The sequence below is a fragment of the Athene noctua genome, chromosome 2 (genome assembly GCF_965140245.1).
Source record: "Athene noctua chromosome 2, bAthNoc1.hap1.1, whole genome shotgun sequence".
In the NCBI taxonomy this organism is placed as follows: domain Eukaryota; kingdom Metazoa; phylum Chordata; class Aves; order Strigiformes; family Strigidae; genus Athene; species Athene noctua.
Genome location: NC_134038.1, coordinates 8499789 through 8571877, shown reverse-complemented (window position 1 = coordinate 8571877; position 72089 = coordinate 8499789). Strand labels below are relative to the sequence as shown.

Here is a 72089-nt window from a genome sequence, read left to right as displayed (position 1 = left end):
TTTTTTTTTTTTTTTCCTAATAAGCTTAAATAGAATATGGCATGCCTTTGTTTATGCATCAAGCTCAACGGGTAAGGCAATCGTAAGTCTGTTCAGTACTCACTACTTCATTACTAAAACTATTTTGAAATTACAAGAAACAGTACACATATATTACTATACCCCTAGGACTTTCACCCAGAGAAGAAAAAAGCAAAAATAATGGGGATTTTCTTGTAAGCAAAGAAAAGGTAGTTTGCTTACTGGAAGTAAAAAAAAATACCTGTTAGTTAAAAAAACACATTAAAAAAAGAACTAGTTAGTTATACTCTGATAGTTGTCTATCAAATACATGCAACTGAATGTTTTTAAATTGAAAACTACTGCTCCTTCTCATACAAAAATCACCACAGTACTCAGGCAGTCTGCAAGTGTAGCATTCACCATCCCTATTCTTTTAATTATATTTTTTACATAAAATGGTAATTAAGTAAAGGGTTTCCTATTCTTGGGGATTGGAGATGGCAGCTTTCAGCGTCCTCAGCTCACAGGCAACTCCAAACCCACTTTCACTAACATTTGAAGTCAAGATGCTGGGTTTTGAGCAGCAGTGACTGAGGCATGGGTGTACTTTCCTCTCCTGGCTCTGTCTGGATACGCATACTAATATAGGGAAAAAAAAATCCGCAGCTAAATTCTTCAGAGCCTGTCTGCCTACAGCTTCTGGAGGTCTTCAGAAGCATCCAGACTTTCCCAGTGCCTGCAGAAGACGACTGATGGTACTACTGTGACCATCTAAACAACACTATAAGAGGACAACATGCCTACTGCTGAAACAAGGTAAAAAAAAAAAAAAAAGGTATGTAAATTGTGAAATGTTGATATCGTTGATTTGCTCATTAGTCCTTGCATATTAACACTGCAAATTCCACAGTTATCACAGCCCAATAATTCACTCTTCAACACAGCAAATATTAATGACATAAAAAAAAGCTTAAAAAGGGAAAAGCTGTAAATAAGTCCTTTTTCAGAGTAATATTGGTTGACTGACAAAAAGTCCTACCACCACACATTCATTCTTTGCTCCTTACAAGGAAGAAAACTCACGCACTGCACAGTGTTTGTGGATATTTTAACCAAAACGCCTCCATCTCAGAGATTTAATTTTGAAGGTAGTATGGAGATTACACCACAAGATGTTTTAAGGAAAATTTACAGTTTTAGAATTTTTGTAAAATCACAAATATTGCTTACGTTTTGAATACTCCAGCTACTAGAGTGTAATGGCAGCAACACTGAATTGGACAGTCTACAGGAAGTCTGTGTAAGAGAAGAGGACTTCATTTCTCTCAACTCCATCTCCTAAGGCTGACAGAAGCTCCAGTTAAAACTCCTTAATGGGTGTAAGCTGTTTGAATTTCCATTTTTATTACTCCTTTAGTTTAAGTTAGTATCTTCAGATTTCATTGTGTATTATCTCAAAACCAAGCAACTGTATGCTCGATCTGGGGTTGTTCCCTTGGCCATGATACCAGGGTTTTCCTGGTCCAAGAACGATTTTATTTTTCCCTCTTCCCGGATAAAAACTCTAGAATGTGTTTCATTTGTAACTCCAGTGCTCTGATGAGATAATTGCTCAAATTGGAGGGTAAAAGAAAATAAATTTTGCAGCTTACACACCTAAATATTTCCCGTATTTTTGGAGTGCTCTTCAGGTAATTTTCTGTATTATTTTGAAAATGAGTGAAAAATTAAGTTGTAAAAGGTTTAGCTGTATTTCTTTCTGCCTCACTTCCCTTTCTCTGAAATAACAGCACAGTTGCATAACATGTGAAGTGCAGTACCTAAAAACCATCTGCTCAGTCTACTTTCATTAGTACATCACGTCAAGGGTTTTGGGGGTTTTATTTTTGTAACACAGACACCATCACTTAAACATCTAATAAAAACACACAGGTTCAGTTTTCATGTTGATGCAGCAAGATGTGCTAATAAATTAGTCATCCTTGTCATATCTCAGCTGTCAATTCTGCAAAACTTGTTTATGATTAAACCAACTTATGTATTGTGTACACTTCACGTGCTTTATGTAACTGTTTACATTTGCTTATATTTAGTATCTCCTGATAAATTCTGAAGCATAACAAGCCTGGGTTTAATCTCATTCATATTAATGAAAGCCAAAAAATACCTTAGTAATCAGTGAAGTCACCCATATGTAATGGAATTTAATGGTGTCAGAATCTGGCCTTCAGTCACAACTGCAGATCGATTAAACGCTCTCACGTCGGCACTACTGTTCTGCTATAAAAACAACGATCAGATCTAATAGGCGTGAGCTATCACAGATCAAGGCATTGGAAATTACTAGTGTGACCTCAACTATTTTTCTAGCAGAAATGTGGCAGCTCAGACAAAAATTCAGGGAAGTTTGGTACTCGAGGGTTTTCCGATATCCCCTCTGGATGCACTGGAGGAAATCTGTCCAAGGACCAGCAGAACCTTCACGTACCTTGAGGCTCCCATGCATGTAGGCCATGTCTGCAAGAGCTCCACTACCAAAGCCAGCAGTGAAAGGTCAGAGCTTGGCACAGCGCAAGCCTCCACATTGCTGTCAGTCCTCTCCCTGGCTCCCGAGAGGCAAGGAAAGCTTTTCATCCCTATCACTGGGGAAGCCCAGGTAGTGATCTTTTGTCTGCAAGGGCAGACTGAAGCCTGCCATCTGTGGTTTGAGGAAGGCTTGAAATACCGCTTTATCTCCCTCTCCCCTTCCTCCCCCAAAAGAACTGATGCCTTCCTAAAAGCTACCAGCCTGGCAATGAAGGTCTGTAGCCCTTCTTGTTTTGTCTCATCTGCCTCTCCCACCCACGTCTTTAGCCCCTCTGACACACTCTTCCTCCCTTCCCCCAACAGTCACCTTGGAACTGTGGAAACTCAGCTTTCCTTTCTGCCATCTACAAGCCCATACAGACCCCTGGGCAATATTTCTCAGTCACCTCTCACAAAATACCAGTAATGCCCTAGAGATTCTCCTGTTCCTCTACTCCTGGAGGGAAGCAGCGCCATCAGCAACCCCAGAGAGCACCGCAACGTGGCTGTGGAGTCTGCAGAAGGCACCGTCCTCATTCACCGAGGTGTATCGGAGAGCAACAGCAATACCGGAGTGTCTTCTCCAGTCCCTCCATGCTGAGGTATGATGATGACAATGACCATGGACACACCTGACTAAGATACACCAGTGGAATGACAGGGCAGCGAAGGGCACAGAGGAAGGGAGGCAAGAAACAGATTAGAGCAAAGCAGGAATTGAGTGAGTCCATGTCAGTAATTTCTTAGATGATTATATCCATCCCTGAGCTTTCCTTCGGAATGTGCAGAACTGGTTTCTTCCAAAAGTCATCCCTGAGTTTTTAAGACTGTTTTGCTTCAGGAACACCTTCGACTACCCCACCAAGTGGTCTCCTGCAGCCCTGGAGCCCTCTAACACCACCCAAGCAATGCTACACTGCACCGTGCAGCACCAGAACACCCCCCCTGCCATCCCCCCTGGATTGCAACACAGACCTGTTGTTTCCTGCCCCGAGAACACTACTCCAGGGAGTTACAGCACAGCCTCCGGTGTCACACACTGCCAAAAGGAAAGGAGGGAACACACCCCCATGTGTCTTACGACAGGGGCAGTACACAGGAGATGGAGGAGATCCAGAGTCAAACGCTGTGTAGTGCGGCTCCAGCCAGCCTGGAGGGGACAGCTCTGAGCACTGTGGGTGCAGTCTTTCAGGTGGTGGTAGGAGGAGTCTGGGGAAGGAATCACTCACTGGAGCAAGTGTATTTATCAGTACAGATGCGGCTTGTACGTTGGACAGACAGTCTTTTATTTACAGGAATAAACTCTTCTATCCCCGAGCCAAAAAGCATAAACTACTCCTAACTTTATAGAACAGTTCATAGATGCACAGAATGTACTTGCTCGCAAAATAAAAAGGTATTTATTAAAAAAAAAAAAAGAGGTATGAGGTTTAATTAAAATGTTTCGACATCAAGGGGCTGTTTTAATAAAGTATTTCAGACTTTCATGTCATCCCACAATACTAACTACTACCTCACCAGCTGAAGTAGTAATAAGATAACGATCTTATCAGAGTAGCCCTAGAAAAAATTTCACTAGACCTTGATTTTTCTTACTACTACTACATATACAGTCTTCATGGTACAATACCTTAAATTTGCACTTTAAGCAGTCAAAATAAATAGAAAAAAGTTTTAAGAGTAAGATTTGTATGGAAATTATTTCTGATTATTCAACATGCAACAGATTTTTCTAGACTTAAAAAAAAAATGGTTAAAAACTACATCCGAAACTTTACTCTTATTTAAGTATTTATTGTCTGCTAGTAAACATGTGTAAATGGCCAAAGTTTCCATTTCCTGAATTCACTGATGAAAAACAGGAATTTACGTGCAGTAGCAAAGACTAAAAAAGGTTCAGAAAGGAGCAAAAAATTTAGAAATCTGTGCTTCATCAAAAGCCTATGGAAAATCAGTCAATTTAGTTATCAAGAAGCGTATAATCATAACGTAGATAACGTACATAGAAAAAAATCCTCACAACTTCTTAACTTAGTTTTCACTAAGTTTTCTAATGAGAGGAAGCCAAAGCTAAACATAGATGTAAATGTATTTAGTAGGCAATGTAACATCACTGTCAGAATTCCTGCAGAACAGAAAGAATATAAACAAACAGGTGGAAAGGTCCTTAGCCCACGTGTTTACAATAAGGCATTAGAAAGACCAGATCTATACAAATGCAAGAGTCAAACAGCATTCTGCTGAGTGTGGCAGGCAGCTGTCTCAGAACAGCACCTAGCCCTGACGAAAAATCCACCCTTATCAGATCTGACACAAAGAGAGAGTTGTAATGAAGGTTTCCAAGGGTAATGAGTTTGGGGTTTTGGTTTTTTTTTAACAGATGTTCAGAAGGAACAACTCCAAACAGCAGCTGTGCTCAGGGCAGTGGCAGTAAATAGATGACATTATGCAGATGGGCTGCTTGTGTATGTTGTCAGATCATGATTTACTAGAAAATATAGTATTTCAGTTTGGGCATGAAGCTCTTTTTGGGAGGGCGGGGTTAGGCAATTTTTTCCATTTTTTAGTATCTTAATTTAAACAAAATAAGCAAAGTTATCACTATGATACTTTTAAAAAGTCTACTTATATTAAATATATTTCAGTAAGATTACATTCCATTTTTGTTTCAGAAAAATCAGTTTATAGTATGGTCAAATATTGATTCTTAGATATCTTCAAGAAATGAAGATTTATTCCATTTTACAGTAAAGAGACATATTACTTGTTCTTTCCCTGCCAACTGTGTTTAAGTATTGCTAGCCAACATAAGTTTAACTAGCAAAAGAAATTTCTCGGGAGTTAAAGTTACCAAGGGCACAATTTAAACAATTTCTACAAAGCACTTAAAATCTTTATAAAATGTTGAAGTGTTCTTGTAACATTGAGAATATATTTGGAGCAAGTTTTTGTGGAGTCAGTTGAGTGGGTCTGTGTCATCCTGTACATCTGATGAACTTAAACAAGAGAGATAAAACAATATTCAGAATACTTCCTTTTGCTTAGTATTTCGTTATATCTCTGTGATAGAAGCCGTAAGAACACCACACACTGGCAAGTCTAGTAGCAACAGATTAAATTTTCACATAGCACGTTGACCTTGGGAAATACTATTTTCAGAGCTCCTTCAGCACCTTATTACTCTATCATCCTTGAGAATTAAAAAAAAAATCATTTGTAAGTGGGATATTCTTACCCAATTCACTTTGATTTTTTTTTTTTTTTTTTTTTACTCAAAATGTTTAGGTTATTACACTCTGGGAAGTTTTCCTGTTCTACCATATGAAGACTGATTGCCATGTGTCTAGAAACCTCCAAGATCAGGCTCTGTCCTATTTAGTTGCAAGATGGACAGTTTATCTTCATAATATCAATTAAGCTTTTGTGCCTTCACAGAAGCATTCTCTGAATTAGAGGGTTTGGTGAACCCTCCTTCCCCCGTGTCATGGTTTAAACCCGGCCAGCAGCCAAACACCATGCAGCTGCTTGCTCACACTCCCCTGCCCTGGAGAATGGGAGGGGTAAGGGTAAGGAGAGTCATAGGCTGAGAGAAAAACAATTTTAAAATTGAAATGAAATATAATTAAAATAATAATAGTAGTAATAACAGAATATACAAACAAGTGATGCACAGTGCAACTGCTTACCACCCGCTGACTGATGCCCAGCCCATTACTGACTAGCAAGTCCGGGAAGGAAAATCCCAAAGCAGCAATCCCAGAAGAGAGTGCACGAGCTTCCTGGCCAGCCTTAATCTACATACTGAGCATGACGTGACATGATATGGGATATTCCACTGGCCAGTTTGGGTCCGCTGCTCTGGCTGTGCCCCCTCACAGCTTCTCGTATACCTGTGTGCTGGCGGGACACTGTGGCAGTGCAATTCTCACCCCTCCCCGCCCCTCCTTGTTGGGCTGCTTGGTGCCAGGTGTGATTCCACCCACATCCCCGGAGCTATACCCCGATCTGTGGAGATAAGGACTGATAACGTTAAAGCGCCCCCTTAACTAGCCTGGCTCCTGCCCCTCCTGATTGCTCAGAAACAGTTATAACAGCCCATCATCTCTTAATGGCCTGGCACACCTGTGCCTGGGATGTGCTCAGATGGGAACAATTACAGAGTTGCACATTCATCAAGTTCTTGTGCAACTGCTGGAAGGCACCAGAATACTTTGCTGTTCGAGCTGTGTGTGAGCAAAAGGTATCTGGCAAAAGTCATTTATCTTGGACCCTCTAAATTGCAGCCACCAGGGAGACCCTTTGAGCTCTCCTGGATCGCAGCGGGCCTGTGACCGGCATCTCCGCTGAGCAGGGACACCTCTCGGGTACCAAAACCCTTACGGTGTCATCTGCTGCCAGAGCTGAGGGAGGGCCAGGGCCAAGTCAACCTGCTCGAGTCTCAATTATCGCCCGTTGAGGAATGCCGAGGTGTTGTATTTACTCTAAACACGAGAGAAGGGAAATTTTACTTTGAGCTAACTTCTCTTTCACCCACTCTTTCTCTGCTTACTGGTGTGTGTGGGTACATACTTCACTCTACTGGATCCGAATAATTTTGTGTCTGTGTGTGTTTGTACGTTTTGTGTTTGCGTATGTGCATGTACATGTGTATAGAGTTAAGATACCATATAGTTAGTGTGAATCTTGTCATTTTAGAATCTGTAAATAAATTGCTATTTTTATAACATTTTCTGAATTATTTTGTAATGATCAATTGCTGTTACTTATAAATCTAGATATCCTGTTAAATTATTACCGTGTTAATACTTTCATCTGCGACACACAGAAAGCTGAAAAGTCCTTGACTTCTTAGAGACAACTAAAGACACCAGTGCATTATCAACATTCTTCTCATACCAAATCCCATAGTGAATTCAGTACACAGCACTATTCTAGCTACGAAGAAGGAAAATTAGCTCTATCCCAGATAAAAGCAGGACACCCAGACAGCATCATCTGTAAGACTTGCCTGGTATCTTTCCACACCTAAGAAAATGCCATCTTGTGGAGCCCCTAGAAGATACCCTTGTGAGATATTCCCAGCTGCAACTAACTCTGACAATCCAAATTCCTTAAGGCACAAACCAGCACGATATTCCCTACTCCACAGTTCACAGCTTGGAGTGAAGAACAGCCTCTGTTTAAAGCAGTGAAAAGTTATGTACCTGATCCTGATACTAGATCTAAGCAAAGGGAGCCTGAATTTACCCAGTCCTTAGAGAACAAAGCAGTCTTATAATAACCCTCGTTAGGCCACAGCCACTCTTCAAAACTGCACCTAACAAGTTTAGCTAGCAAGCAAAAAGCCACCTCCTATAAGACAAAGAAAAAAAGGAGAGAGATCCTTGTGAACATTATCCAGTGAATCTGGTTAGTTCCTCCTGTTTACTGTCTACAAATAAGGTTTTGTACTCTGGAAACTCTGGGAAAAAAAAGGTCCTACACACCTCTGTCTTTGTTAAACATGGAGGATTCACTCCTCTTCTGTATTCTCAGACTAAGGCCACCAAAGACACTATTGCTGCTTTTGCCTTACTGGCACTTGCTTCCTTGTTCTCTTGGGAAGGAGAACTCTTTTCTCTACTTCTGAGGAGACAAGTAGCGGTGAAAGACAAAAAATTCCTTTATTGCAATTAAAGGAATGCTGCATTTCTTTTTGTCTAAAATGAACCAGCTGGAACGCTCTACCACTTTCAAGTTTGGACAAAGCCTTGACCCTTAATTTTGTGGGTGGATGTTGTGGTTTAACCCCAGCTGGCAATTAAGCACCACACAGCTGCTTGCTCATCCCCTGCAGTAGGATGGGGGAGAGAATAGACAGTTTAATAGGAGAGAAAAGAAAGAAAATAATAATAATGGTAATAATAAAAATGATGATGGAACTAGATGATCTTTAAGGTCACTTTCAGCCCAAACCATTCTATGATAACAATAATACTAACAGAAGTATCAGAATACACAAAACAAGTGATGCACAATGCAATTGTTCACCACTCACCCACTGATGCCCAGTCAGCTCTTGAGCAGCAGACCCTGGGCAGCTTTCCCCCCAGTTTATATACTGGGCATGACATCATATGGTATGGAACATCCCTTTGGCCAGTTGGGGTCAGCTGTCCCAGCTGCGTCCCCTCCCAGCTGCTCGTGCACCCCCAGCCTCCTCGCTGGCAGGGCAGCAGAAGATGAACAGTCTTTGTCTTAGGATAAGCACTGCTCAGCAACAACTAAAACCATCTGTGTGTTATCAACATTATTCTCATCCTAAATCCAAAATACAGCACTGTACCAGCTACTAGGAAGACAATTAACTCTATCCTGGCCAAAACCAAGAGACGACAGATTAAAAAAAATTTCAAGGACCGATACTACACCCCACAAAATAAATACAAATTTGTCATAAACATGTTGTTCTATTTGTTTTCAGTATCTTTTAAACATGGCAATCTAGAAAGTCCCAAAGCAACTGTTATTAACAATGTAAGTGCCGAAGTGTTTTTTATTCCTAGAAAAAACCTAAATTGACAGCATCGAATTAAAAAACCCTGCATCACCACAACATCACCAGAAAAGTTCGTAAGCCTAATAACGCTAACTTTTTAGGTAAATGTAATCAGGTCTTTAGAAGTGGAAGTTTCTCTTTCACTGCAATCTGAATTATGACATTTCTTTAAAATACAAAGTATTTTACAATACGGGCAAGCATTCTGCAGTTGAATGAACTCATTATCGCTCCTACTGAAGAGGGAACAGGTATCAATAGGCTTGGGGCTGCACAGAAGCTGCCCCCAGGACTGACCAGAGTTGTGAAGGCAAGAGGTAACTGCCCACAACAGGCCAAAAGGGTGCAATGGACTTAGTGACACCGTCACTCCACTCGAACCAGTCCACGCTTCCAGGAGTTCAATACCAAGCAACAGAATATGAAGCAGAGTTCATAAAATCCAGCTCATTTCAAATAAACAAATAATGCAAGAACATGAACATCAGTAGTAGCACTGGAAAGGAGAGATTTGAGCAGTTAAACCCTAGCTGTTCCCAATTAACTCTACATGAGAAAAGGAATATTTTGTTTCTATTAAAACACTTTCAGTTCTTCTGGGATAAATACATATAAAATTAATCTGGAGCCATTTTTGGACCCAAAGTTCAATGTAAAGCATGATGTATGAGTAAAATAATGGAAAATGTTCTTATCATGCTGACACCCACTTATTCTCTAGCAGCACATGTTGCACATACTGTGATATTTAGGCATTGAGAATGGAAAAGAAAGTTTATATGGCAGAATTCAGTAAAACTAAAGACGCCCCTGCATTTTAATGTCATCCCACAAAGTTAAGACAGAAATGTAAGTCCAATCCTGCTCACCCTGGAGCTTAAACTGGCTTTAGCAGCTTTGTTTACATAGATAATATAATAACATTGTACGTATAAATCCTACTTATTCTTAACTCCCTTGTAGAAAACGAGAATTTCTCACGTTATTGAAAATACAGAGTAGGTGTATTAACCAAAATTAAGGATCCTCTGAACACTTCTTGATTGGAATTATAAACAACCTCTGTTATTATTTAAAAAATGTTTATTAACACACACCAAAATGAACATAAAAATTTTGTCATCTCTAATGCAAATCTAGCATTTTAAGGACTGACCATTAGAACTTCTAAATGATATGGTCTGACTACATAGGTGCAGTGACAAACAGTCCTGTATGAAACTTGTTATGCAAAGTAAGGCTTCTATTATTAGCATGTAGCTGTCATTTAAAAGCTACTCAAACAGTTGACTGAAAAAAAACTCAACCTGTGCAAGTGTCTTCTGAGTTGAAACTGATGTCGTGTATGCAATCTTCTCAGAACATTTTGTCCTGAATTTTAGCGCTTCTCTTTCCCATTCCCAGGTTTTTTATTTGGAAGTAACTTTTCGGGAAGACAAGACTCTACACATTTAAAAATGACAGGTTTTTTGTTCGGTTGTTGGGGTTTTTTTGTGTTGTTCTTTGATTTTTAATCAGCTTCAGCAAATAAAAATAGGAAGCAGCGGTAAATTTAAGATACAAAGGAGAACACCTCAATTCTTTGAAAGAGAACTGGTTACTTACTACAATTTTTGGATTAGTTTTTTCCCCTTCTTTTTTGGCTTTTCAAAGAAAAATTATAAAGCGATTTTTCATGTATCTCACCCATACCTGCAGCTTTCACTTCACTTAATTCGGTGTCTTGAAGCGGAAGCCAACAGATGTTCTCTTGGCCTTGGCCTCTAGCACCAACACCACACATACACTAGTGCCTCTAACCTGAAAACTCTGTAGTAAATTACTTTTTCCCCCTCCTCATGAATATTGCTCTTTTTGATAAGATCTAGTTTGCTTCTTGTTTTCCTGCCTCTATCCCATAACGCCAGCTTTTCTAGAAGACTAATTTATGCAAGGAGGGGTAGCAGGCGTTTCTTTGTTCAACAGCAAACAAGATTTCATTAACACTCCTCTGAAGGCAACTGTATGAAGTTTGTGTCTCCAGCTGACAGCGCTGGACGGGTGAAATCCTTGGCATGTGATGCAACGGAGAAATGCCTACGCCTGGAGAACCAGAGTGGCTGTGAAAGTAAATACTGGGTGTATGTCATGTGTCTGCTGCAGGTAGGAGGAAGGAAGCAACCTACAATAAGCTAACAACAGACAGTTCAATAGGATAGACAAGAATTCGACTGTAGTGGGCACAGAATAGATCATATTTCATGAAATCGTGCTCAGATATAACATTTCTGTTGACTATTAACACTAAATTGGAATCCAAGTTAAGGAGAGATTTGCTAGTTTACAAATTCCTTAGACACTAAGTGTAAAACATCTCTAAAAATTTATCAATATATCATGTTTTCTACTAGTTAGTAGTCAATTCAACTAATTTATTAATATTTGGGGAAATAATAAAAAGCATTAAGCTACGCAATTAATGTATATGTTTTCAGCATGTTTTCCATAATCTTAAGCAACCAGAATTCAGTTCACAAAGCATCTTTCATCCCTGCCACCTCCCTTTTTTCCCTGTCAGAGATAAAGCTTGTGTAAAGTTTGGAAAAATAATTTTCCGTTTTATTAAAATGGCGTATTTTAAAGATAAATAGAGCCATAATGTTTACAGGAAATTATTTCTCTACTGAGAAAGCAATGCTAACAGACCACAAATGATCCAGCCTGACATAAACTACATTTCCTTCACTCTGCTTACAGGACCCACGCATTGCTTTGAGGGCTAGGCTTCCCTCTTTAAAGCTGCACACATCGGAGGTCTGCTATTCCTTAAGAATAAGATATTCCGTAAGAATTTCCCTTAAGAGGGAAAAAAACCCAAACCACTTAGAGCTTTCCTGAACTCTCTGAACAGACTTCAGCAGCAGAGTTAAGGCTCTTACTACTCATACTCTATGAGTATGCTACAGAATCATGTGCATTCAGTGGTGATTCAAGAGTACGATGTGGAAGTTTTAATGATGCCCTTGTTCCCCACACACAGAGAACCCCATAAAACATGGACTAAGCTGGGTAGAACTGGCGTAGCTAGTTTAGAGGGAGCGCACTGAACTATGAGAAGAACCATCTTAGTGAACACCACAACAGACAAGGAAAGTGGGTATCAATGTACTTTTATTTACATAAGCATTTGTATTTTTAGCATAAGACAAAAGCAGGAGGAATTAACGAGAAGAGTAAATGCACATTTTCAAAATTGCCATAAAAAACCATGAGCTATGCCTGTGTTTTTCAAGAGACATTTTTGACTAATGTTAAGTGACTTACCGCTGCTGCAGTATCTATGCAAAACTTCCAATCTTCTAAATCACACACACACTGTATCATTTTCCCTGCTATTTATCCAGTTTTGTTTTATGCCATCACTGGTGCCATGGGATTATGATCTATCTGTTTAAAAAGCACCAACATAATGGAAGAAAAGGAGTGAACTATGTGATTTAACACAGAACTTCAAATTCTGAAGTTATTTTATGCTTAGAATATTTGAACATATATTCTAGGTTAGAAGTGTAACTTTTTATTTTACTTTAGTATAAGCTAGAATGACAAACAATACCCAGCAAATAGGGCTGAGGAGAAACTGTATGAGAATTTGTCTATTTAATTCTCAAATTAAGATTTTCACCAAATGGAAAACAAGTTAGCAACTTACACTTTTACAACATCTGCACATGCAGCCAAACACATGGAAGGATGCACACAGGCACAACACTCATTCTCCTATCAAATCCTCACTAAAAAAATCCCCAAACAAACAAAAAACCAAAACACCAACAAAAAAAACCCCATTTGGCTTACCTTTAGAAATTTCACCTCATGATACTGGTCCCGACACTTCTCGGCGAATGTGTTGCCTCCCTTAGGAAGTGTCAAACTACTTCAAATATTTTGGTGAGAATACCATTATAACCCCATCTACTGACCATGTATCCAAGGAGTAGCCAAACAAAATTTAATCCCCCTAACCTGAAGCCATGATAGAACTCAAACTACAGGAAGCCCCAAATGTTCAAAATGTTAATTAAATTTCAAGCTTCAGTAGGCACTTTGTTTTTACCGATTTTAACATTTAATTCCTACTTAATTTTTCAAGGCCTCGAAAGCAGTCACAACTGTTCTGTCTATAATTAAAAAAAAAAAAGGAAGACTGTAGTTTTGGTCATATTTCTATTTCTGCCATATGAATTCTAGATCTCAAATACATTTAAAACAAACCTGCTGAAACAACAAAAACACATCGATATTTGCTCAGATTGTTTACTCACGACCCATGGTACCAATTAGTTCCAGATAGAGGCACTTGCTGAAAAAATTAATCTTTACACCTTTTGGCTGGCAGTAATGTTGATTTGAGGATTCCTTCTTGCTATCAAACCCTTTTTTGCCTGTTGCTACCTCACGGCTACATCAGCATGTGGCGCTGCAGAATACACCAAGGAAGGGAACCAACCTAGACAGAGGAAGAACGGCAAGCGCTTCTGTCCTGCTGCCAAAATCTGACATTCCCAGAGCACAGCAACTCCCAGTACGATGCTTTTTCAGAATGGAGAGAAGAGATACACCAGCAAGCTGGAGGGAAGTTCTCTCAGACATAGTTAGGGATGCCATGAGGCATCTAATTCTGGGGAATAGAACAGAAAGACCCACAGATTCTTTCTGGAGATAAGCTTTTTTAACTGCATGATCTCTTTAAGAGGACAACTTGCTCCCCTCCTACTTCCTTAGTTCACCCCTACTGCAAAAGTCAACGCATTAAACAAATGCACTAAATCAGCATCCACTAGAATCTTTTATATACACAGACATGTACCCACAGTAAATACACAGTTGTACTGCAGTCTTCACACACTAGAATTCTGCATAAATACAGAATTTGATGGCATTTTCTTGCATGCAATTGTTTGCAGTGCCATATATTACATATAACTTGCCCACCACAAGGACTTCTGCAAGTTGAAACTACCTCTTCTAGTTAGGAAGCAAAACACAGAAAGTATGGCAAAAAGCTTAACAATAACAAAAAGGTGCTCATGTACATGAATTTAAACACAGAAAAATTATCTTGATAATTTTGATAATGTATTTTGATAATGCCTTATAAATAAGAAGTACGTTACATCTTGAGTCTGAGCCTTTCAAGTATTTATGGCAATACAAAACTCTAAAAAATGATCCTCAGGAAAGCAGGTTATGCTTCATAATGATGAATCCCATGTGCTTCATTCTTCCATTTCAATAAAATATTTGAGTTCTTTTTGAACCGTTAGATTTGGTACTTCATATTCTCCACGTTCTGGAGCCATACTTCATTTAACAATGCATCCATCACTACTGGGAATGGGATTTGAGGAGATAAGCCATGAGGTAAGAGGAGTTACATAGAAACCAAAAGATGGTTGTCCCCTTGTTCTCCTATTCCGATTTTCCCCATCAGAACGAGATGCTTCTCATTTCGTTAGACATAAAGGGCTACAAAAACAGTTAAGTCTAAGCAGTCTTACTACTTTAATGATCTGCTGGTTTGGGGCAGGTTTGTTTAGTGTTACCCAATATATCTATTCCTCCTGTGACAATGAGCAAGTAGGTAACAAGCAATAAGTCACTGCTGCAATTGGGAATTGAACATTCAATATAAGATTTTAGATTATTTCTCTACCATCAGAGTATCAAAGTTAGTTTTCTAGCAAAAAAAAATCATTACCACAGTTTATTTGTAATTAGAAAAAAATACAGACTTCATCAGATTGCTTCACAATAAACATGTATGCCTTTATACAGCCAATATAAATCATAATTTGAGTGCTAAGACATTTACAGAAATACATACTACTTCTACAGAAATTAGCTTACAATACGCTAAATAGAAATTACATACAATAAGCTTATTTGAATACTACTGAAAAATAGTATTCCGTTCTTGCCAATATGTCACTGGATCATTGAGGAAAGCTGCCTTTCCAAGTCAGTTGAAGTAAACATCCACCCCCCAGCCCTACCTCTTGTTATAGCTGAGTGTAGGATGTTTACAGGAACTAAAAATTAGCTTAACAATATAAATACAGCATTGGCTTTCAAGATATCCAAAAATGAATCTGCACAGACCTACTTCAATTTATTGTGAGAGCTACAATTTGCTCAACTCATAAGGCACATGCAATACTTATTAGGCCTTACATTATGAAGTTGGAACACAGATTTTTAACATTTAATCTTCTAAGTATCAGAACACAGCAATACACCTGTACAGTCCCTGATGCTGTAGAGGTGCAAGGAGGAAAATAAGAGTTTCTCACAGCCCGTGGAGATCAGCATTCTGTGCACTTACCTGCCAAGGCCCTTGATGCTCAGACTAGACACCTTCTAGAAATCTCAAATCCAAATAGTTTTCAAAACTGAAACAACACCAAAGTATATATGGGAGATTCAAGGAGTAGTACAAACTGGGTAAGAGTCCTCAAAGGTGTCCATTTCAAACTGTTCATGGAAAAATACTGTGGTGCTGAACATTTCAACACTTTCCTTAGCACGCTAAATTTTACAGCTTTTGTTGCTACATTCGTACCCCTTCCTATTTGTGTTCTATTTTCTTGGACTAATTCCTATTCCTCCTCCAGAACTTTTTCCCAAGGTACTCCTGTTATTTCAATCTTGCATTCTTATTTTCCTCCACATGGATTTAGCTGCTCAGAAATAATTTTTAACAGCAAGAGCAGAACGCTATTACTTTAGCATCAACATCTTATCTTAGATTTTAGAGGTATGCTTAATGTCTACAGTCTCAAACAAACAAGATCTCAGCAGTCCAGGAAAAGAATACTTCCCATAAACTCAATCAGCCAAGAGGCCAAGCCTCAGCTTTCTCAAAAATCTTGTCTGAACAGGTGTTTTGCAGATTTACTGGGGGGAAGGAATCACAGATGCAGATTATTTCACCCATAGAGGATGAGGGGGGGGAAGCCCTCCAAATGTTTAACAGTTGTTCTTTGTATGAAGAAAAAAACATGAGCTCAAGCATTTCTGCTGAACGCAGCTGCAAATTCACAGCAAGGGAAGACTGCTTCACAGAGGCGGGTCTAAATTCACCGAGGACTTTGATGTATGGCTTAAGCGGTCATAAAAACCACTCAAAGGAAAACCACAGACCCCAAACACTAGTCTTCACAGGCACTCCACTTGCTCAGCAAGTGAGGACCTTTGTATCCCTCCCGAGCTTCCCTCTCCAAAGGTCAGCACTGCACCTGCACAGACGGCGTACGACGGCCATCCAAAGCGACTAGCTGCGTGCCCACAGTTTCACTGCTGGCCTCTGGACCACCAACCTGATTTTCATTCAGGTATTTTCCTCCGCTTCAGAATTAGTGCACTGCAAAACCTCAGGAATCGAACCATGACTCTTTATAACATAAGCAATAGTCACGTTAACAAGATGGGGTATCTTGCTTGTTGATCGCCAGGCTGGCATGTCAAATCTGCCTCTCCCATTCCCAAAAGTCATTGTTGTATTTGTGGCCCTGTGCTGCCTAATTCTAAAACAATTGCTTCAACTCCTCCTCCCCTCCTGAAGAACGGCACAGCCAGCACGCCAAATTCCCATCATCCCTTCCCAGCAATCCCAGTACTGAGAACTCACTTGGAATCACTGCATAAATATGCATTTGGACAACACTTTAAGAGACACCACCTTCTTCAGTTTCAAACAACCATGTCTGAGACAAGATGGTCAGCGCTTTGTATTTCATGTATAGAGAAAGGAGATACTTGTATTTCAAACACTTGGCAAAAAAAACTCAAACAAAAATGCAGTGTTGTTTTTTTAATTTATTTATTTCCTGCAGTTACAAGCCACTTCAGTATGATTTCATGTGCAGACATATGACAGCTGGTTTTGAGTACATGTATTAGGTACTAGTACAATATGAATGCACGCACAAGTAAAATTCCACAAGACTGGACTGAAACTGCACATGAACTAAGCTTGTAAAAAAGCACTGCTGTTATCTGGCATGTAGAAAGCCTAAGACAGCATTAACCAAAATTTCTACTAGATTAATTATGAGATAACATGTTTACTTTGATCATTCACAGAAGTTTAACAGAGAACACTTCCTTTCTTCTAAGTCCAAATACTATAAAGAACTAGGAAATGCTGAATATTTATAGCAAAGAAAGCTTGGAAAACAACTACCAGCATCTTTTTTGTTGTCGTTAAAGAAATCAAGATCTGTAAATTCCGCTTCAGTCATTTTTATAAATATACCTACCTGAATTAGCAAGCCAAACAGACAATATTTTTTTTAAAAAAGGTGATTTTAACTGTATTGTGTTAAGTGTGCAAGTTGCTTTAAAAACAAATCTTTGTAGAGGTGCTAGAAATTAACTGGATCAATAAGTAAGTTCATTACCTTCTATCACCACCAGATATGTCTTATGTCACCAGACAGAACAAAAGGAAACAAAAGGAAACAAAACCAAAATAGTTAAGAGTTCATGGGACCATCACAGAAGAAGAATGGCTGTCTGTGATTCGCGTTTGGTCATTCGCTGCCTACTTGAAAATCATTACCTTTCTAATGCTTATTAGCCTAGCTTTCCCAGGATTAAGAAATCCTAGCAGTTTTAATTCTGATAAAAAAAGAAAACCTTTCACTTTCCTACGTATCTGTATCTTTGGACATAATCTTATTTTACAGAATCACTATAGAAAAGTTGAACAAATAATATCTAGGTTTATTATACTATCTAATAAATTAAACTTTTTTTCTTTTAACCGTTCGAGAATAAAAATAAAACGTTTTGAGAGAGGGAAGAATGGAGAAGTAAAACAGCACAAGAATATTTTCTGTCTTAGCAGCAGCAGAAATTACTCACACAGACCATTCCTTTAAAAATTGAATAATGGAGAGAAACAAAGGAGAAAAGAAATCCCAGACAAGATCCAGGAAACAGCATGTGCAGATGCCACTCCGAGAAAAGTGAAAAGCGCTGAAGCTTTTTTGCAGATAGCTGTTCCTGTTGACATGACTGCTTTAAGTCCTTTTGGAACTGAATCAGTGAAGAGATAATTCTGAAGAAGTAATTTCAAAAGCTGTTATTTACATGAAAAATAAACCTTTGTAGTGCCATGGTGGGGGGTAGAACAAACCAAGACAACCATACCACTAACAAGTGTATAGCTATGCATTGTTAGTGCAAAAATACATCCTCTGTCATATTTTTTTAACCTTCATTTTGGCCTTGGATTATATCCAGTTTACAAACAATAAAAGCACCACCCACTCATAGGAGACTCAGAACATGGACTTTCAGAAAAAAAAAAAACAAACAACACAAAGCAAGGCATCAGACAAAAAAGCTTGCTAAATATTTGACAGCATTTACAATAATTTTTCCTATGAGTCGTAAGGAACAGAAGCTGCTAAACCAGACAATTTATAAAGCAAGTCTAATTTATGGATAATTGCACAAGAAATTAACCACCACTTGCTGTTATGTTCCAGTGAAGCATAATTCCATAGCTCATACCACAAAGCGAAGAACACTGCTCCAATACATATGCAACAGCTTTGTATTTCCATTTCAGATTAGATTTCAAGAAATCATACCTACCCTCTTAATAACTATCAGGTTAATTCATTTGAAGGCAATTCAACTGTGTCTACAGAAACAGTGTCAGATATATATATATACATGCATATGTATTTATGACAGCTTTTCCTTCTGATGTTGTCCAAAAATAGCCAGGTGCAGCAAACATCTGACTGAAAGCTAGAACTGGTACAGCTTCCAGTCGGGGATGTTTACAGCAACAGACTACTATATATCACTGCAACTGTCTAACAGTACAAAGCAGCCGGCCACCTTTAGAGGAGGGGAAATAAAAAAAGAAAATATTTAAGACATGCTTCTATAACATTCCAATCAATTACTGTTCAGCTAATGCTGAAGACGACCTTATTTTCACATTCAGTAACAAAAATACAGTCCTAGATTCTCAACTTACATTAAATTAACAAAGTTTCTAAATGCAACATAGTAAAATACAAATTCTCAAATTTTAACATACATTTTAAGACCTCTTTAGGTTCAAATATATAAAAAACATTTCATAATTATATACTTTATACATTTAAAATACATATAAAATAGATTTAAGATCCCTCGATTGTACCTCCCTATATCCTCACTCCTGCAGCTCTCAAAAATAAATGGACTGCTTTAACATCCTATGAATTTTGCATATAGCTATCCTTTCATAGTTAATTTCTATTTTAAAATAAAGTTATATGCAAAATTAAAGACAGAAGCAAAATAAGCCATGCTCATAAAAAAACCCAGAAACTTTACAGAATTCTGAAAATATTTACGTTCAGTATCCGAATCCTACCTGATCAGTTTAAAGCTCTATTACAACAAACTAATTAAAAAAACCCAACCAAAACCAAACTCAAAACCACTTATCTTTGGGTAACATTAAAGGAGAGGGAGAGGGTGGGAGGGAAAACAATAGCAGGCTCAGGATGGAACCATCTTACTTCCCATCTTCAACAAATTAATATAAAAACTCCCACAAGCCTGCACTGTTCTGCAACAACCTATTTTCTTCAAAGTTAAAAGAACGTTTATAGTATTAAAAATATTTACAATGCATAACACAAAGAGGAAAAAATTTCATTTAAACCAAAGTAATTTATTAAGTGCATTTCACTGAGTTAGTAGTTACATATACTCTCCTAACACTCCAATTCCACACTGTTGTGCATAGAAATAATCCAAAAGTCAAAATTCAAAGGACTCCTGCGGTGCTCCTCCTTGTTGCAAAAGCTTCCCCCATCTTTGCAATGGATGTGGAATGTCTGAAACAACTATCTGCAGATTTTTTTTTAACCATATAATTCTGGCTTGACCATTTTCACATAATACTTAAATGCTTTAATTCTGTACTTTATAGTGGAACGTCTTCCTTTTACTAACTGAGCTGAAAGCAGATCAATATATTCCCATTTAGCAGTCTTTATCCCTTCAGAAATAAAAGAATTTAGCAAATAAAAAGTCTTCTACTGCAGTACTATATCCAGACTTCAGCAATTTAAGGTTGCTTTTTCTGGGGGTTCTGTTTAGGCCTCTACAGCAATTCATAAAAAAAGAAATTATGACAAAGAGTTTAAAAGTGAAGAAAAGCTAAAACATTCAAGATTTCTCAGTTACAGGAACCCAATCACATCCAGCTTTCAAATAAAGGTTTCCTCCTGAAACATGAAAACTTGTTAGTCGTAAGTGAATTTTGTTATTACAGCGCTATGCCAAGATTAATGAGAAAGCTGCATGCAGTCACTATGGATACCATGCTGACCTTCATTATTTTTCAGAATAAATAGTTAAAAAGCCAGTGGTCATTTGCAACAAAGGCCTCTTCAGGCTGTTCCAAAACTGAAAATTCCTATTTTACATTGGAAAGAAATAAGCTATTTCATGCAGAGATAGGCACATGGTATTTGACTAATTAAGCTGCTGAGCATTAAGTTGCAATGAACCATTTCTTATACTGCTTTCCTTTAACACTTGCTTCTTAAGGAGTAATGAAGGTTACTACAATGTCACCTGCCCAAAGAACAAATTCTCCACAACCTCCTTTTGTTTTAACATGTAAGTCATCACAAAATAGCCAATATACATGACAATGAAGTCTTTTACTGCTTTATCAAACTTGCTGTCAACTATAAATACTTACAGAGCATCTTAGGAAGTTATGTTTGTATAAAAGGAGTTGAAATTTTCATTTCCAAATGTGGTGTTAAAGGTAGAGCCATTGCAGATCACTTCATACAACTACATGCTTGACAGATAACTTCTATGAGAAGTTCAATCAAAATTGAAGCCGTGTATTTGTTAAGAAGTATCTTCAGCTATTCTCCCAAACACTTTATTTCTTTTAAACAAACAGAAGTAGACAGCATACGCCAGCCCTCATTACAGTTGCCACCCTCTCACTTTTATAAAGCTTAAAAGCACTAAAACCCAACAGGATTTTTTCTAAAGCCATCACAAACTGAAGAATATCGACTGCTGGCTTCTGTTAATACCTTTAACCGTTTTTCTAAAGAACGGCAATAAAGAGGATTATTTGAAGTGCAAAATCCCCTCCTAACTCCACATGTAGACAACACACAGAATGATGCAAATCTTTAATACTACACAAAGTCCTTCTGACACAGGAAATTTACCTATTTGTCATTTCCCAAGAACAATGTATGATCACCTGCCTTAGGAACTGTTCTTCAGCTAGCTGTCAATACTCCAGAACTAGAAAAAAGGTTTAATACTAAAAAAGGGACACCATTACGATACCCAAAGTTTGCATTCACTCACAATTTCCAAATCAAAGCCAAGAAGGCCTCAGATTTACTGCAGTTTTCCCAAACCTGAAGCATTATTTTCCCTGAACTTTCCCTGCACCTTACATGAGCATCTTGAGCAAAGAGTTTAACGAGACAGGAGAAAGGAAGAGGCAAGCAGCCAAACAGAGCTTCTTCCTTCTTTTCTCCCCACACCTTAAGACGTGCTCACCCTACAAACAGCATGACCACTACAACTCATGGAATTTGAAACCTCGTTTGTTACAGAGATATTATAGTTAAATGTAAACAGAGTCAAAGGAGTCTGTCTACACATGCATGCTCATGTGTGTGTTTTGGAGTCTAGGTCTTGTCAATCAGCCCATCTATCAGTCAAAGCAGTTCAGCCACAGATGCCCAATACAAGCAAAGAAGTGACTAGAACTGATAGAGACAGATGCTCATTCTCACTATGAATTTTTTAAAGTCACATGTACTGACCAAAAAAGAATTGAGAATTAAACATTAAATCCTAGCTATAAAAGGGATTCTTGAACTGCGCACAAGTTTAAAAAACAATAGGAAGAACTTCATAATGGAAGTCAGACAGCATTCACCACCTTTCTAGCAGTTAAATCTGGATTTTAATATCTGATAGTATACTACAGTCTAATCTGTTTAAAGACTAATGCTACATGATTTGTTACGTTCTCAATATGGTCTTTTCTCCCTCCCCCACAAACTCCTCCTAAGTATAAAACTAGGCAAGAAAATTAATAGAAAACCAGGCATTTTTTAATAGACTTTTTCCCTTTTTATCTGATAGTCATGAAAATATACCAAACTATTTAAACAAATCCATTCCTCTGATACTACATTGAAGTAGCCAGAACAGATTTTATATGTAAGTCTTTTTTTTCCCCCCTTTCTCCTTTCCTTGGTGGGGGGAGAGAGGTCAGGGAGGGAAGAACACCTTTTCACTAGACAGTTTCTTTCTAAGCTAAGTGTTCAAAGAAATCCATCCAACTCTGAAGTATTAAGTGATTAAATTTTCACCACTTTTATATATTTTTAACTAGCCTTACAGTTCACAAGCATTTTTATTCCACTTCTTCAGGAATCACAAAGAATAAATTACGCTATTTGCCCTGGGCCAAACAGTGTGTCTGTATCAGCATTACATTTTAAGAACTGTAGCTTGCAGCTCGTACGTAAACCAAATCACATCATCTCCAACAGCACTTATGTCACGCAGGGAATCAGATGTGTGTTACTGCCTTGAATATTGATTGTATGTTGCAGTGAGCTTCTAACACCCACATAGAGTTCACTGTAGCACTAGAATTAACAATACATGATGAATTATGATGAAGTAGGAAGAGTACATTATTGGTTTTAACACTGCATTTCCTGTGTATTTTCAAAAAAGCACACGCTCCGCTTCTTTTGATCACTAATACACATGCAGTACAACTAGCAATTTTGGAACAGGACGTAGAAGGATGTATTAAATTGGGCCATGAATTCTAAAACAATGAAAGAGATTGAATCTAACATTACCAGGTGTAAAGAAAGAGAAAAAATCATCCTGATATTTTAAAAATGTATGGGAAACCATGGAAGTAGAATGTTACTAACATGGCTGAAATGGAATTTGTGAGGGCTGGAGACATATGCCATATGTAATTATGTCAGAAAAAAATGTCTAGAAGTACATGTTGTAAAATGATATTCTTACCTGAAAAAAGGAGATCTAAGGAGGACAAACCACAGAAAAAGGATGATGGTGTGAGCTAAAAATAATATTCAGATCCCGATTCAAAACTGCCCCACATCTGAGTCTGAACAAAGTTCGAACAAAATCAAATTTAGTCTGCTATGGCTAAGAATGATAGCAGCAATTAGACACCCCCCACGCCATCCTGTGTTCCTCGGACTGAGCCACACAGCTCAGCCTGAAGAAATGCTATGTTTATTTACAGAATACCATCTTGACTCTCCATTAGGTACAGTAACATACCCTAGAAGTTATTCAAACAGATTAAGTCTTTATTTCAGGTAATTTGGGCAGCACTGCAGTGATCAGTCATCCACACAGTCACCACAGGAGGCAGGGCTAACCCAAGATCATTTTGTTTTAAAAATGAGCCCCCCAAAAATACCCATCAACCACACTAAAAACTTATCATAATCAAATACCCTCATAAAAATCCCAATCATAGTCAAGAACAGAAAAAGGAAGAAAGAATGTTAGCACCGTTGTACTTCTTTTCCTCAGAGCACAGACATTCAGCAGTTTATATTGCTATATGATATATAGCAACCTGCGTGGCTATTTTCACTTTTTTAGATCTTAGGCCTTCTCTAGCAGGATAGCTACATCAATGCATTGGCCATAACAGAAACCTGAACAACTAGAACTACAAACTTAGGAGAAACAGGAATACTCTGAATGTATTAGGCCTGATTTCACAAAGATTCGATGCCTTTCTTTACCTTCCCATAAAAGTATTCCTTCTTCAGATTTGTCATGAAATTTTGATTATACAAACTTACTGGGTTTAACATAGAACTCAATATTACTGTCCACAGTATAGTTCTCTTACAGGAAAGGACTTTTTGACTCATTCCTGGTAAAGAGCCACAGTGAAAGTAGATTGTTTAATCTGGAGTAGATCCTTGAAGATACTTAACTACAAACTGTTAAAACAAATAATTGTAAATATTTCACAGCTACCTCTACATGATATGTTTCTGTGTTATCCCAAAGAGTCTTCCAATTCCTAATTTGGACCCATAGTCTTCCCTTTTCTTCTTTCAAGGTAACCAGTATCTCTGGTCCAAGATGACAAAGCTGTCTGTAGAAAGTGAGCTCTTTCTTTTCAAAAGCATCTTCAAGTATAAGATGATCCTCCAATCTGAAAAATACAAAGGAAGTTCACACTACTTAATACACGGTATCTGATCTTATCTTTAGGAGTGGAAGACAGAAGTAGGAGGGAAAAAAAACCCAACGAGAAGAAATACAAACAAAGAATACATTTAATAGATGTTCTTTGCAGTAGTATCAGAAGAGTTCTACCCATAAAAAAAATAACCTAATGCAAATAATTCAGTCTTTACTATTTCCAGTAGCAAGTTTCCTAAAATGTTGAAGGCTTCCATGCCTGCTGACTCAAATAGGGCCAAGCATGAATGGAAAAACCTCCCTAAAAAGATAGAGATCAAAAAAGCTATATAAATACATAATCTGTTAAGGCTAGGTTGGGGTGGGTTTTTTTGTCGTTGTTTGGGGTTTTTTTTTTGAATGGATATAAATTGAGTCTGGTGTAGCAGACTGGAATCAATTGCACATTTAGCACACTCCTTCACTTAATGACTTTTCACTCAAATTTGCAATTATAATTCTCTGGTGATATCAGCTGCCAACAATAGTTCTCTGTAACACTGTGATGGAAACAAGCTGAGAATTGCAAAGAGACATTCACACTCCAAAGTCCCTTTGCTTACCTTTGGTAACAAGGACACATTTGGATTGCCTCCTAACATCAGCAGTCCAGCAGTTGAGTCTACACCGTATTACTAGGTTGCTAGAGAAGCTGGTAAGGGCCAAGGCACCACGAAATCTACAGCCAACTCAAGACAAATGTTCCCATTTTAAGGGTAATCCTGTATGAACATACTCTAATCCTTGCAAACAATATAGTTGCAAACATGACAAATCCTGGCATTTGCACACTTAATTTCGGTAAGTGGAGTCTGCAGGTTGTTACTGCAGACCGTAGGTTTTGGTGAAAGCACAGTGTCACAACAACAAATTTCCCCTGCTGTGAGCTCAACTCCTCCACTGCAATTAAATCCTGAATGATATCAGGCTGAAGTGATCTGTACATCAGTATCAATCCTAAACTTGCTCCAGAGCATATACAATTTTTTAAAATTACTTCAAAGAAAATATCCTCAAGCCAACAAGCATGCAAGTCCCAAACATCAGATAAGTGCGTGGCACTTGATTTTACAAAGCATCTTTGTCCTTCTGCACAAGTTCAAAAAAAACAGGTAATTATTTGTTTTGCAATAATACTCAAGAGACCCATTCTTTTAAGTACACATATACAGCCTGCTTCCACAAAGGAAACAGTCCACACAACAGCAGCATGCAATCATGGCATCCACTTCAGGATCAACAAAGCAAAAACCACACAACAAAAAAAAATAATCCAAAACACCTTTGAGCTACTCTCAGAATGATTATTTAAAATGCAGATTTCACCAAGTTCTTTTCAGAAAATAATTGTCAGGGTTTACCGACAGTAATTGGAAACAGACATAAAGCGCTAGCAAAAACAGTTCATTTTGAAAACATTACTCTATATTCTCAAATCAATCTTACATAGGATCTGACAAATATACTCAGAAAATTACTACTTTCATAGCCTCTCAAACACCATTTCCTTTAGAATCAAACCACCAAATTCAATAATTCATAAAACAACAAGAATTAAAATAGACTTTCCTAGTCTGTCAATATGCCAGGAGTATATCTGACAAATTTGAGTCATATTTCCCTACTTGGAGCAATGTAACATTTAACATTTAGTTATTGGACTACAATAAGAGGCAGCATTCAAATTTTTTTGGAGAAGACAGAAGTGACTTTTAGCCGGAAACTTTTTTCTAAATCATTAATTCTGTATTTTCTACAGAATTACCAGTATCATGTAGAAAAAAGCATCATGGCATTCACAGGAGGTTCCTGACAAGCACAAAAACCACCACCACTCCTGACTGAGAAAGTGAAAAGAGTCATGAGTACCACCAACCTCTGGAAGGCACATGGAACACACCCATTTGGAAACAATTTTTAAAGATGTGGACAAAAAGATAATCATGAACAGCTAAAGACTTATCAAAGGCAGAACGTACCCAACAAAACTCACATGAAGAGGTGGGGCCTACTCTGATGAAAGTTGAATGGTGTATGTAACATACTTTGACTTTAGGAAAGCTTTCAACAGTTTCCCACCACCATCTCGCCTGGGAGCTGAGGAAGCCCGAGCTCAATGAACAGCAGGGAGCTGAGCCGGAAAACTGCCCAGATCACTGGCTCACGCGGCTGCAAGCAACGGCCAAACATCCAACTGCAAGCTGGTAAGGGAGGACCCCAGGGGCCAGCACAGGCCTCCAAACACACTCATCAGCAACCAGGAAGATGGCACAGAGTGCACCCTCAGCAAACTGGCAGGTGACAGTAAAGTGGAGGCGGGCAGAGAAAAAGAGAGGCTGACACAGTGCATGGCAGTGCTGCTAGCAACGGAGACAGGCCACCACAAACCTGAGGACGGGGCCAAAAGCCTCATGGTGTTCAAGAAGGAAAAGCGCAAAGCTCTGCCCCCAGGGCAGAAGAAGCCCGTGCGTCAGCACAGCCTGGGGAGAGCTGGCTGAGGAACAGCCCTGCTGGAAGGGGCCCAGGTGCTGGGGCAGAAGCCAGCTGAAACGGGAGCCAACGTCTCGCTGCAGAGAAGGCAAACGCAGAGGGGACTGCGGGGAAGGGAGGTTATCGCTCCTCTGCCTGCCACTGGCAAGGCCACTGCAGATCCCGAGCGCTCAGGTGAGGGACCCCCTGCAACGGGATGCTGAGGAACCGAGCAGGGTCCAGCCCTGGGCTACCAAGGTGGTCAGGGGCTTCAAGGGCATCACCCCCAGGGAGAGGCTGAGGGAGACGGGCCTGTTTTCTTTGGCAAAGAGAAGGCTTGGACCACCTAAGAGCTGCCCACAGCTACCGAGATGGGGACGCTAAAGACAGCATAGGCAAGCTCTCAGCACTAGCAGACAGAAGAGCAGTGGCCACAGAAGGCAGCACGGAGAATTCAGGTTGGACACAGTGACAGACTTTTTCACTAGGAGGGTGGTGAAGCCCAGGAACAGGATTCCCGGGGAGGCCGGAGATTCTCTGTTCTTGGGGGTTTTCATGGCTTTGTAGCACAAAGCCATGGCTGACCCCCCCAGGTGCTGGTTAGAGCCCTGCTTTGAACAAGTGGTTGGACCAGAGACCTCCAGAAGCCTCTTCTAATATACTTGCAAACGCTGTGATCTCACCAATTCCTGTAATATGTGGATCCAGAAATTACAGCCTTGCTTATATAATCATCCTCAGACATGAAGAAGTCATTAAGTCTTTGGTAAATAATTATCCATGGATGACATCAGTACAGACTTTCCTATAAATAGCCAGGTGTTATCAACAGATTACAGTGCTAGCAGGTCCTACAGTTCTAAAATCACAAATATTTTATGTTAAAACTTTTTTAATCAGCTAGTGCCAAATATTTTAATAAACTACAGAGAAAATGGAAATTGTATACCTAAGCCTACCGAATTTAAATATGCTGCCGAACACTATCCCCTGGTCACCTCTGTAGCTCATAATAATCTTGCAGAAAAAAAACCCTTATTTTATGCCTGTGTCTTTATGAACAGGTGATATGCAAGGTATTTTCACTTAGCTTGCTTGTAGAAGCTCCCTCGAATTTGAAAGAAGCAACAGAATGTTTCCCACAGGACAATTTTGAATGTGAAATTTTCCTTACATTTAAGGATAGGCTACACATTTTAAGTCTCTATTTTTCCCTATCACATCTCAATTTTGTTTCTTCCCAGTATTAATTATAGCTTTTTAAATCATAATAAACTAAATACAGAAGATGGACGGTATGGCTCACCAAACTGTTCTTTTGTCACACTACAAATGCAGAGCTTTTGTGATAATCAGAATTAAACCAATTAGAGTAAATTAACAGTTTGGGAGTAATTCAGGAGTAAAAGGACTGGTTCCTGTAACTCACTTCGTGGACAACACAGATTAAGCAACAATTCAATGCAATACACAAAACAGCTTGGTCAAGGGGAAACCTAGGTCATTAGCTGACATCATAATCCTGGTTTTTGGGTATTTTTGTCTAGCAAACCTTAAATTATCTCATGTTGTCATTTCAAAATAAGAATGAGAGGTACTCAGTTTAATCAGTAAGACTACTAGCTGAAATGAATTCTCTTCCTTGCACTGACTGGTGTTTTCACACCTTTGGTTAACTAAGCAATGTATTAATTTAAAAAAAAAATCTACAACTGCATTAGTGGGTAGTGCACTGCAAGAGGAGGAGATTTGCAAAACTAAACAGTTTGTGCTGAAGACAATATTCAAGCAACATATATTCTAGTTAAGCTCACTCCAGAATTAGCTCTAGTCCTACCTATGGTCTAAACAGCTTTAAAACAAATGCATTAGAGAAATCCAAAAGCACACCTTTTAATTTTGTTTAATCCAAAAAGAAGTTAATTTGCATGTTCAGCAGGATCAGTAGCAAAGAATGCCATTATGCAGCCTACAGGGATAGACATTATGGAGAAAATAATGCACAGTTACTCCAAAGTTAATCCGAAAGCAATTTTTATTAGCTGCATTTTTAAGTCACAAAACCTAAACACTTAAATTTTATCCATGCCTGCAAAATACAGATTAATGCACGAATGCATCAATTACATGCAGCAGAGATCTTCGTCACATCTCAAATAGAAAACAACTGTGCAGTAATAAGATAATTTACTGCAATTTAGTACTACTTTATAATTATCTTAACAAGGGATGCTGTTGTACAACAACCATTCCAAAAACATGAAGATAATACTCACACCACAGAGCCTGACTACTGGTGCACTTTAAGGATGGTTTACACTGAGCATGGTAAGAGCACTGTGGCAGAAGAGCAGTCCTGCTCTCTGTCTTCCAGCTGAGGGTTTCCTGCTTCCTCCACTGTGACAGGAATTTTATAATAATTTCATGATTCAAGTTACTTGGACAACTATATTAGCTGCAGACTAATCCTGGAAAAAGAAAAAAATATCAGTTCTGTGCTACAGCAGGTAGCTGTTTCGGTGGCAATATAGCATTAAATCAATACAGATGAATTGTTCAACCACAACACAAACATTTCACCACCACCCCCCCAGAAAAAGATAGCAATACTTAAGACCTCTGGTATCAACATTTTGAGTGGGGAATAATAACACGAGCAAGCTGTGTATCTCATAAAGGCATAGTAAACAACAGAAAAACGAATTTAGCAAAGTCGTGCTCCCGTAAATGTAGTATCAACTTTATAAGCATTTAGATGCAGCTTCACTACATCCATGACTTGCAACAAGAAACTGACATTTGAAAAAAACCAACAGAGAAACACCAAGTTGCCTTTCACTGTCTGCATCAAAGTTCTCCCCAACTGCAAGCCTGAAAACTGTTCTTCGTCATTTTTTTTGTTAACACTGCATGTTAACATGGAGCTCTGCCCACAGACTTCTATGCCAAACACAGTCAGCAGACTCCACCTCCACAAAAATCAGCTGAGCAGGACTTACAGGGCAATCACTTTTCCTAAATGCTGGAGGGAGTTAGAAATCTGCCGTGTGTTACCAATGCTCCACCTGCTGGTATGCGGACAGCACAGGTTAGTCCAGAAATCACCCTGACCTTGGAGACGCAAAGAACAAACAAAAGTGTTTGAGTAGTCAGAAGCATCTGAAGCACTTACGGCAAAACCTCCCCCGAAGAACTTGGCAGTATAATACATTTCTGAATCCTAATATTCCTGAAAAATATTTGTGAAAACCTCGTTGTGAAACCAAGGATGTGGTTCAATCCTCCTTTGGTGGCTGGCTGGCTACTAACACATGAATATTAGTTACTTCATTAGGTCAAGTGTACAGCTCTGCAGAAAAGTTTGGATAAGAGATGCAAGCCAAGTCCAAAAGTGGAGGTCCCACACACAAAAAAAATAATCAGGACGTCTAGAGTTTCTACATGATAAATTTTATCAGGATTTTAAAATAAACTTTGTACTAGAGCCCAAAATAAAAAAATCTCTATAAAACCGGGCATCTCCCCAACACAAATGAGCCAAGAAAAAAAAAAGTAAAGCTGCCCACCTAATTTCACAACATATGAAAAATAAAATGTTTACAAAACTAAAAAATAAGCTCTTCATGGGAATCCTGCCATACTCTGCGCATAAACCCGATGATGTTCCCTGAAAGAGCTTTGAACAAGAATGCAACAGCCCTTAAGACTTATTTCACCTGTTGAAAGAGCTCAAAGGTCTTCATTCACCTTTCCACAACATCTATCATCTGTTTCAATTGCTTTTTTATAAGCCAAACAAACAAGAATAAGTAACTGAAGAAAACTCTCAAGGTGTTTGGAGATTAACTCAACTTGCAAATCAGCTATTTTCATTAACCTCTGTTGTTTACCTGCAAGTGTGGGACAAGTTACTGAAAGTACTTTTTACAGACACCCACTACTCCTATTCTTCATCTGAGTGACCACCTGCAAATTTTCAGTCAGTTTTGCAGATCTGTTGTATCTCAGGCAGAGGTCAGCGGAGACCATATCAGCTCAACAGAAATGTTGTAAAAACATCAAGAAACTACTTTAAGGAATCAATTCAATTTAAAAAAAATCCACGTGCAGTTTGTTATCTTCTTCCAATGTGTAGAATTAAAACACTAACTGGTACTAGAGTAATAAGCATCAGCCATAGCATTTCTAGAACAAGTATGTTCTGTGCAAATAGTTAACCTGTACAACGGGACAAATGAAGGTACACTTAAGGAAATGCTGCAAATACAGGCTTCCAGTCATTGTATAAACTCAAGCACCAACAGCAAACAGACCAAAACTCACTAACCTGACACAAGAAGTCAGCTGCCTTAGATCCCGCTTAAATGCAAGAGGTTATCACAGTTGGCAGTATTTATCAAGCTCTGTATGCAAATGAAATTTCATATTCAATCTTTCAAATTTCAACTTAACTACAACATTATTTAAAAGTAGAATTCCTCAAACTAATTCTATTCTCCAACTTAAAGCAGTAGCTTAAAAGACAGGAAACGGAGTTATCGATAACCTGTACACCACAGTGCTTCAGTTGCCAATGATCTGACAGTCCTAGCTGTGCAAAGATTAACCAGACAGCTAAAATAACTTCTTGATTCTACAGAGGGAGAAGAAACGACTGAAGCAGATAGCCACACAGTTGAAGTTAACAGCATATTATAAACTGTCTAAACTATTAAGAAAAATTCTGCAATAGTAATTTGTAGTATACCAGTAAATTGACAGAAAGCCAGTATTTATTTTTCATTTAGATAAGGTAACTTAGGAAAACATTCCCCTCTTCACAAAAAGAAAAATAATTAATGATTAACAGTCTTTGAGAACTGCAGCAGAGGTTTGGTTTTAGGGGGATGCCTGGTATTCTTAGGAGAAATTTAAAAGTAATACTACACATAACAGCAAGTCAAGCTGTGTAAAGGTCTTGTTTCCTAATTTACATATAGATCATTAACTACAATAAGGGACATCATACTGAAATCTGTGTTGTGTAAGAAAGAGCAACAAATAAACCAGTACTTCTCCTTGATACTATAGTATGCAACTTCACATTAGCATACAGAGTAACAGCTTCAACCAGTCTGTTAGAAGCAAGGAATGTTTAAGTACATAGATTCATATTACTTTCCTGAGATTTTACTGCTTCTAGTTAATATTTGGCATAACCTGACTTTTAACTGAACCACCAGCTTAGTAATTCCTGATCCAACTAGTGTGTTTATCAAGACAAGTCATTTAGTCACCATATTCAAAGTGAAAAAACGCATTGTGTAATTTTGATTAGGCTTTTGAACTGAAAGCAGTCATGCAGGCTGAAATCAAACCAAAAAATGCAAGACCAGACTATCACACCTAATCACATGATGTCTGAGGATATCAACTATTACATTTATTTTGTAATTAATATTAAAATCATTGGATCAGATGTGGCAACTCATTTTTCAAGTTAGAGTAATTTTAAAAAGTCAGAGGAGAGGGAAGTGTCAAAACAGATGTGTATTTTAAGAAATTATCCCAAGTTTCCTTGTTAATCTCTTATCACAGCTGATTCGAGTTCTGAACATGGCAAGCTCTGGTTAGTGTTATAGTTTTCTGCTATAAAGGCTAGAGCTATGGCATACCAATCTTCATAAAACTCTAGAAGTCACCTTAACTTTCCTTGATATTTCCTTGTAATACTCCCTTGATATATTCAGAACTGATGAGGGACAGGTTGCAGAACTAGCTTCCCTGATAAGAGAACATTCCCAGTGTTCTAGTGACCTCAAAGTGCCTGATCCTGTCAGCAGACAGCTTAGTTATCCCACAGCAAAGGGCTATATGAGAATGAACATGTCCTTGACCTACAGGGAGATCAGAGTTAGACTCACAGAACCACCATCAAGAAACACACCCTTGAAAACACTTGCCCTTGTCATAATGGGATGAAGTATATACCTGTCAAACAATATTAAAAATTAGCTAGCTGTAGTATTTCTTGTCTTAACCTAATTTGATGAAAAAAATGTGTTTATTCTTCTAGAAGTGAGTGCAGTATTGATTACTCTTAAAGTTTTACTGCTTAAACTTACTGAACAATAATTTAAGATTAGCAAAACTCCAAAAGAAGTAGACTGAAGGGCAATCATGAAAAGAATATTTATTTACAAGCACTATCTGTATATAACCAGATCATTTAGTTACAAAGTTTATCAGCAGTGCTAATAATATATCACATGGTCTCTATAAAAAGCTAGATACTCTCAGTAAACATGTTAACAATACACATTACACTAAGTGTATGACTATGTTGTAAAAATGTATGTTAAAATAATGATGCATATCAAATATGGACTAGTCAGCCAGCAGAATGAACGTGGATAAAAAGAAAAAGCAACAGTCTTTAAGCACAAAAGTGCCCATCTCCAGGAAAAAACATGAACAACACATAACTTAGGTGCCCCCAGCCAGAGCACTAGTAAGGATAAAGCAAAAGAAAGGAAGATGTGATGGAAAACTCACAGCAATTTTAACTTTAAATACTTAATCAAAGCTAACACTGATGCAAGAATATTACAATGAGTACCAACTCGCCAGCTCCAACAGCCAAGATGTCTTAGGAATTCTAGGTAACAACAGCTAAACAACTAGACAGATCACCGATTGCTTAAACCAGCACAGAGTTTTCAGTGTGTTCTACTTTTACCCTTTTGTTTCCAATTTCTACCTTACTAAGTAACTCTGCCCTCTATTTTACTGTTCTATTTGCCTGGTACTGAGGACATGGGGAAAGTTTAGTTAAGGTTAAAAAAAGAAATACTCTGTGCCAGCAGTGCCAAGTAGTCTGTACCCTAGGATATATGCTTAGGAAAATCACGCACTAAGGAGCATTTTCTGCCAAGCTGCAGAGGGTCAGCAGGGCATCTTCTGTTGCCAAGCATCAGCTTTGGGACACAGCACTTTCCAGAAGGTACAAAATTGAGCCTTTTCTGCAGGTTATCAACAGTACGCAACATACCTCACCACTCACCCAAAACTGCAAACTCACACTGTGATTTCTGCATATAAAAGTGCTCAGTTAGTGCACTGAACACTCCAAAATGGCAAACTCAGCAGTTTGAGATAACACATAGAAAAGAGCTCAGTCTTCAGGAACACTTATAAACACTCTGAACATCAGAAAAATGACAACCCTGCATTTGGCTGAACCATGCTGTATCTGCAGAGAAAACAATAAAGTCAATGAAGAAAGTCCTCTGAGACTCATCTGGCATTTTGATTTATTATACTCATGTTAAGCCTCCAACATTCATTCTCTACAAAGCTCTGACGCAGCAAAAGATTTGTTTTGGACTTATTTCTATATTCTTTATATAAAATGCCCATGTTCTTACAAATTCCACTAATGCCAGTTTGGTATCTAGCATCGTGTTGATTCAGCGTGAAACATAAGAATTAAACAGCCTTTTAGTAGTCTAGCTTCCTCATTCCCACAGGATTCAACATGCCCTCAGACATGAAACAATCTTATCTAGGGCACTTCTTGTGAATATTTTAATCTTTTTTCCTTTATCTTTCTAACCTTCACTTCTGCAGAAATATAGAACTAATTCCCTCAACCTTCTTGTGCTGTTAAAACTATTGGTGGTGTTCAGACTGAGGGATCCTAAGACAACAAACAGTATACAAGGAACAAACTGATATTATTAAATAATAACTTCAGGCATAGAAAACTTATCTGTACTAAATAAATTTTAAACTGCAAGATGGGGTGTGCTGCTTCTCATTAAGTGCCAGCTCAGACAAAGCAACGCCTCTTTATTGGGTAGTTGGGCATTCTCTAGTTAGACCAGTTTACTGCTGTTGTAACTTATGGACCTCTCTAAAAAAGAAAAAAGCAGGAAAATTTTGAAAGAAATATAAACAGGAAAGACTGGGACTCCTATTGCACTGACAAGCTGATCAACAGGATCTCTGTACATTCTCTTCCATGTGTATGCTTTATTATAACCTTTTTGAGGTAAGAATAAGTGGGAGAGGAGTTTTTCCATTTCTAGATTTTTTTTTTTTTTGTACAACCCTTAGCATTGTTACGGGATCAACCATTCATCAGTACAACCATCCCTTTGTTCTTCTTTACCTTCATCACTCCAATACTGCATCCAAGCAACAATCTGGAAAAGATCACCGAGCCAGGCAAAGAACAGTTAGACTAAACAAGTAACTAAAAAGTTTTTAAACAAACTAGATAAAATAAATTCTGTTAAAAAAATATCACAAAAATGTCTTGTTACCTTCTAGACCATTTCAGAAAAAAAAAAAAAATCTGTCAGCATGCAGCACATCCATATTATCGAGGCACTAAGATCATTTTAACATTATTCCATGTTGCGCATGCCAAAGATAGATCTGAATAAACTTTCAGATGAAAATGGTAAAACTGAACAGGTTTTTTTAAGGTTTTCCAGTCCAGATAGTTCTGAAAGAAGTGACCTTCCTCTTATTCCAAAAGTTCCTTCCAACAACAGCAGGCAAGCTTTCACCATTATATATGCTTCTAGCTACAAGACTTTTACCTCTCTGTTCCATAGATCAAAACCAGAAAAATCCCCATCGTGTTAACTAAACCAAAAATGCAAGCAGTATGCAAGCAGCATACTAACTTGCACAGTCTATTCAGCCTGTTCTCAATCTGATTATTCACCTGTTTTGTACCGACTGCCATCTGCCCACTCCTCCTCCTGTCTGTCTCCGACACAGACTCTGTGCCATCTCATAAGCCCTTTTTTTTTTTTTTAAGCACTTTCTTGCACCCTTCTTCTAGGTCACTGATACATACTGCGAATAAACTTAATTAGAAGATTGTTTCCCGGGGCTCCTCAGTCATTATATTTCAAGTCAACTTCAATGGAGAGAAGGTTTTGCTGTGTAACACTTAAAAAGACCTATACACTTACTTTCTGTATTTAAATATATATATATATACACATAAAATGGCTATGCAGATAAATTATACATATTAAATATGTATATAAATATACTGACGTGTATATTTAAGACAGGAAATAGATTCAAGACCAAGTCAACCACTGCGCACACTTATTTTCCCATTTAAACTGCAGCATGAGAACTAATCACCAGTAGATACATACAAGAGTAAGCACACAGGTATTTTTATTTTAGGCAAACAATCCACTGCTTCATGGAACTTGACAGTTGTCTCCATTAACTCTATAGCTGTTACAGCCAAATCTTATCATGTGTTGAAAAGGATGCTGGGATTAATTATGTAGTTCCAATCTGGCCCTTTTATTACTATCAGGAATGTTCGTTTCCCAAGTTGTACATGACAGTCACTTAAAACTCCATCTGGCTTTTTTGATTTACACCAGGAACTTCCGTGCTAAGAGTTCATGAATATATTATCTGCGCTGATTTTTTTCTTCCTCTCCTAAAGAGCAAAAAAAGTTTTCAACAAAAAGCCTAAATACAAAGGAACCTGTAAATGCCTGTTAACGTCAAAATTTAGGAAGTAACAAAGAAAGATTCTATGCATCTTTACATAAGGGTGGGGTTTTTTCAACAAAAAAAAGTAGAAAAATAAATCCAAAAGAACCCTCACTTTACTTTGCCACTGACCTTTAGACCTGACACCCACTGCATCCTGTGGGAAACTTTTCCAAGAGCCAACTTTCTTATAAATATTTTAGCAGATTTAAGCATCCTGACTGTATTTTATTTGCCTACATCTACAGATGAAACTTCTGTTGAATAATGACATGTATGTGGACTTTCATATTCAAATAAATATCTGTAAAGCAATAAAACGTAATGGAATCTTGAAAGTGCTACATACAGGTGCTTTTGAAGTTTTGGTGGTGGAGGGTTTTTTTGGGGGGTGGGGTTTTGGGGTGGATTTTTTTTGCTTTTTTACAAGGTTTACTCTTGACTGCTTCAAGTCTCTAAAATACATGAAAGAGCACTGCTGTCCATTTTCCCGCATATGGTTTTAACACAATTTGCATATCCTCCAAAAATAACAAAAGCACTGGAAAAAGACCACTCATTCTTACATTTGTGTGATAAAAGTGATAGTGATAACTCAATTCCCTACTCAAAAAGAAAATTCAAGTCCCTCTTAGGCATTTTGCCACCAAATTTCCTTAAACTCCGCAAGAACAGCTCACTTAGAGGAATTTGTTTAGCTTTTAAGTGTCAAAGCACTGCACCTGTTCCTTTTCAGATAACCAGTCTCCTCAAGTCTTCTATTCCTCTCATTTCTCCATTACAATGAGAAATTGTTTTCTGCAGTATAGAACAGATCACTTATGGAAAGTCACAGGAAAGATTTCTTCATTACTTCCATGGGCCACATCCGCACTCCTCTCCAGGTGCCCTTCTCCTTGTCAACCCTTCTTCCCTCCCTTCTGTGTATGGTTCTACTGCAGAGCTATACATCTTGTTCAGTCCTGTACATGACTGCTATATCGCTGCTCGTAAGGAAACCTCCCAGCTGTTCAAAACAAGCCATGGAGCCAGTCAAGGACAACCACGTACAGCAAGACAGGTAAGCAGGAATTGGCTCCCTCACACTGCTAGAGCGCCAACTAAAGAGACTAGAGTATATTTAAAAAACACTTTTTGGTTTTTGAAACTGAAACATTAGCTACTGTTGAAAGAAGGTGTCCGATTTACTTGGAATGAAACTATAAACATTGCATTACTGGAGGATTTTATGCCAGCAAGTTTCAGCTAGATTTAGCAAGCAAGAAAAACAGAAGGAATGTTTGGTTTTGAGAGCTTATAATGGAGGGCTTGCTTCAACTTCACCCATCAAGTGACAGTATCTTCATTAAGTATGACTAAATGCTAACTACAAGTTTAAAACATCAGTATATGAAGGCACAATTCCTCACAAAGACTTTGTAACAAGAAGCGCACAGTAATAGTCTATAAAAGCCTTTATTTTCCAGTCTTAATATTATCAAAGCTTCTGTTGAAACTGTAGTCCCTTGGTTTTTATGACCGCTTTATCACCAGCCATCAAAACTGCATTAGTGGTCCATCTATGTATGATACAGATCAAGGCTTCTGTCCAGTAAAACCTCTCTCTCACGATTATCTCCATAGCCACTTTACTTCACAGTGGTTACAGTTCCCATTACCAAAAGGAACAAGGGGATGAGCTCAGTCTCACTCCAAGTTATTCCTCTGATGTCTCCTAGGAGGACAGTATTATGCTCCTGGCATAGCTCTTCAGCACGCTCGTAAGAAATTTGCATGTAGACATTTGAGACAACGAGCAGCCAGTAACTATTCAGCTCTCAAAACCTACAGTAAGATAACGCCAATGAATTTTCATGCATGAGAACAGCAGGACAGGATGTACAGTGCAAGCTTACATAAGACACAAGGCACTGCTGGGAACCAACAGCAGAAATGGCTCAGGAAAATGCTGATGTCACTCGTATACGTTTGGGTTGCGCTGGCCAAGTTTATCTGATCCTAAAACCGGCCTTTCTGGCTGTTTGTAAAAGCTCACAGTTTGCTCTGTTTTACCAAGATCTTGAAAAAAGAACATGTTTTCAAAAACCCAAGCTTCTTCCTAATATTAAGGTGAAAGATAAAAAATAAAATCCAAGAAGACTCTAGATTCAACCACTGTAGCACTTAAGCAAGAATCTAAAGAAAAACAGAAAATGTAATGGAGAACTGGAAAAAGTGTGTCATTATATACACAAATACTTGCTCCTAATACTTACTGAAATAATAGTTCAAGCACAACTTATCTGTTTTAAAATATGACCTCTGCAAACCTACTAAGGTCAATGAGACTTAGAGTAGTTACTCAGTGAGCCCTGCTTGCATAAATTAAAGATGCCTAAGGGTAGCTATGAAACCGGGTATTTGATTTTTCCAGGGCACCTACATATTATGAATTAACAATGAATTGCCATTTTAGCAGAGCAGCTTTCAGTTTTGTTAAAAAAAAAAAAAAAGAGAAAACCACAATCAACCAACCCACCCCAACTGTATCATGCTTACCTTCTCCCTGACATATATTAAAACTGATTATGGAAGTTTCATATTAACTTGAATAGACAAGTGAGAAACTATAGATCAAATTACTTTCAAAAAGCCCCTAAGATATGAGTCAAATAATGCTTCTGCCTGGTGTATCCTTCTACAATAGACTTAAAAAAAAACAAGTAATCTAGCTGCACAACATAGTATAAAGCAAAATTTAGCTCCCTGAGGTCAGTATTCACAGCAGCAGCAGCAACTCCCAGCTCTGTGCCTGGCTGCTTTCACCTGTTATTGCAGTGGCTGCACACCACTTCAGAGCAGTGTGTGAACCACCAGGTAACTCCTTCATAGTTCTACGACTCTTGCTTTGAAGTTCTTCCCTATGGCATACTTAAGGCATTTGATTTTCTGTAGAGAGCGATATAAGGTGAGAGGGAAAATACTGTTCCTAAAAATGAACTACTCACTTGATCTTTCGTTACACATGTAAGGAACATATTGTCACTCCCTTTATTATTTTCCTGCAAATGCAGAGGCACCCTGAGATAGCACTGAGTTAATGCAACTACCCAACCCTGGCAAGTGCCACCGAATGGTCTCAGAGTAAGTTACAAGCCAATGCCAGAAGTAATTTCTTCATCATATCATGTATTTCAGAATACCTCTCTTCCAGTTCCCTACCCAAACACCAAATCTAACGCCATGTAGCTCAGAGATACTAACTATCAGAGATAGTCAGCCACATTACAAATTCACAAGATTTCCTTGGCACTGGAAGAGGACACCAGCTTTGTTCTAAGCAAACGGGAGGGAAAAAACAGCCACAAACTATTCGCACTGTGGAATGGCAGCTCACTGAAAGCATATTGGCACACACTCTTCAAAAATATGAAGTGTAAGATGACCACACAGTGCAGATCATGCAGTATCACAGGTCATTAAACATCTTTTTAAGTGACTATTTCCATCGAAGTGTAGTAGCTACTACAGGAAAACTCTGCAAGCAAAACACTCGCACCCTGGCTAAAGCCTTTACACTTCTGTAGTAGAAATAATGTCGTTATCTACCTGTTGTTACTATAGCAGATAAGCATTTCACAGTCATTAGTATATTTATTCACAGTACATTTCTGGAAGGCACCACTATTCCTGATTCATAAGCAAACAGGACTGATGCAGAAAGACGGATCCAAGGTCACAGAGTAAGTCTGTGGTAAACTAAGAAACTTCACCTGGTTTTGCCTTCATGCAACTAATACTTTCTATTAATGAGTCTTTGCGGCTTCTCTAAATTATTCTTTAAACATGAAGAGACAACAAACTGCCTGTGGCATTCAAACTCCACATGCTAAGAGCAGCTTTACTCCAGGGTTTTCTAAAAAATATCACGCCCAAGGGCCTTGTTCTATACTATCACCGAATCCTACTTCAGCACTAGGCTGCTGTAGGGGGAATAAAGGGAAATATATATCTAGAGAGCTAGACAGATAAAAAATTAGATAGTCTGCCTTGTTTGTGATCCAGCTCTCTCACAAGAGAAACAAAAATCAGTCTTTGAGTAGTTCTACTCCCTCATGCTACAGACCACCGGGCAAGGGCAAAGTGCAGGGAGGAAGGGACAGTCAGCTCGGGAGACAAGTTATGCAAAGCTGGGGGCCGGGGCGGGGGGCAGAAGTCCCTACAACCCAAAGGGAAAAAAAAAAAAAAAAGCAAGCAGCCCAACTTCTGTTCTCAGGTCAACGGGGTCAAAACGCGGTGAGGGTGCGCTCAGCCCCCAAGGGCTCTGCGGTGGGAAAGGGACCCCCGGCACGGGGCAAGGGGAGCACGGTGAAGGGTGCGGGGCTCCTCTCCCCCCCACCAAAACCCCGTCCCGCCCCGCCGAGCGCAAGGGGGTGGCGAGCCCCTCCCCGGCTCACCCCCTCGCCGGGGGACGGCAGCCAGCAGAGTGCCCGCTGCCCGGGGCGCCCCCCGCCCCTCGGCGGAGGGAGGGCGCTCCCCCGCCCCACCAGCACGGCCCTGGCCCCCTCCCCGCGCTCCGATCGAGGCCGCGGCCTGTCCCCCGCCCCAGCCCGCCTCCACAGCGGGGCGGCCCTGCCGGGGCGCCGCTCCCTCGTACCTGTGAGGGCAGGCGGCGGGGGCGGCCGGCTCCGCCGCGGGCACCGGAGGGGCGGCCACCCGAGGGGCTGCCTCGCCCGCGCTGCCTCGCCCGGCCCGCTCGCTCGCAGCCCCCCCGCTGGCAGCAGCCGCCGCCCCCGCTCGGCCGGCGGGTCCCGCGGAGCCACCCGGCCCGGCTCGGCCTCGGCCCGGCCCGGCGGCGGCCGCGTCTCCTCCTCGCCTTTAGTTTGACCTTTTCCGTGTCTCCGCTCCCCGTCCCCGACACTCTTTGACGTCACTCCCATGGCAACCACTGCCCGCCCCCTTCCACCCCGCGCGCGCGCTGCCCGCATCCCCCCGCCCCTCTTCTCCCCGCCCCCTCACCCGGACGTACGCACGCACGCACGCACGCACGGCGCGCCGGGAGAGGAGGAGCCGCCTCGCTGCTGGCCAATGAGCGTGCGCCAGGGCCCCGAGCGGGGCGCGCGGGGCGGCGCGGGGGCGCGCGCTGCCGGGGGTGGGGCGGGCTGCGGGGCGGCGCCGCCATGGTGCGGGTCAGCGGGTCAGGCCGGCGGGCCCGGAGTGTGCGCGGTGCGGTCGGAGGGAGGGCGGTGGAGCCATCTGGAGAGCACGTCGGGGGGCAGGGCGCGGGTCTGGCGAGGGGCAGTGGCGGTGGGGGCGGGAAATGCCGGGCATGGCTGCTGGGGAGCCCGGGCCGGAGCAGCGTGTGGAAGGGAAAGGCCGCTGCTCCTTCCCTGGAACCGTGCGGGCGAAAGAGGGAGGACATGTTCTTTCACACTCAGAAGAGTGAATCCTTCTCTCCAGAGGGAGAGAGGAAATCTTAGCACATGAATTTAAGCCCTGCCTTTTCTCTGCACGCACGTACACAAGCGAAGCGAGTGCCATCAAAGCTTGCCTGCTCCTTTCCATCTGCAGTGTTCCTCCTCATCCCGCGGTGCTTCCGTATTCCCCAGGGATCATCATCATAGAATCATCATCCCAGAATGCCGAGTTGGAAGGGACCTCAAGGATCATCTGGTCCAACCTGTCTTGGCAAAATCACTGTCTAGACAAGATGGCCCAGCACCCTGTCCAGATGAATCTTAAAAGTGTCCAGTGTTGGGGAATCCATCACTTCCCTGGGGAGATTATTCCAGTGGCTGATGGTTCCCATTGTGAAAAATTTCTTTGTGTCCAACTGGTATCTCCTCAGGAGTGACTTGCACCCATTACCCCTCATCTTTTCCATGTGACTCCTAAACAGGGAGACTCTACTGTCTTTGTAGCGGCCCTTCAAACACTGGAACACGCTGATAAGGGCTCCCCAAAGCCTCTCCTCAAGGCGTTTTCTCAAGCTGCTTCTCCAGTCCCACCACTTACAGCATGTTCCCATTGTTTGGGGAGCATATGGGTAACTGCATTTACTTTCCCCAAAATATTTGGCATAGATACCATATATGTAATATGTGTAACATATGGAAGGCTCCATATTTCAATGCCTCAGTGCACAATGTGTGCATAAATTTTTTATGTGTAAATACTTTGTTTAAAATGCTGTCAGCTGGGAGAAGTTTACACAGACACAGCATGCAACCTGTGCAAGGTCGGTGTGTTAGACTCTGGGTTTGTACCTTGTTTCATGAAAAGTGTGTGCATTAATGACATGTTACGTATTACAGGCTCTAAGTTGAGATAAACGTGCAGGCATATTTAAATACACTTATCAATTAGCAATTACACTGTTTCATTTACCCTGCGTGCAGAACACACTACATACTTTATATGTGCCACATAGCTGTCACGGCTCCAAAATGACAAATTAATCAGAAATATTAATTCAGAAATACAATCCAATATTCATCAGAAATACATACTGAGATGTATTCAATGAACCCTTTCTGAAGGTGGATAAAAGGGCACGAATACAGTTTCCCTGCCTTTGAAATGCATGATACCTTTCTTCCAGAGTATTAACAAGCCCAGTTTAAATCCTATCACGGCAAGACCAGGATCTGCAGTGTGAATTCATACATGGTCTGAGTCTTGCTCATTTGAAGGAGGAGATTTAATAAGGAAATTATTTTAAAGAGAACTTTTTAACTATCACTGAGTTTGTGACATGGCTTATTTCTTATCAGCCCAACTAGATTTAATGTTGTATTACCGAGTGCCAGCAAAACACTCAAGTGTGGTGTTATTCAGAGCAGGAGTGTTGGGGTGGAAGGCGGCTCTTGCACAGGTGCAGCATGGTGTGCGCAGGGTTAGGTGCTGGCCTTCCTGCTGAGGGTAACACCAGCCCATACCGGGGAGGCTGTGCATGGATCCGATGGCTTTGTGCAGCAGTTCTGGTAGGTCCCAGCTCTGCTGGAGCTTGCTTTTTGATGAGCTTCTTTTTAATTCCAGTCTCCAAACCATGAGCCTGACTGTGGCCACCTCATGGGGCTGTGAAAGGGATGAATTTGGCCAGCCAGCAGCAGCCAGGAGTGACCTTATTCTAAGGGTCACAACTGTCTGGGGCCAGTGTGACTGCCAGCTACGATGAGCTGCATATTAAGACACCAGGACTTCATATTTATAATGCTGGAAAAAGTCAGTGTTACTGATCCTCCCACAAAATCCCTCTTAAATCAAGAGGGAGACTTTGAACAGCAAACTGTTGGGAAGGGCATAAATAATTGTGCCACCATGGATATATCAATATGACACTGGTTTGTCCCCAGGGAAGTAATTTTCTTCCTGCACATCTCCTGTTGCCCCTCAGTTTTGTGAGAACAGTGTTTCCTTTTCTCCTAGGGGTCAGACGGTGTAATCAGTGTTTGCATGCCGTATATTGGGGTAGGTAAATACAGTCCTCAGCGTGAGTAAAGTCAGGTCAAATCCACTTATTTCACATTTTTATCCATAAAATCTTAAAAATGCCAAGGTAAGCCCATAATGACTAATTGGACTTGATGAAGAGGAGAAGACACAACAATGTAGGTGAGGGAGGAGATGGAGAAATCAATCCTGAGTAAGGATCTGGCACTTGTGAGGCATGAGAGAGCCAAAGCTCGTCAGTTCAAATATAATCTCCCAGAAAGGGAGAGGGGGAAAAAAAAAAAAAAAAAAGCAATGTCTCTCCTTCAAGCATGGACAATGCTGGACTCCTGTGCCTGATTTCCATGAGAAAGGCCACTTCTGGCATTGACATTCTGCGGCATCGAGTCCCAGCCACAGACCTCCTCCTCAATGCGAGGCTGAAAGAGGAGGGGAGGAATAAACTCTGCTTTCCAAAAGGGCTGGAGCTGCCAGAGAGGCCCATGGAAAGCCAATTGTGCAATGAGGGAAAACAGGGAGAGAGGATCCCTGAACATAGACACAGTGAAACGCCTGCCGAGAATAAGTGGGAGGAGGGCTAAGAGGCATTTCTGATGCATTTATACAGACTTTGAGTGAGTGCTGGTTTAAAGAGAAATTGTTGACAAGGACACTGGTGTAGGGTTGCTTTTGAATACTGGAGCGGTGCACTGAAGTCTTTCCTTCATATGCATAACATCCATAAGTGCTGCTGATTTCAAATCCCGGCTCACACAGAGTTTTTATGAGTACTTTTCATTTGTAGATCTTGGAGGGCTTTACAAAGGAGAGCTATAAATAAGACAGATGGGAAAGTAAGGAATAGAGAGGGGCTTTTAAAGGGAGATAGATTGTTTCTGTAAGAGTTTCTGTGTATAAGAACTAGATAAGAACTGTCATTATACTGAATATAAAATATTTTGCAATGACACACTGTGACAAATTACTTGTGCACAGATATTTATGTTATTAAGGCAAAGTTTTGTCATGCTGTGTACAAATTGTTTCTAGCTAAGCTTTTGGAAAATACGAAAATAAAAGCATTTAATGGTAGATTTTACATAGTGTATGCATGGTTTAGGCACTTTTAAATTGAACAGATCAAAGCCTTTCATTCCTAAATGCCAGAAATCCAGTGATATTTGTGTAACTATGTAATTTGACCTGTCTGTTTTACATGTTCCCAAGGGTTTATTATAGGCAGCTTTCAAATTAAGTGGGCTGGAACATTTGATGCTCTCTTCCCTGGTTTTCAAAGCCTGTGCAGAGCCCATACTGTGTGACTGACACTGCTGTTAAAGTGGTAGCATTTTAGTTTTATCACAAGGTACGCAGCACGGCGAGGGAATGGAGATTATCCTGGTCCTCATTCCGTCTCTGCCACTCCAAGACAGCCATTTCATTTCTGCTGCCTTCATCTTTCCCCTCCACAGATCTGGGTATAATATTTCCTTATCCTCCAAGGTGTCACAAAGCTTAATTAACCTTGAGAAAAGCAATGGGTAAATTGCAAACAACAGGGACAGTGTGGGGAAGGCCCTGGGAGTTTAAGCGTCTCCATGTTTGTACTCACCTGCGTGGAGCTGTTTTACCACTGATGCTTTGCAGCGCCGCAAACTTGGCAGGCTTGGGAGAGCTTCAAATACTTTCCCCACGTTTGAAATAACATTATTATATAACTGGGAGGCAGCCATAGGCTGATGGCTCAGTAATGTTTTATGCAGCAATCCTTTCACCCAACGGTGACCTTGTAACTGGATAATAAAAGCTATATTCCACTCGCAATTGCACCTGTGCTGCCACTATTTACATTGCAATAGCACCTAGAGACCCCATTGTATAAGGCACAGTAAAACTGTGTCTGGAAGAAACTGAAAGTAGGAGGAGAAGGAGTAACAGAAGCAAAATGTTTGTCTCAAGGTCATATATCAGAAAAGTAGCTCTGTCAGGGGAAAACTCAGGTGTCCCAAGTCCCTGTACTACACCCTGTGAACAAAATGACATATTTATTTCTAGGAATATAAATATAAAAAGCTGGGAGATCAGAACGTCTGTAGCAGGATTTGCCCTTTGTTTATTATTCCAGCTGTAGAAGTGCTTGTTGCTTGTTTGGTACTTTTGGTTTTTTTTTGTTTTTTTTTTTTAGACACTTTAATATTTAGGCAAATATTAAATTGCAATTAAATTGTCAATGCCTTCATGAGAGGCATGATTTATCTGAAGTACGTTATGATTTTCCTAATAACATACTTAAAAGATCAACATTTCTCTTTCAGATTTTTCTTTGTTTGAAAAGTTAATTGTTCCTGAAGTAATGCTTGCTGGTTTTGCAGTGGTCTTTTGTAGGTCATGAAACAATGAATCTTCAAGTCACATCATCCTACTTTCTATCCAGTGTGTTTCTATGTCACTATCAGCTCTGCTTTGGTTTGATCTAACCAGATGGTATCTCACAAGATGCTAGACATGAATATTTCATATGGTTTAGAAACTGTTTTTCCTCACTCTTCAGTGGTAAAATGTGTTGATATAAGACTTTTCACAACTTGAGATACTTTCTGGCACAGCGCCGTAACTCAGGCCAAAGACAGCTGAGCATTGTTGTCATCTCACAATGTGGGAAGCAGAGGATGTTTTGGACCGCTGGAAAAATGGAGCTGAAATTTTCCATTAAGAGAAAAAAAAAGCATTTGTCAGGCAGCAATCTTCCAGCCTAGCTGTACTTAGGTTACGTTTTCTGGACATAATGTGGAAAGTCAGAGGTATTAGATCAATGCAATTCTTGATCCATTGAATCAGCAGCCAAGTTAATCTCACATCTCTGAGCCAGTGAACACTTTGTTTTCATTAAAAGTTGGTCTTATTTCAGTTTAGGCCATTTCTAACACTTTTTTCTTATTTACAGCACCAAAGTCTTCAGCCACTTTATCCTGTGATATAAATCAATTAATAGTCACCTGCCTTTATAATTTTTCACTTAGATGTTGCTTTTGCTCCTCTTTGGAGACATGAGTGGGTTTTTTTCTAGATCTGTGTTGTTTTTAGTGGATAATCAATATTGAGTTGCAAGTGTTGCACTGAAACTCTGGAGCTTGCAAAACCAGTTTATTTAGTTTCTTCAGCCACACATGAAAACTTTTATTTTAGCTGTAAGCCTTCTCAGGAGCAACCCAGCTCCATATTAAGACACACAGAGCTTGATTCAGTTGCCCACACGTAGAATTCAGTGCCATTTAAGGTGTACTAGATGACTCTGCCTAACCTACAGCTTCTCCTTCAGAAGGTCACAAATCCACTGTAGATCCTGTGTAATTTCTGCCAGTCCTGTAAATACATCTGAGATACCCTGAGGCATCTCCAATGACACTTGACACTTGTGTATCAGTTGGTTAAATATAAGTGTCTGTGGGCATCTACCTCAGAGCTGGGTGCCTGCATTCCCACTGGAGTCAACAAAGATCCAGTCAGAAGAGCCTAGAGAGCACCCAGTTGACCAGACCTTAAGTGTCCACTTTAGGGTATGTAATCATCAAGTTTTTCTACCTGACTTTCAGATGATACATTTTTCAGAGCAGGACATATTTTGCTCTTTAGTGAGCATGTTGGCAACTGATTTAAACACTCTTTGCCCACCAGACAACAGTCTCACATAGAAGGAGGCATGTAGCAAGGGACTGGCGATCTGGGACTTTCTTTCCAGCTAGAAGGAAGACACCTCAAAAAAGAAGGCAAATTTCCAGGCAAAAAATCTTTCTTAACCCAGCTGTGTGTCTTCTCTGTCCCCCAACACGTGCCTTGCAATCTCCTGTAGTCTTTGGTGATCCATTCACAGAAATGAGCAGTTGTAGTCCCTCAAGCCACACTTTATATCAATGTCCATCTGCTCTTGTTTAATTTATGTTCTCCATCATACGATACTCTCTTTAGGCACACACTCCACACAGAATCTGGTAGGTATAGATTCCCATGTAATATCAATTTGCAGGTAAGTAATACCAACATCTCTTCAGGAAGACGTGGGAGGCAAGGAGTTAATGGTGATGGACAAAGAGCTGGGAGTTGAAGTCAGAGATCCAGGATGACAGGGAAGATCAAGTAGGTGTAGCACAGGGCAAAAGAGAAGAAATAAGGAGGAAGAGTGAGATGGGTGGTAGAATGTGGAGATAAGGAAGAAAAGGGAATAACAGGTGTGCTGCTTGGGAGGTAGTGTCAGATGATGCTGGAAAAAGTAGAGGATAAAGCACCGAAGAAGGCGTTGGTCCTTTGGCTGGGCTACAGTATCTCCCCAGGAAACCAGAGGAACAAAGAATTGAGATTAACAAGAAATCTGTAAAAGCAAAAGAAATGTTTACTAAAGCAATTTGAAAAGCAGTGTAATTTTGCCCTGATGGCAGAACAGCATGGGGGATGCAGCATCTCTGCCCTCTGACACACCAGCCCTGCAGGGCCAGAGGCAAAGCTGCTCCTGGGTGACTGAGTCCCATTCTCTGCTGTTACAGCCACATAATATGGTTCAAAACCTGTCAAACTGTCAGAAAAAATAGTTTGGATGACCCCCCTCAGCACACTGCAGCTATTAGGCAGCCTTAGGACATCCCTATTCAGCTGGTTAGAAATCTTCTGGACTAATTTTTTTTTTTTCTGAGCCAATTTATACCATTTGTTTTTGCACTGGAATTGGCTTTTCACTTAAATAGTTCTCCCCTGTGTTTCCGTCCCTGCTGTATTTATAGAAAGCAGTCATGTTCCCTTGCAGCCACTCTTCTGCCAGACTAAACAAGAGTCATTATGAAACAGGACATTATAAAAGAAGCTCACCATTCCCATGGTCCTTTCAAAAAGCCCTTCCTTTCACCTAGTCCACACTTAATTTGTCTTTTCTGAACTCGGTCGGTCAGATGTGACCACAGTTTTTAAGAGAGGCTGGATGGATGGTAGCGTTTCTTGAGACCATAGCTGCACACCACATGTCTCCAAGACCTGCTTTCAGCCTTGCCAGTCATCATGCACTTACAGCATCCATAGCCTCTATCAGTCATGGCCCTTACATCCCATTTCTGCTCCTCCCAGTGGAGTACTGGAGTGGATGTGGGTTTTTAGAATCAGATGTCATCCCCCCCAACAGAGGCAGAACCCTTCAGATTCTCTGGCTACCGGTAGCTTGCCTTGAGGCAGTGATTCCCACTCCTCCTCACTTCTAGAAGTGTGGAAACCCTTTGCACAAGATGAGTTGGATTCATACCTGTGTTTAAGATGGCACCTCTCAGTTCCTGCTTAGTTTTGGATCTGACACCTGTGTCCAGGCTTGGAGTACATGGGGAAAAGATGCTGCCATACAGCCGAGCAGCACTGCTGGGGCTCTGCCAGGGATCCCAGGCCCACCAGCAATTTCAGGAGCATCACAGTGGATGTTCAGCTATAACTTTGCTGCAAAAAGCATTCCCTGCTATGCTTGCCTTGAGAAGACAGCAGCAGTTTGGTTTGTTTTTGTTGTTGTTTTTTTTTTTTCTAAAAATCAGAACAAAATAAATGTTGAAAATAAAGAAGGTGTGATCCCCCAGGTCATCTATCTTTATGATCTCACCAACTTTCTTTATACCATCTTTACCTTTATTGCATTTTTTCCTCAAGAGGCCTTAAGCTTCAAACTCCCTATTCCAAGCATGGGAGCTCTTCTGCAGTGACTGCAAATATTCTTCCTGACTTATATTACTTTTCTTACTTACAAAAACTAGTCCACCACATTTTTGTAACCACATTTTATAACAGCTGTAAAAAACAGAGTCATTGAAGTGCTGATCAGAAGAGGCTTCTGGAGGTCTCTGGTCCAACCACTTGTTCAAAGCAGGGCTCTAACCAGCACCTGGGGGGGTCAGCCATGGCTTTGTGCTACAAAGCCATGAAAACCCCCAAGAACAGAGAATCTCCGGCCTCCCCGGGAATCCTGTTCCTGGGCTTCACCACCCTCCTAGTGAAAAAGTCTGTCACTGTGTCCAACCTGAATTCTCCGTGCTGCCTTCTGTGGCCACTGCTCTTCTGTCTGCTAGTGCTGAGAGCTTGCCTATGCTGTCTTTAGCGTCCCCATCTCGGTAGCTGTGGGCAGCTCTTAGGTGGTCCAAGCCTTCTCTTTGCCAAAGAAAACAGGCCCGTCTCCCTCAGCCTCTCCCTGGGGGTGATGCCCTTGAAGCCCCTGACCACCTTGGTAGCCCAGGGCTGGACCCTGCTCGGTTCCTCAGCATCCCGTTGCAGGGGGTCCCTCACCTGAGCGCTCGGGATCTGCAGTGGCCTTGCCAGTGGCAGGCAGAGGAGCGATAACCTCCCTTCCCCGCAGTCCCCTCTGCGTTTGCCTTCTCTGCAGCGAGACGTTGGCTCCCGTTTCAGCTGGCTTCTGCCCCAGCACCTGGGCCCCTTCCAGCAGGGCTGTTCCTCAGCCAGCTCTCCCCAGGCTGTGCTGACGCACGGGCTTCTTCTGCCCTGGGGGCAGAGCTTTGCGCTTTTCCTTCTTGAACACCATGAGGCTTTTGGCCCCGTCCTCAGGTTTGTGGTGGCCTGTCTCCGTTGCTAGCAGCACTGCCATGCACTGTGTCAGCCTCTCTTTTTCTCTGCCCGCCTCCACTTTACTGTCACCTGCCAGTTTGCTGAGGGTGCACTCTGTGCCATCTTCCTGGTTGCTGATGAGTGTGTTTGGAGGCCTGTGCTGGCCCCTGGGGTCCTCCCTTACCAGCTTGCAGTTGGATGTTTGGCCGTTGCTTGCAGCCACGTGAGCCAGTGATCTGGGCAGTTTTCCGGCTCAGCTCCCTGCTGTTCATTGAGCTCGGGCTTCCTCAGCTCCCAGGTGAGATTGTGGTGGGATTCTGTTGAAAGCTTTCCTAAAGTTGGTCTTATCTGGGTGCTGTAGGTTGACCTTGGCCAGCAGCCAAGAGCCCTTAAGCTTAAGCCCTCCTTAACAGGACAGGGGAAGGAAAAAGGATGAAAAAGTGTGTGATAAAGACAGGGAGATCATTTACCAAGTACTGTCACAGATGAAACAAGCTTGATTTGGGGAAAATTAATTTTGTTTTCTGCCAGTTAAAACAGATTTTGATAGTGAGAAACAAAGGGAAAAAATTAAAATTACACTTTCCCACTCTCATCTTTCCCAGGCTCAAGCTTCACTCCTTCAAACCTTCTCCACCAAGCAGCACAGGGTTTGGGGAAAGGGGTTACGGTCATAGAATTGTAGAACATCATAAGGAAGATCAAGTCCAACTGCCTGCTACTTGTGGGACTACTTTAAACCGTACGATTAAGAGTATTGTACAGACACTCCTTGAACTCTGACAGGCTTGGTGCTGTGACCACTTCCTGGGGAGCCTGTTCCAGCGATGAACCACCCTCTCAGTGAAGGACCTTTTCCTAATGTCCATTCCTTGTGTCCTTGGTCACCAGAGAGAGGAGATCAGCACCTCCCTTTCTGCTGCCCACCTTGAGGAAGTTGTAGACTTGATGAAGTCATGAAGTCCCTGGCAGCCCTCTGGGCCGCTGCTCCCTCCTGCCCCGTGTCCCTGCTCCAGCGCGGGCCCTTCCCCGGGCTGCAGTCCTGCAGGGACAACCTGCTCCCGCCGGGGCTCTCCACGGCCGCAGCTCCTGCAGGAAATATCCCCCCGCTGCGGCGTGGGGCCCTCCCCGGGCTGCAGGGTGGGTCTCTGCTCCCGCGGGGTCTCTCCGGGGCTGCAGGGGATCCCTGCGCCGGGCCTGCAGCACCTCCTGCCCTCCTCCTCCTCCGGCCTCGGGGTCCCTCTGCTGCTGCTCCCTCCTCGGCTTCCTCCTCCTCTGCCTGGGCCGCCTTTGGCCCTCGCTCGAACCTGGTTTCCCCCGGGCGCCCCCAGCTTGGCTGAGGGGCTCAGCTGTGTCCTGCGCTGGGGCCGCTGGAGCCGCCTGGGACGGGCTGGGACCGGCTGTGTCCGGCACGGGGCAGCCCGGCCTCTCCCCGCGGCCCCTGACAGCGCCTGGGCACGGACAAATCCTGCCAAAAGCAACATGCTGGGCAACTTTCATTGAAGCTGCCCCTCAGCTCATCTCATGAGGCTGGTCAGGCAAGATCTGTCCTTGGGAAGTTTTCATTGACTGTTTCATAAGTGGAGAGTATACAGTCTCTCTCCCAGAACATCCAAATTTCTCTATTTCAAAAATTGATAGTTCTAATTTCTCTTCTAATAAAAACAAGCTCTTCATAGACAAGTCTCTTCATGGCTTGCTGTGCTTGCTTTGAGGACAACTTACAAGTGGATCTGCACTAAGGCTTTGGCTCTGCTCTGGTCCCCTCACAGAATGTCAACACCATCACATCTTGCCCTTGTCACACCTCTGCTCTCCTACTACAAGTGCCAGAAGGATTTTGATGGAGAAGATCATTATAGTCTGTGCTCAGTTCTGAGTCCCCTCCTCAATACGCTCATCTTTCTCACTGAAAACTGAAACAAAAAAATGTTCTTTATGGTTTTAGACCATAATTAGATTACCTTTAGTTATTACTCCACTCTTTCTGCTGAATAAATATGCTTTTACCCGCTCCTCTTTTTAATTATAAGGCTAGACATCTTTTACTGTGATATAACTTTTGTCTTGCTGTGTTTACTTTTCTCTCTAATGTTTCCCTAGATCAGAACAACATCTGTGTACACCACAGAGGCCATGGTTTCCATCATTTTTTGATGAATGGATCTCTACCAACCCTCGGCGTTCCTCACAGAACACCATGCACCACTATCACCTAAAAATTAATTGGAAACATTATTGGAAATGTTGCTTAATGTAGCTCCAGAGACTGGCTGTGAATTAATTACTACAGATAACTCTACCCCATCCAAAATTTCTTCTGAAAAACCTCAGTTCTGAGGACAGACTGGATGGAGAGCAGAGGGAGTGATCCAGCCCCAGAACTGAGATGCAGTCCTGAAGGGTGATGTGTGATGCTGTTTTATTGTGTCAGACCCCTGCTGATGGAGATATATCAAATATACAGAAATTTTTGGTGTCAGCCATTTTTCCAAAGTCTCTTTCTTTTGTAAGATGTGAATCACATTCCTTCTTTTACCTACTTGGTTAATTATTTCAGATATCTGAAAGTATTCTGTTGTTTTCTACAATGATTAGTGAGGCAAAATCTACAAAATAAACAACCTTGAGGCCATTACCTTGCTCAGGACTGACTGGCATGGTTCGATACAGCTGTATTTTTAAGCTTCTACCATCTAGAACAGGATGGCCTCATCCAGACTGCACCAGCTCTTGCATGGTGTGCAGGAATTGTTTGAGAAAATGCTAGTTGGCTTAGATAAAACCATCACTCCTCTCAGTGTAAGACAGGGAGGATTCAGTCCCAGTGCCCAGGAACTTTCCCTGCATTGTTCCATCCATTTGTATTGGTGTAACCTGCATGGCAGCTCTGCTGATTTATGTTAAAAGAAATGATATCTTTAAAAAACAGGGGAAGGGAGGACCCAATGCTGTAATTCAAACACTGCAACTCTGATACTTGGAAAGATATTGAAATTAATTATTTGTTCATCCCTAGAGGATTATAGGCCCATGAGAAGTAGCCAACATGGATTTGTTAAGAATAAAGCACATCACATGAATTCAGTTTAGTTCTTTAACCCAGTGGATAAAGGCAAAGCAGTTTTGTCTTGGCTGTAGTAAAACTCTTGGCGTAGCCCTGTGAAATGTCTTCACTGACAAAGAAAACTGGTCTTGATGAGCACTGCTTAACCCAGATGTTACCCCACATCAGCAAAGTCCAGCACATAAAGTCCCTGAGGCCACTTTCTGTGATGAGGCATGAGGAAGCCTCCACCGGCTGGAGGAAGACCTGAGCTAAAATGTCTGAGAAGGAGGAACATTCTCGTTCAGAGGAAAATTGCTACAAGGCAGAGAGAACAACTGCCTGAAGAAGTAATGCTCAAAGAGAACTTACAAATTATTCACTTGCCACCACCGAGATTTGGGGCTGAATGGGTGGATGTTCTTGTTGCCACGTTTCCTGGTGATATAGAACATACACAGTTTGCAGAAGGTAACATTCTGGGAAGAGATGCAAGTGTTTTGGAAGACAGTGTTAGAACTAAAGTAATCATGATAACTTTGAGAAATAGCCTGTAATTGATAAAGCAAAATTCAATAACAAAAAGTGAAAAGTGTTTCACGTTTGAAAGAAAAATGAAATGCAAAACCCTCCCAAAATGGTGACTATTGGTCTATGCCCCAGTATAATATAAAAAGAGTACAGAGGCTGAATATAAGCCAGCAGATAAGATGCTGTTGAGCCATTCTTGTGTATGTCACATGTAAGAGATGAAAGGCTATTATTCCACTCTATTTAGCAGGGGCAAGACCTTTCCTGGGGTATGTGTCCTGTTTTGGGCACACATACTTTAAGAAGTAGGGTGTGTGTATGTGCATGCATACATCTGGGTATATAGATGAGGGCTCGGGGAGAGCTCAGTGGGAGCGACTGGAGTGCTAAGAGATTTAGACAGCATGACCTATCAAGAAAGGTCCACCAAAGGGGGTTCTTTAGTTTAGTAAAAGGCATCCGTCAAAGGTGGATGTGGAAACAGGATTCAGAGAACAGTGCCACAAAGGGGATACTCATCATTTGTTTCCCAGGCTGAGGACGGGACTGAAGAGGCATTTGTTATACACTTAGAGCAACCTTGCTTAGACATTAAGAAACACTTAGCAATTAGGAGTATAATTACGTACTGGGACACATTACTGGGAAGGCTATGTGTCGCGTCCCGCTCAGACGAGGGGGACAAGTGACTCAGATTCGCAAATCACCAGTGGAGCGGACAACAAGTCTCCAAGTCCAAGCATTTATTAGCTACCCACACTAATTGAGCACAAGATAATTGGGTAAGTATATATCAAGTTGTGACAAGCAATACAATATGCCTTGCATTTCTTAATGGAAAAAGGAAAAGAGGGAGATAGAGGGAAAGGGGAAATACAGATCTCCAGTCTGGGTTTCTGCGCTGATCCCGCCAGCGAGGGTTCCAGGAGGTCTTTTTCGCTGGCATCCGTTTTCTTCACTTCACTGCTCTCTCCAGGTGGGCAGGGCCCCCCTTTCTTCCCCCCCTTGATTTATACCCACTTTCCTTGGGTCCATCCCCTAGGTCGACCCACATACCTACCTTGTCTCTCACACTACGTAAGTCCAGAACAGGGGTGCCAGGCATCTTTGGAGGGTGTAGGTACCTTTCATCACACCCTGCAGTGAGGAAGTGGTATGGTTTGAGTTCCCCTCTTGCACTGTGGTTCCCGAGAAAGAAGCCTGCCCTGTTCTGTCAGCGGGCAGGAGACATTTCCAGTGGCAACAAAGAGGAGGTGGCTCTGGTTTTGTTGATATGTGTTCTCTGCTCCTATCCCTTAGGATATTCTTAAATTTTCAATTGAATTCACATTGATAAATTTATAAAGGAACAATTGCTACTTTTTTCCCTTGGTACTATTACAAAAGACAATTTTTTCTTTTTCTTTTCTTTTTTTTCTCACTGAATATTTACTTCGGTCGTTTTCAAGACAGGATAAATTGACTGTATGTTTGAGGTTGATGTTCCTCAGGGGTTGGTGTTGGGACCAGCACTGTTTAACATCTTTGTTGGCGACATGGACAGTGGGATCGAGTGCACCCTCAGCAAGTTTGCTGACGACACCAACCTGTGTGGCTCAGTCAACACGCTGGAGGGAAGGGATGTGCCATCAGAGGGACCTGGACAGGCTGGAGAGGGGGCCCATGTGAACCTCATGAAGTTCAACAAGGTCAAGTGCAAGGTCTTGCAATCCCAAAGCACAAATGCAGTCTGGGCGATGAGTGGATTGAGAACAGCCCTGCTGAGAATGACTTGGGGGTACTGGTGGATGGAAAACTGAGTATGAGCCAGCAATGTGTGCTTGCAGCCCAGAAAGCCAACTGTATCCTGGGCTGCATCAAGAGCAGTGTGACCAGCAGGTTGAGGGAGATTTTCCCCCTCTACTACACTCTCACGAGACCCCACCTGGAGTACTGTGCTCAGCTCTGGGCCCCCCAACACAAGAAGGACATGGAACTGCTTGACTGGGGTCCAGAGGAAGCCACAAAGATGATAAGGGGACTGGATCACCCTTTCCCTGTGAGGACAGGCTGAGAGAGTTGGGGTTGTTCAGCCTGGAGAAGAGAAGGCTCCGGCGAGACCTTCTAGCAGCCTTCCAGTACTTAAAGGGGGTACAGGAAAGGTGGGGAGGGACTTTTTATCAGGGAGTGTAGTGATGGGACAAGACATAACAGTTTTAAACTGAAAGGGGGTAGATTTCAGTTATACACAAGGAAGAAATTCTTCACTGTGAGGGTGGTGAGACACTGGCACAGGTTGCCCAGAGAAGCTGTGGCTGCCCCCTCCCTGGCAGTGTTCAAGGCCAGGTTGGACGGGGCTTTGGGCAACCTGGGCTAGTGGAAGGTGGCCCTGCCCGTGGCAGGGGGGTTGGAACTAGATGATCTTTAAGGTGCCTTCTAACCCAAACCATTCTATGATTCTATGAGGTTGTACTACATTGCCCTTTGCTATCGCATGCCATTATCCTGGCAATACATTACCTTCCTTGCTGGTGCCCAGTGTAACACTATATCTTTGCCTTCCAAATCCTTTCTGCCTTCCCTTATCACCACATTCGCACTCTGGAAGCTGGCCAGATCCATGTCCAGAGGCCAAGGGGATCAGACAGGGTGAGGGAACCTGCAGTGTTTTCTCTGCAGTCCTACACTCTCGGGTAGGAGCTGCCAGGTCAGCAACAGTTTCTCTGAGGAGGGCTCACACACACAAAGCAGCTTGTTGAGCTAGAGGTGGGTGGCTGGAGAAGCAGGAGAAGGCCTGAAGGACAGATGCAGTTCACACCATTTCCTCATCCTATAGAAAGGGCAGTAAGAAGTGAACGCACAGCCTCTCTCTAATTCTATACCTCCTCTGGCAGATACATTATATTTTCAGGGTTTGCCTATTTCTGTGTTCTATTTTTAAACATCTTTCATCAAATGAGTGTGAAGAACATATCAAGAGCAATGAGAAAGCAATCACAACAATATCTAGAAGAAAGGGCAGCAGTTTCCTCCCACCCCCCTACTTCGATTAGCTGTTCTCCCCCACATCTGAAATTACGCTAATTTGTTGGCACAGTCATTTGGGGCCTGATGAGTTTTGAAACTATGGTTTTAAAGCCAAGAATATCCTCCCAGCTCATGGCCAGGAAGTCAGGAGTTGTCAAAACAAACATTGCTGTTTTCTGAACTGCCTCAATCTGCACCTTCTTGTGTTTTGTTTCCCATGTGCCCTGCAGGAGAGTAGAAGTGGGGCTGTGGTCATCAGGCACATGATTTTCCCAACCTGAGTTTTGTTTAAGCCCAAAGATAAGGGAACGTGACATTTGTAAGTCAACTGCGGCATCTTGCAGTTGTCTTTAAGCTTTGCATCAGTTGTCCTAATCCCAGCTTGTTCAGTCGCAGCGTGTCATGCGCTCTGGGGGGTGTGTAAGCGGTGTGCATACTCGTGCTGCTGCACCAGTGCTCAAGACAGATACAAGCAGACAAAGATGCATCACACTGGCAGACTCCACAGATACATTCTCATTTTGCCACGGGTTGAAAAACCATCAACGTGAGCTCAAGCTGTACAAAACTCTTCCTTATTGAAATGTGCCCCAGATTTGTATCATGTGAAAAGCTTATGAAAATTATTTTACCTGTGTTTTCCTCCCTATACTGGATGTGGATTGGCTGTTTTGTATTGCACCGCACTCTTTTTTGCAGCCAAGTTGCTTTATGCACTTTAGCTTATTAATGAATGGAGCTCTTCAGAAGCAGTGAGGGAGGCATTTGCATGTCTTTGAAGCAGTTATCCAAAAGCCATGTGATATATCCTAAGCCTTGTGCAATTCAGAAGCTAAGAGGGAGCCCACATGTGTACTCCAAATCAGGAAATTCTGAGTTCTAAGGGAGTTTATTATTATCTTTAAAATTCAGCAGATCTATGCCTTAGCAAAAAGTTCATAAAATTTCTGGGAATGGCTGCAAAAGAACAGCCAGTACAGGAAGGTGTACTGAAGCTTGGAAGAGCCAGGGATGCTCATGCCAGGGATGCTTATAGAAATAATAACTTGAAGGATTCAGAAACTGATGGTCGATGAGGTTGACCACCTGGCACATGAGCTTGGATGAGGTGCCCAGCTTGGTGACAGGTGGTTTTCTTCCTGAGCATTAGCTCTGTCAGCACAAACCCATTAATCAGTTTTAAATAAATGTCACAGTAAATACAGAATCTGGCCTGAGTTCGGCAAAGTGCTAAGTACCTCCATCCCTTTTCCGATGAAGCTGGAGTTGCAGGTGGTCTGTCCTTTCAAGAATTTGCTGCTATTCCGTGAAGAAGCAGAAGGAAACTGTAAAAGGTTGTAAAAAGCCTATGTTTTTCCTAAAGAATATCTGACCTCATGAAAGGAAAGTTATAGTCTCTCTTCTTTTTGTTACCAGTGTTGTAAAACTGGTATTTAAATAGTATTTTCTCCCTGACAATTCAAGGGGAATATAAAAATTAAAATGGCTCAGATAAAAGCACCCACATTTTCTAGTAACCGCCTCCCCATCTCTGAAAAAATACCCAAACAAATGAACCAAACCTAAAAACCAAACTAAGAAAACCAGGGTTGCTGGCTCATTGATGTAACAGTAAAAAAAAAATCAGACCTACTGAGAAATTTCTTGTTATTTTCAATACTGCTCGGTATGTCATTTTTGTGGAGCACTATGTTCTGGTGATGCCCTGCTGATGTGGTAACAGGAACGATCTATCAGCATTGCCATTATAAACCTCATCTTTATAACCTGCATGTGCACATTTGCTGTTGTTTGGTATTTGTTATAAAAATATTCAATTTTCTTTTTAATGACTTGATAATTTTTAAGGTAGAAAAATATAAAAGGTTTCAGAAAGGAAAAGAGAAAGGCAGTTTTAAAAGAAAAATATACGAATGACATTGTTAATTACTTTTAGTAGTAATAGCTGTAAATTTTATTTGTATTGCAGTAGTATCCATATACTCTGCAGAATTTGGCGCTGTGCAAACACTTGAAATTTTTTTTAAATGGATTTAGTGCTGGCTGAAAGTGTTGGACTGAAAGCCTTATGAATTTTTTTTTTTTTTTTTGTCTTTGATAGTGCTCTAGTATCTGTCTGAGATTTGGCTTTTATTGTGATAGATGTTGTACATGTACTCAATTATCTCCATTGTGAAAAGCACTTTAATGCGTGCTTACTTTTAAAAAGGAGCTGAAACACTTGCCGTGGAAAAGAGCACATTTGCAGAGCAGAGAACCAGCCTCATCACATAAAGCATATAATGCACGTATTTCTTGCAAAGCCACATGGTAGAGGTGCAGCAGAGATGTCTGAGCAGCCTCCACATGTGGTGCTGTGTTTGCATGGAGCTGAAGACATGGGCTGATGGCTCAGATGCTGGAAGAGGCGCAGCCGTATTAGCGCAAAACTCTTGCAGCATCAATCTGCAAGTACTCCGTGGAGCTACCTAGCTTGGGTGGACCTCCAAGCTGGTGAGACCATACAGCTGCTTGGACCCAACTCAGTGAGGCCCTGAGTATGTTTTTTCCTTGGCTCTGTCTTGCACAGGAGGGATGTACTCCTTCAACCTAAGGCTAAATTCCTACATAGTGTGGTTGGGTTGGGCTACTACACCTGTGCAAAGCCCCTATGGAGTTTATAGTCTCTGTACCGCCTAATGAAGGAGCAGGTGCCCTATTGGTGACCCCCAAAAAAGCAGAGGGAAAAAAAAAAAAGAGCACTTTGCCCTCAGTTTTATGGAGATCGTCATTTGGGTATTTGTACCCACCAAGTGGCTTGCCCGGGATCACAGAGGGTTACAGGACACGGACACAGCTGGATCATACACACAGCTGTGTTTCTGACAATTCTTAGCTGATCCCAGGCTCCTTCATTTGTAATCCAGTGCCTTGCACAGGATTTGATTTGTCCAGAATCCCTCTTGGATGGATGGCTTAATACAGTCTAATTGCTTTTTTTTGCTCTCAACTAAGCTCATCAGCAGAGTCAGCCTATGATGTAGTTGAAAATAAAAGCAAACAAAGGAATCGAGCACTTCTAAGTTTAGTAATATGCAGTTTATCCCCTTCTTTCTATCTAGTCTTGTGCACCATGTTCTCAAATTTACTTTATTTTTGCTTTAGTTTTTATAGATTAACCATTATGTCTCAGACTGGTTCTAATCACACACACACACTAACTCTTTGGTTGGATTCAGCATACTGTGCTTTTTTTTTCATGACAAGTCACACGCTGCTCATGTAGATTCACATTTAAGCCTCCCCGTCTCATGATGCATTGTGCTGCCTCTAAAGACTAAGCAAGCAGTAGCTTTCATTTTAAAAAAAAAAAAAAAAATCATAAATATATTTTACTACTTGGACTTAGTGCAAATGCACAACTGACTCGTTGGCTCGATAGATGTAATTGCTCTCAAGGAGCCTTTATGGTCTATTGTTTCAATTATAAGTGAATTACATAGTCCCCAAGTACTTACTCACTCTGCTTTCAAGGAGAGTGAAAAGGCCAAGTCAAGGCAGGAAATTAGACAAAAAGGACATGATTTTATTGAAACTTCACCTTCTGAGTGAGGAAGGGAAACACATCAAGCACAGTCCAAGCCATTTGTGAATTACATATTTTATCTGTCTCAAAGCATTATAAGCCTTAAATTGCATAAATTAAGATGAGGCAAAAATCAAACATAATACACGCATGGAAAAAACAGAATTCCTGAGGGATGAATCGAGGAATAGAATGAAATAATCTTTCTTCCTGTGATAAGTGATTGGGCAAAGGGAAAAGGAACAAGAACCTAGGATGGGATTAGATCACTGAGAAGATGAACTGCATTTTGAAGGACATCTTACTGTTTTTCCTGAGTAGCAAAGGCTTGTAGGATCTGCAACTTTCAGTACCACACACTCACAATTGGAAATCACAACATTCTTCAAGAAACTAAAGCAAATGCTAAAATTAGGCAGGAGGAGAGCAGATATGATATTACTTTGTAAAATAAGACCTTCAGGTAATGGTCATGGACAATGGACAAGGTGTATCAATGCTTTAGTGACAACTTTGAATGAGTTTGTCATAAATAAGAGAATGGAAATAGTCTACAATAACAACAATGCATGAACAATAAGCAAAGATATTCTGCATATTTCCTCTATGAAGTCTCTGACAAGGGACTATTTACAGTCCTCTATATAGCCTATTTATATAGACTATTATAATAATTCCAAATTTTCCACATAAAAATATTGGTGTTTTAACCTATATTTCATCAAGAAAAATTAATTTATAAACTGGAATGTGAATACTTAGGTGAATCCGTTGGTACTTTGGATGAAAAGATCTTCACATGTTTAATTTTCTAGGAGAGGATCAACAGCTCTGTTCCAGCATACAACATCCTCTGAAAAATCCCAGATTCAACTGGAATCAGGAAGAGAATATCAGTGGAAACATTGTTCAAGTATAGCACAGCTGCATGCACTGCCAACATCCCACAGCCTCTAAATGGAAAAAAAATATTCAGGGTGGTTTGTGGTGTGGATGAAAGGACATCTGTAAGTCCTGGAAAGGGGAGTGAAATGTTTGTTTTCTTGTCATTTGGGGACTGGTTTGGAGACTCTGCACTTTGGTTGTGATCTGTGCCTGGGTGCTTAAATTGTGGGCATGATTCTTGAGGAAGTTCCTGGTGGAGTTTTTCCCTGCCCAGAGGGAGGATTGAGAGAACTCATGGAAGAGATTACAGGGAAGCAAGTGGAGAAAACACGAAGTTCGGAGGTGGATCCAAGAATGAGGGAAGGTTGTACAGACAACTCAGTTTGCAGACTCCTGCTGAACAGGAGAAGCAGAAGGTCAAAGATACTCTGGAGAGGCAACTATGCAAGCGTAAAGTCCAGTCAAAGAGTCAAACCCAAGAAGGAAAACATGAATAGACAAACAGTCTTTGGTGCCTGAAAGGTTGAAGAAGGAAAACTGAACAGCAAGGAAGCACACTGTGCCCTGCCGAAGGAGAAGGGACAATTTCAACCCTATCGGACACCAAGACTAGAGTAAGAATGTGGTATACAGAAGAAGATGAGAGATGCTGAACAAGGAGCCACAAAAAATTATTCTACTCAGTATGCTTTTGCCCACAGCTGATCAACAGGAGAATACTTAGGATAGGGCAAGTCCTCCATCGCAGCACACAGTGCCACATGAAGGCTTGCTGGGAAGCATCTCGATGGAGCTGGGCTCCACAGTTGTGGACTTTCTCTTGTTTTTGAGGTCTCTTCTCTGTTACCCAGGGAGCGTGCATGCAAGAGATCCTCTGGCAGCACCTACTGGATTGGGTCTGAGAGAAAATAGATGAAAGACATTCTGCATATCCCCAGGGACTTTATTACTAGAGAGCTGTACCTTTTTTTTTTTTTTTTTTTTTTTTTTCTGGACAAAATGCCAGCAGATTACATTTATTTTTCTCTAAGGCTGTATGGAAATTTAAAAGCACTAAATACACCTCAGAATCTGACTCTTTTTAGCTTTATTAGTAATTATTATTTTAATCCCATTCTTTGCTACCCATGGCTCTAGCAACGCTGGAAACTTGAATTGACATACCTAAACCACACACAATGATAAAATTCAGATTCAGAGACCTGTGGTGTGCAGGATTTAGCAATGTCAGCTATATCCTCTCTAACAAACTGACTCAGTGTGCAAGGTCACCTCTTATCTGTAGCATCTTCTGGTAGAATTAATTTAGGGAATTATCTAGGACAGGTACATTGTTTCCTCTAGTCAATAGAAGGAAATCTGTGCTTATCTAGCTGCTGGGGACCCATGTTTGCTACACTATCAACACAGGCTCTTTGACTTGACATCTGGTTCGAATGACAGACCTCAAAGGCTTTTTAAAATTGTTTTTTATTTGCTACTTCTCTGGCAGGGTTTTTTATCTTGTTTGATCACTACATGATTTTTTTTCTTCCTTTCAAAAGTTTTCTCTAACAATAGGGATTCCCATCCCCTTCCTCCTAGCTGGCATATCCGTACGCCAGCTCTGGACTTGATGCAGGTTTTGTGACAGACTGTGTTGCCTGTGAAGGGATGGGTCAGCACTTCATCCCAGGAGAAAGAGTAGTGCTTCCTAAATTAAGGTATTTCTGATTGTTTAGGTGAGCCAGACGTAAGGCACAGCACTTTCTATGGTGTTTCCTGGTGACTTGGCCAGATATTTGCCTTCTCCATGTGCTAACATGCATATGCTCGATATTCAGGTGTCCAACAGCCCTGTTTGGGCCCTTCTCCCATGGACTGGCCCAGCCAGGCACTGTTTGTGAGGAACTGGGGATCTCTTCCCTGGCCTGTGTCCCAGGACACCCCCAAATGCATCCCATCTTCCTAATGGGATGAGACATGGACATGCAACATCCTCCCACCACACTACCCCTCCTGCTTGTGGGAGGAGACCTGCATGTGTGGCCAGAAGGGCACCAAGAAGACTCTGAGGTTGCAAAGCTGAGGAGCAGAGCTGCAACTGGTGCTACCAGATACCTCTCCACCACGTACCCTGCATCGGTTGGTGAATGTTTTTGAAATTCCCAGCATACAAGGTGGTGCCCATGCAGCAACAAGAAGCTGCTTCTTTCCTGTAATGTGTCGCTGTAACATGGTATAAGACACTGAGGGCTAATTTGGGGTGATGGTGGGGTGTGCATACGTTTAGTCAGACACCAACTATTTCCTGGAATAAATAGGTGGGATGTAAGCCAGTGTAGATAGATTTCAGATGACTGCTGGGATATACGCCAATTGTACAAGAAAATAAAAGCGGATCCAACCAAGTATGTAAGGGAATAATGAGATACAGAATAATTATTATAACAATATAATAATAAAATAATTCAGAGCATAAATTATTCTAAATAAAAGTATTATTCTAAATACAGTTTTGAATAATAATCTTAAATAATTCTACCTACAATGGCATGAGAGTGACAGCTGGGCTTTATAGCCAGCATAACTGAAAGCAGTTTTTCAGAGTGATTTTTGATAAAGAAAAGGGATTTGAATAAAGATCTCTCACTTACCTGACCCTAGAATAATTCCCCATCTTCACATTTTCCAGACATTTTAATAAAATAAAACTTCAAATTGTCCAGATCACTAGATCTCTTAAATGGTTGTTTATTCTTTGATAAGCCACTGGGCTGTGCTATTACTCTACATTTTAAGGTTTCATTTCTCATATACCAGCTTCCAACATGTTGTTCAGAAGAACGACTGCTGCTAGTGGCAGATTTAAATTGTACAGTAACATAAGAATCTGGTCAATAATTAATGCCACAATAGCAAATAATGAGCTGAATTTTAGCTCAGTTGCTTTTTTTTTTGTTTTCTTTGTGTACCTGTAAATGCATAGAGTAAACCAATTACTGCTGAATCAAAATAGTTTTCAGGCACATTAGAAGTATCTAGTGATGCATATTACTTGTAATTGAATGCTGCAGTCCAGCTACCAGCTTCTTTCCAAACAGATGCTCTGTTCTCTATAGGTAAATGGAAAATTTAATCCAAATTTAAAAAAAAAAAAAAAAAAAAGGCTTAGCTTCAGTCTATATTTTTGTCCATTTTTTTACAGTGTTGTCCCTTGCAGTTGATCTCAGTCACGGAGCATCCAGGTTCATCTCTGTATTACACGGACTTGGTTTTTAAAGGTGCTGCTCCAGAAAAGTATGCGGCAGTCAATATACTAAAATATTAATAATATTTTTAACCAGAGCAAAAAGATCAAGCAAGTGGAAGTAACCCACTCCTCTCTGGCAGTCTGCTTGGTCCTTTTGATGTTCAAGGTTGCACTGTGTATTGTGTTTTTCTTTTTAAAAAAAATTATTTTTAGTGATCAAGCTGCAGTGCAAGGTGATAAAGATTCCCTGTGTGTGCTCACTCGGCTTTAACCTTTGTCAGCCACTCAGCACCAGATTTTGTTTCAGGATAAAAAAACCTGGAAATTCTATATATGTTTTACAAGAAAGTATGATTTACTCACCAATATACTTTCTCCTCTTTCTCACATTATCCACAGTTTTAAAATACTTATGAAGTCTTCTTATTAGGCACATGTAATGCACCAAATCTGCTTGACTGTGGCAGCATTAAATCAGGAAATAAACTTTACATTCTTGAAATACAGCTTTGAGTGGCATAATGGCCCATGCATTATTCTGTGTGGTTTATCTTGTGGCAAGGCTAGTAATCATGGACAGAGATCCCATCACACAAAGTACTGTAAAACACAAACCCGGACAGTAATGGCCAAGATCTTGCAATATCTAAGTAGTTTACTGGGGCAATTTGTGTTGTGATTAGTCCATCTTCTATAGGGTCTTCAGATCAAGAAATTCAATGGGTTAGGCATTAGCTTGAGTTAGATCCCAAACAGGACTGGCAGAAAAAAGTGCCTAAGTGCTTTTTCAATCTAGCAGGTATCCAAGGCTGTTGAAATGTGAAAATGTCCTGGTGGTCTCTGCAGCATGTGGTGTGATCTAAGACCAGACCTCGCCAGACACATGTTCACCCCAGCTGGCAGTGTCTCGAGAGGTCAGACTACATGGCCAAGGAATGACCCATCCTAGGAAATATTTTTACCTAGTCTGATTTGAGGCATGACAAGACAATAATGTTTGAAAACTTGTTTTTGCGCTGACCAAGCTGCAGAGGTTACACAGACACTTGAGGTTCCAAGACTGTCAATCTGCTCTCTCTCTCAGGAACATTACATTTGCTGTAATATTTTGCAGATGGCTTTAATTTTAATGCACAGTTTGGTCCAGAATTAGTTAACAAGCCTCTCTTGAGCTAGTATGACAATGATTACTAATTTTTAGCAGCATATTTATAGAACTGGTCACTAAGATATATGCAGTTCTTCATCTTTTTACCACTGTCCTGGAGCATGTAATTATTTTACTGGATCTAGGGACATAGCTGAAAATAATTCTCCAAATATATTATTAATAACACAATCACCATTAAAGTAAATTTTAAAAATAACTCATTTACCTTTTTTCTATTAGGAACATTTATTCACTGTTTACATTATGCAAGGTCTGGATAGTGGAGTATGATATTCAGAGCTTTCTTTAAAGTTTTCATATTCTAGTTCTCCAAGACTATTATAATGAGGCTGCAAACATACGTTTTAGAGGCAAACAAATGACTGTTTTCACTGTGCTTTTGACTTTTCCCTGAATCACATATTGCTAATGATTTTTACGTAGGCTTGATTCTGATCTTTGGTGGCCTGATGAAATAGTGATTTGATGTCTTTTAGAAACACTTGTTCTGACATGTCTTTGGATCCCTGGAAGAGAGAGATCGCCTCTGGGAGCAGATGCAGTGGACAGAGGGGAGTGTGTTTTTCTCCTGGGGGTGTAGGCATCCACTGGTGCAAGCCAGTGTGTGAAACATCCCTCCCTGCAGGGTCAGCTCCTCGCCTTCTGAAAGAGCCTTTAGCATCCTTCGCACACAGACATTCGCTTTCACGCTCTAACATGATTTCTAGAGAGTCAGCTGCACTCACCAAGGGTGTTGTCCCAGGGGACATGGCTCTTGGAAGTGCATCACCCTGACCTGCTGATGGGAAAGAAGCTTATTATCAAACTGCCTCTCTCTTCCAGAAAAGTAAAAAGCCTGATTTCTTGTTTTTAATCCTTTTTCACCCTTTCCTGAAAATAAATTAGATATTTCAGTGCCGCAGGGTCTGCCAGCAAGGACTGATTCTGCCACCCAAAGGGACACTACCTACTTTAGCCTTTGGCTTGCCTTTTTGCCATGGCTCCTTGTCCCCTGTGCCCCTGGGCACTGTGGGCACACTGCTGTCACATACCCAGATGTGGCCTTGCCCTGCAGAAGGCACCTGTTCCCTCTGTGGTGCCACTTGGTGACATCCCAAATATCTCAGCCGATTGACAGATTCCAGCTGATCTACTAATTTCCTAGGAATAAATACCTTGGTCAATGGTGTAGCAGAAGGTGATGAACTAAACTCCTCTTGGATGCTGGTTTCATGGGTCCCCTGAAAGATATTGCAGTGAGGGGCAAGAAAAGAGTTTCCAGGCACTTTTTTATGCAACACAGTCAGATGTGTGCTATTTAGCTTGCAACTTTTATTCCTGGTGAGTGCTTTTCAATGTCCTTGCCCAACAAGTGCAAACTTCTCTCTTAATCCATCCACCTCCTCATAAAACAGTAATTCTAACTTGGAAACAAACGAGTAACTCTCATAAACAGAGCCTGTGTCAGTGCATTTTGTGAAGAATACACAATATGAGTCAGACAGAGCTGGAAAAGCAGGGGGGTTGCAGGGGGACCAAGTACGGGCATAGATGTTGGATGCTTAAAAGAGGACGTCACTGTCAGAGATTCTCCACTTTAAAGTGCAGTTATCATCTGGCAAGTGTAAAAGTGACATCCTGGTATGCCACATTTATTCCTCCTCCGCAATTTCTATTCCAAATTCACTCAGTCTTCAAGTCAATACCATGTTTTTTTCTCTGACTGCCAGCACAGCTAGCTCAGCCTGTTACCTGAGAATCAAGCTGTGTTCTTTCTGCTTATTAAAACATTGCCAACTGCAAAGCTTCTGGAATCAGACATTAACTGGCAATGCTGTGGGAGAGGCAGGAGAGCTGAGCGCGACATGGCTAGCGCATCCCTAGCTACAGGAAAGAGAGAGAGCGAGCAAAAAACCAAACGGTCCTTAAACTCAGCACATATGCCTCAGGAGACCCACAGAGAACACATATTTACAGCACCTAGGTGCCATTTTTATGCAGTTACTTTTCTGACTATCACTACGTTTCATGACGGAGCAGCTAAATAGGGAGCCAAAGAGCCCCTTACTCAAATCCCAGCTGTGCCAGATTTCCAAAGGATTCATTATAGAGGAAAAAGGTGAAAAAAACATGCAGCCAGGATTTATTTACTATCGATTTTCTCTATCGTCTCTAAACTGTAGCACCTCCTGCAGCATGTAAACCTGGCCAAGGTGCGCTTATTCCTTTTCTTACATTGTCTGTGTTTAGTTGGTGAGAGAGTTTAAACAGTGTCTTCACAAAGGGATTAAGAATTCTGGGTAAAAGGAGGAAATGAGAAATGACGAGTGAACAAAAGCCTTAAATAGTTCAGAACTTGTGCTGGATTCAGAAGAGCATCATAAAGTCCACATGCTTGCCTGGAGCTTAGCTGAACTCTTAGTGCTCGCAAATGCAGGCAGGAACTCTCATGAGGTCTCTCAGGTTCCGGGGCTTCTCGTCCCATCTGGAAGCTCTGCAGGCTTGAGTCGTCGCTGCTTTGCACCCCGTGTAACCACTTACCTCTGCAAAGACTGAAAGCAAAGAAGGTGCAAAATGCTAGAGGATTACAGCATTTCAGCACCTTCTTTTGCACAGAGGCACAGAAATGGATAACGAACTGTTCAGAGCTGCTCAGTCTGGTTCTTATCCCAGCAGCTTTACTGATGTCTAGAAAACACCTGCTTTCCTCGAGGGCAATATGGCTACTGGAGACAGCAGATGAGCTTCCTTAAACAACTTCCTTGAATTAAATCCAAAGTACATAGGACTAGTGATCCTTTTGGGATCTTAATATCTCCCAACTGTAGGTTGCACAACGAAAAGGTCCAACTGCCTGGAAAATCATAACCTGATAACTGTAAATTATCTGCCAATCTGGTGGTCTCCAAAGGACAGTCAGAGTTTGCATGCAGAGGATGTGGTCCCTGACTGCTCCTCATGAGCCCACTAGCTCTGGCATCATGCAAACTGTATCAGTCAGTTACTGGAGTGGCTGACTTTGGGCCAAATTTGAAAGAAGGTTAATGGTGCTTAACTGGTTGCTGTGTGTCCTCTGATTTGCAATAAGTCTCCATGTGCCTGAATCACAGAATCACAGAATGGTTGATGTTGGGAGGGACCTGTGGAGGTCATCTAGTCCACCCTCCCTGCTCAGGCAGGGCCACCTAGCTCCAGTGGCCCAGGACCATGTCCAGGTGGCTTTGGAATATCTCCAGGGGTAGAGACTCCACGACCTTCCTGGGCAACCTGTGCCAGCACTCAGTCAGCCTCACAGTAAAAAAGTGGTTCCTGATGTTCTGAGGGAACCTCCTGTGTTTCAGTTTGTGCCCATTGCCTCTGGTCCTGTCAGCTGAAGAGACTGTATGTAATAGCCTGCAGTGAACCAAGCAGATGGAAGCTAATTCATGTATTTCATTGTAGTGTCCAACTGAAGTGTCTAACACAGGACAGTCCCTGGCAAAATCTTTGCTTTGTTTCAGGGAAAGAAAGATGTGAATCTTGCAGTTCATGCTGAACCATGCTTAGCACTGTCAGTCACTTGTAGATGCAGGGTTTGGCACTGGACGTGTCTTTAATTCCAAAGGTGTGGAATATTGCCTTCAGTCAGCCTGACAAGCATTTTTCTTCCAGAATTTAGTTGTCAAAACCACAAATCTCAGTAGCAAGTACCACATAAATCTTTAAAATTGGGCAGTGGATAGGACTTGCTGCTTGCTTTTAATTATTTTCTAATCTTTGCTAAGGACCTGTTCTTTAAATAGCTGCTACAACTACCTAATTTCACACCCCAGTATTGCCAGTTGTTGTTTATTCAATTTAATTAATTAATTAATTAATTAATTTTTATTATGTAATTATTTCTTCTCAGCTGAATGGTGAAAGATAATAGCCATGTCACAATGATTCAGCACTAACTCCAGGCACCAGCTCTGGTGATGTCATGGCTGTGTTACAGCAGGGACCCACCAGCTCTTAGAACCAGCCCTAGTGATGTCATGGCTGACAGGACATTGGTGGTGCCTGTGTCCCAGGGGAGGTTTTGGTGACATGGGTGGCCCAGGATGGGTATAAAAAGATCTGCTCCAGATCAGGCTGGTAGACAAGAAACCAGGTGACCAAGGGCTGAGAGGGTAGGGCAGGGGAGGGCTGGGCAGGAGCTGCCCATGGCGATGGAGGGTGGCTGCTCCTCCTCTGTTGCTTCTCCTGTTACAGCCAGACACCTGGATAGGGACGTGACCAGACCATGGCACACTCCTGTTCTCTCCCTCCTCCAACACTCAGCCAGAGAGCTGTCAACGTGCTACAGAATAGACAAGATAGCCCCAACCTATACCCCATTATGGTCTTACAGGGAGCTGGAGGTTCCCTCCAGCCATGGCAAAGCCATGTACCCTTTTTCCCTGGATAGCCAAGGGCTGGGCCACACAGGAGCTCCTGAAATCAGCCTGAGCATCCAGGTCACATAGTGGCCCAGGACAGGTGTCTCCTCTCCATCAGGGAGACACGGGATGGACAGCCTTGACATGAGGCTGGGAGGGCGCCAGGGAAGGGAGGGAGGGGCTGCACATGGCAACGGGGGGTGGCTGCTCTGTTCTTTGATGCTCCTGTCTTTGACAGCTAAATCCCGAGGCCGGGACATGACAGGATCGTGGCATGCACTTGTCCTCCACCTCTACCACTCAGCTAGAGAGCACTGCAACTTTCTGCGATGACATCGACCTAAACATAAGGAAACACACATAGCCCTAGTCTGTACCCTATTATGGTCCTACAGGCAGCTGGAAGCTCCCTGTAGCCACGGAGAAAGGGAGATCCACATCACCTACTGTCTCTGAAACTTATCTCAAAATAAAGTTTGAGATTCATGATTGCATTGGCTGGTTCTTCTGGTTTGTGCTGTCATTTGGAGGAAACCTTTTGGGTGTTGCATGAGCCTCAGTATCTTAGGAAAAGAGCCCCCACTGTCAGGGTCTTCCAGACAGACCACGGCTTTGACTGCAAGGACAGTTTTTGGCACATGTCCTTTTAATTTTTGGAAACATGTGCCAATCTTACATCCTTGTTCCAGTTCTCCTTTTATTACCTGATACCAAAACTGCTCGTCCTCGCATAAGGCCCAAGTCCATGCCCTGCTTTTCTCACTAAACAAAGAGCATGAAACAAAAGGAAATGGCAAAAGAGCACCACAGAAGACCCATCACTCCATCTCCCCCGATGCAGTTCCCTTCAGCTACAAAAGGACAACAGAACAGTGTTGTTCTGCACTAGAAATGCTAGAAAAAACGGCAGGTTGGCTTCTCTGTGATTAAAATAGCCACTCTGCAATAACAAATAGCCAGTGGGGATGAGAGGTTTTTGAGGACACTGTGGCAGCTCAGCATGGAGGATTTGGGTATGCCATTTCATCCCAGATATTTGGTGCATGCAGTAGACCCCTGTTTGTACAGATCTCTCATTACATTACTTTTCTCATGCCTTCATAGAAAATGCAGACAAACAGTGATGAGACCCTTTAGCGGGGCAGCCCCTCTGTTTGCACTGTGGGGGTTAGGCCCAGACATGATGCAGTTCGGTGTGGGAGGGGACATCAGCGAGCAAGTAGGCTGTGGCACTCAGCAGTTTGAGACTGCTTTGGGGCACAGCAGTCACCTGGCTGAACCAATATGCTTGTTCAGCTGATGCCGTGATCACCTGCTGCATTCCTGGTCAGGAAGCCCCTAGGATCCCTACCGATCCTCTTCCTAGAATCTTTGGGAAGTCTGCCTGAAGGCAGGAAATCAGCAGGCTGTTATGTTCTTCTTGCATGAATCCAGATGAAAAATTACTATTTTACATGAGCAAGCATTGGAATGGAATTGGAACAAAATGTCCAGGGGACAACTGTTCCCTTGCTATCAGCTTTCAGGGCTTCCAAAGGCAGCAGATTCACACTTTCCACCACACTGAACTAGATGGTGTGTCTCAACACGCAAGAGGTCAAGAAGTATTTGTTTGCTAAATGAGTCAGGAAAGAAGATGAATGGAAAAATAATTGCAGGACTCAATAACACATCTGATGATAGGTCAAAAGCAAAGAGTGCAGAAGCAAATACAAGCAAACATATGGATGAGGCTCGAGACCCTGATATCCTGCTGTGGACAGCAGCAGAATTAACCTTCTGGGGATGACTGTAAGTGGTGTGTGGAAATTTAAGTACTGCCTGTACTTAGTGAGCTCTTCACAGGATGTAATACCGCACAAGGAGGACTATGAGC

The 72089-nt window shown here is 41.4% G+C and overlaps 1 long non-coding RNA gene across 1 annotated transcript; it reads right to left on the bottom strand.

Moving 5' to 3' along the window:
• Window positions 1-19472: 19472 nt before the first annotated feature.
• On the bottom strand, window positions 19473-41289 carry LOC141957253 (uncharacterized). The gene is made up of 3 exons (XR_012633089.1): window positions 41049-41289; window positions 29170-29361; window positions 19473-24395 (listed from the first exon to the last, which is right to left on the bottom strand). It is a non-coding gene; the product is annotated as an uncharacterized LOC141957253 (long non-coding RNA).
• Between the last annotated feature and the right edge of the window lie 30800 nt (window positions 41290-72089).